The sequence below is a fragment of the Psittacula echo genome (assembly GCF_963264785.1).
Source record: "Psittacula echo genome assembly, chromosome: 4".
NCBI classification, from domain to species: Eukaryota; Metazoa; Chordata; class Aves; order Psittaciformes; family Psittacidae; genus Psittacula; species Psittacula echo.
This window is the reverse complement of record NC_137738.1, coordinates 5,634-77,722: the sequence shown is the minus strand read 5'-3', so window position 1 is coordinate 77,722 and position 72,089 is coordinate 5,634. Positions and strand designations below refer to the sequence as shown.

General features: G+C 39.6%; 1 protein-coding gene across 1 annotated transcript; it reads right to left on the bottom strand.

The window, feature by feature from the left end:
- Positions 1 to 39,352: 39,352 nt before the first annotated feature.
- Positions 39,353 to 69,355, bottom strand: HAAO (3-hydroxyanthranilate 3,4-dioxygenase; the record flags this gene model as incomplete). The annotated part of the gene is made up of 10 exons (XM_080614990.1): positions 39,353 to 39,431; positions 40,760 to 40,842; positions 42,007 to 42,075; positions 43,218 to 43,363; positions 53,559 to 53,602; positions 54,306 to 54,395; positions 57,359 to 57,465; positions 59,137 to 59,220; positions 66,135 to 66,213; positions 69,276 to 69,355. The coding sequence occupies 10 exons, from the start codon at positions 69,353 to 69,355 to the stop codon at positions 39,353 to 39,355; spliced, it is 861 nt and encodes a 286-aa protein (XP_080471116.1).
- Positions 69,356 to 72,089: the final 2,734 nt, after the last annotated feature.

Sequence of the window (72,089 nt, the reverse complement as noted above, 5' to 3'; positions counted from 1 at the left end):
TATTGATAAACATTGCTAAGATCTGCCTTGAGCCTTCTCTTCTCTAGGCTAAACAGTTCCAGTGCAGTTGTTTATTCTGTTTCACGCTTTAGGAACCTTATTAGCTTTTAGACAGTTTCTAGATGCTCAGTCATTAGCTGCATTCAAGAAGAATGAAGTTTTTTCCAGGTCTTGGCTTTGCTGCAACTGCAGCATTTGCTGTTTTGCTGTAATGTTTCATCATTGTAATGATGGTATTACACCTTTGGGTTCTGATTTCTCCAACAAAGTCCTCTTTGCTTTACAGAGCAATATGTAAAAAAACCCATATCATGATTAGATCAAATACTCAATTTTGGCCATTGGCTGTGGGATGTGACACTGTACTGTGCTTTTCTGTAACCTGCACTGGATGCTCACGCTACCTGACTGATGTTTGTATCCATGGACCAAAGTACCCACAGAGTCTTGATGAGTTCTAGGAGAGGTCCACTAGTGAGCATTGTAGATACGGCAGATTTGAATTGACAGGGCAGGTAGGGCATGGGGCAAGCTCTTGTGACAGTTCTTAGAAAATGGAAAGCAGTCACCTGAAATTACTCCTGTGTCTAATGACAAAAATTATTAGGGATTTTACCAAGACAGAACTTGGGAATGGATCATGCTATTTCCCCTGCTTTGTTGGGAAGAGCATAGTGGAGAGAGACATGCTGTGGAGAGTCAAACTTGATGTGGTAAACACCAAAGACTGGTTACAGAATATCATATTTGAGTATCTGGGAAATTTAAATGCATTTCTCATTTTTTACAGAGGTCGTCTTATTTTTCAGGACCAGTAGGGCTGGAATTGTGATGTTGTTTGTGTGTTTAACCTGTGGTGCTGGTTAGGTCAGAATCATCAGTTCATAGTGGCTGGGGTTCCTGTGCTTCCTTGGACCGTCACAGGACTAGGAGAGGAGCCACGCTCCTGCCAATGCTGGTAGATATTCTAGAGAGCAACTCCTCTGTCTCAGCTGTCAGAGGGAAGTCCCATTGGGATGTTTCACACTGCACATTCACGGAAGATGGAGCTCAACCCATAGCCCATTTGCTGGTGACACATCTGTGCAGTCCCAGAGAGGAACTCCTGCGCCTTCCAGCTAAAGCTGACTTTGGCAGCCGCTCAAGACTTCTGCATTAATTTTGACTGTGCCTTTACACCAGAATGTTGTGAATTCCAGTGGAATGGTGCAAGTGTCATGTAAGAGAGAACAGCATCTGCTTCCCACTTGCTTTGAAATGGGTTTCTAAATGAAGGTGGCGGGTTGTGTATATTGCAGAATACTCCAGGCAGGTGAAACAATCCTGATGTGTAAGTACCGTTGCATGCAATAAATGAAAGTGAAAGACTTTCATGAGCTTCTTTGAGGATTTTCCAGGAAATAACTTTTAGGAAACATGGATCCCAAACTAATGAAGAAATTGTGAGTAAAAGCCATTGGACAAAGCAGTATCTAGGTTTTTTTCAGTGTATTCTTATTCTACTGATGTTTAAAACTTGCGGTTTTAAATGAAATAGAATTATAAATAGTAATTAATCCTTTATACAGTACGTTAAATGTAATGTCTAAACAGACTTGTTTCAATGCTAACTCATTGAAAAAAAGTGGGTTAACAAAACCCACTAGGGTAAGTAGGCAAAGTAGGATAACTTTACTCAGGATTGCATGCTACGTTTGTTACTGTCATTGAATTTACTGCAATTCATTTGAATTGCCTCTTTTTTTTTTTTTTTATTATTAATTTTGGAGTTTGTTTAATTTTTTAGACAATGCTGCAACAAAAGTGCAAGAAAAAAGCAACAAAGATTCACTTAGCCTGTGTACAACCCACATCAGGAAAACCAATATCTCTCCTTGCCAGCATCTGAGATAGTTCAGAAAGGAATTAATAGGTGCTCTGGAAACCACCTCCAGCAAGAGACTGTCCTTTGTGTTCATAGTTGTGTAACAGCAAGCAGTGTAACTTCAAGGGTGTGACATACAGTGACTCCCAAGCTGCTTAGCATCTCCTTCTCCACTTCACTTCTTACACTTTGCATGGAAAAATCGGAGGGAAGAGGTAGGAATCAGGCTAAGTTCTCCTAGAGGTATTCAGCCATTTTCTTATCTATGTAAAAACAGCCCCATTTATGTTTTCATTTCTGAAGACCTCTGTGGCACAAATATGAAAGAATGGCCTTCCAAACCCAAACCAAACTGTAGGGAATACAATTAGGGGTTGTTTAAAATTTAGAAAAATGGTAAAAGTCTTGTTTTGAAATTCAAAGAAAAAAAAAAATCTTTTAATATGAGTAATTCCCATCCAGCCCTAAGATTCTGTTGCTAAAAGTATGACTTCAGATATTTTTATGTTACATAGGATTGTTTTTCCAGGACATGGTATTAGCCAGGAGTTCGCAACCTTTGTCTCACGCACATCCTTAGAAATACAGTTGTCACAATATGCAAGGTCTCATCTTCTCTTATTGCTAAACCTCCTCAGAGTAGACAAAAAGCTAGTGAGATAAAAATATTAAATGAAACAATCCATCAGATTTTGCTCTATGGTCCTAAATTTAGTCCGTGGAAATACTACAGGCGTGTAAGTGGATGGCAGTGCTTCATTTCATATGGTTTGGTTTTGACATTTGAATATCTTATCCCCACCTTTAGGTATGCAAAGAATATCATTAAGTTGGTTGCCCAAGACTATAAGGTCCTTGGGGCAAAGACTTTTGCAAAAATTGCTTTTTTTAGCATTCTGTAAAGACCCCTGATAGTATTACATGCATAAAGAAGAACTAATCCACACATTAGGTTGAAGAATTTATATTGATTAAAGATTACTCCGCATGACTGTTTGTATTAGTGTGAGGAACTCCTTATTACCTTTATTATTGGCTACTTTAAAATGGTCAAGCATTTTTAAGAAATAGTTTAAATCTCTGAAAATCAATATTCAAGAAATACTTTGGAGGTCAAGTATTTGAAGCCAAAATGATTATGGTAAGTACCAATAAGTTTCTATTTCAATCACTGGGAACAGTCTTCTACGAGGAAGGTAGAAGCATGAATTACTGCACTTACTCTAAGGCAAAGACTGTTTCTTTGCTGGAATTCTCCTCTCCCCACACCACATGTTAGTATTGTGTGCAAATCGATTATTTCATGTAAAGGCTTGTAATGGTTCTGTTACAGTAGAAGTATTGACGTATTTCCTCCTTTGAAAATAAATGTCTTGTGTTTGCCGTGGTTGTTGACAATGTGAGGAAGACAGTTCCTGATTGAATAACATGGCATTATCTCTTTATCAATAGCTAAATTACAGGAGCCTTATTTAAAGACAGCTTTTGTTCAGCAGAGTTTGTTTGACAAGAAAGGAATGGCTTGTATTAGCCAAGTGCTGCATTGCACATGCAAGTTACACTCCCAATGTTTTGCTGCCTTTTTTTGTTGTAAGCTTCTATAAATCAATCATCTAACTGCAAGAACACAAGAATTTTAAATACATGAACTAGGGAAAAGAAAGCTTTTCTTTTAATATTCACTGCAGCTGCAAATAGAAATTCAAATCCTCAAGCAGTTTGTTTTGCTGAGTTTTGTCTGAGGTGCCTTCCAACCTCAATTCTCCCAATAGCTTTTCATTTCTTTTTTAAGTCACTTTTAATTAAAAGTAGAATAAAGTATCAAGTGTCTTGTTCCACTCAGAGCTTACTTTATTGTTGAGAAACAGTTACAGCTGCCTTATTGCTGAAGTACTGTTGATTTTCAAAAGCATATGCTGTATTTTCAGGCTCCTATGCAAATAGGCCCCTGTATCCTGAAAATAACATGATAATAGTTACGGTTACAGGTGCCCAGTCTAAAGGTGCTGCTTATGGGAAAACTGGGAGTATTCTTTTGCTGTAAGAAATACAGGGCTGGGGACAGCTGAGCATAGCTAGATGCTTGATCTGAAGGAGGACACAAAGACGATCGGGCTGCAGCACCTCCCATATGGAGCCAGGCTGAGAACATTGGGGCTGTTCAGCCTGGAGAAGAGAAGCTGCGGGGAGACCTCAGAGCAGCTTCCAGTGTCTGAAGGGGGCTACAAGGATGCTGGAGAGGGACTCTTCATCAGGGACTGCAGCGATAGGACAAGGGGTGATGGGTTCAAATTGAAAGAGGGCAAGTTCAGGTTAGATCTAAGGCAGAAGCTCTTCCCTGTGAGGGTGCTGAGGCGCTGGCCCAGGGTGCCCAGAGAAGCTGTGGCTGCCCCATCCCTGGCAGTGTTCAAGGCCAGGTTGGACACAGGAGCTTGGAGCAAGCTGCTCTAGTGGAAGGTGTCCCTGCCCGTGGCAGGGGTTGGAGCTGGATGAGCTTAATGCTTTTTCCAACCCAAATCAGTCTGGGATTCTATGATTTGTCTTTCTGCTTGCTTCCAACAAGTCACAGTAACAAGCTTTCAGTAACACTGGTAGCCCTTCCTGCCCTGCTTTAGGAGAAGGCTTCTAATAATCTGATGCACTTTCAGACACTTTAAGAGCTTTGGCTGCTAATGGGAGAGGCCAGCACTTTTTGCCTGTCTTACGGCCGTAAAGAATCACTCTCTGAAGTCCTTTACAAATGAGTCAGGAAGGGGCTGTTTCTTCACTAAACTATTCTCTAATGCAGAAAATTTCATTCCTCTGTCTGGAACGGAGAAAGTGGCCTTTCCAGTGCATGAGACCCATGAGCTTTTCTCTGCATTAGAGATCCACACTGTGGTATGTTAAACAGCTGATTCTGCATGAAGTACAGCTGATAAAGCTCCTGTAAGAAAGAACTGTCAGAATAGACTTAAAAGTCTAAAACCCCTCCAGGCTCAGTAAATATCATTACTTTCCTTCAAAAAGCATGAAACACGAGGAAATGCATGAGCCGTATGCTCAAGCATCTCCACTCGCTTTGAAAAGGTCATTAAATTTGTCCTATAATCCCTGAACTCTGGGAACTTGTGCACCAAGAGTTTACACCCTGTAGTAATCAAGAGATGAGAATTGACAGTCTGCTGAGCATTTTCTTCCTGCATAGTCGTTATGTAGTTTTGGGTCAACTAAGGCAAATACAGAGAAAAGAGGTAGATAAGTAAGGTAAAAGAAGAAATGAAAGGCCTTTTTCTTTTTTTTCTCTAGTTACCTTGAGTTTTTCAATTTCTTTTTCCTAAGCCACTGCAAAAGGTGTCATTATAGAATGTGCTATTTACTGTGGCTGACTTAGGACAAAGCTTTGAATGAATAATTTGGTAATCCATTATAAGATCTATTTTGGAACTAGTAAGAACAATGTTGTTCAAACACATTCCAAGTGCAGTAAACATTCAGAAGAAATAATAATAAGCATTATAGACAGCAAGCAGAGCTGTAACTGGCTTTGAATGCAAACCTGCAGCTTAGGCAGCCATTTGGTTTGCTCAAAGCTTGTCTACCAAGAGGTTCTTGCAACCCAGATGAATGCAATTAATCTTACAGAAACCAATGAAACTCTATGTGGGAGTGTGAGAGAAAAAGGGCCTTTTCAAGTTAGTAGCTGTTCCATTTAATAAAGCTCCCTGCTTATGTTTATCTTGCTTGTACGTTTCAAAGGCTTCTAAATTATATTGACTTAAATGGTTGCTCTGTGTGTCAGTCACTCTGCATGTACAGCGTCAGAGGAAGCTGTGCTATAGCATCCTATAGCTACAGTACTGAGGGGGCAATATACTGGCATGAAATCCAGCTTTGCCAACAGAAATAGAAATACTGTAGCACCCTGAATGCAAAGTTCAATAGGTAAATAATTTCTATAACCAATGCAGCTATTTGCATTTACATCCATTTGCCCTAAATAGTCAGGGTGATTGTATTTTGTTTTATAGTCAATATTGCTTATTTTGTAGAAAAAAAGCGAGGTTTTGACTAAACAAATATTTTCACAAGTAGTTCACTTGCATCTATTATTTTCCTTTAAAAATATGATTGCTTGAATGTGCCAACATTTGGATAATAATAAGACATTTCATTCAAAAATTATGCTATGGTGCATCATGGGAATCATGGTTTCTTTTCTTAGGTTATTAGACTGGGCTCTCAAGCTCCATTAAGTTGTTCTTGATGTGCTTTAACCACAGGCTTCTATAGAATCATAGAATCCTAGACTGGTTTGGATTGAAAAGGGCATGAAGATCATCCGGTTCCAACCCCCTTCCGTGGGCAGGGACACCTTTCACTAGAGCAGGTTGCTCCAAGCCCCGTCCAACCTGGCCTTGATCTATCTGGCTTCTCTTATGATGCAATTGAAAATGTAGTGCAACCTAGAGGTGTATCTGTCTGTGAGGGAGACTAGTAATGTGAAATACTAGAGCTCCAGTTCCTCTGGATCTCTCCATTGGTAATGTTTCTGAAGTGACATAGTTTTCTTCTGAAATGATTTTTGTTGTTAGGTTTCCTTTTGGAGGGGCAGGTACCATAAGGAGCAGAAATAGTTCCTTATAAAAGTGCTGATAGCTCTATTTTATTGTCTTTCATTTTTGTTAACTTTTTTTTCTGGGAAAAGTCCTTTTTTCCTACCAGTTTGTTCAGTCAAGTCCTTAGTATTCATGATTAATAATGAAGCTGTGTGATGTGTTATAAATGTACATTACTGTTTTAGTTCTTTGACTCAACAAATGAACCTTTGAAAGTGCCTTACACTTGAAACAAAAACATTAATCTCCTTATGTATCTCAGCCACGGAGCCACGATTCATTTCTGTGAATATTCCTACAAACAAAATGTCAAACATATGGATGCTTTAAAAAGGAAACAAAAAGAGGTGGTATAAAAATTAAATTGCATTTCTAATTAGAAGCCGATTGGTGTTGTTAACGCTACTCACAGTTGCACTGGCAACTGCGGGCAAATACTTATATTTAAAATGGTGACTAGTCTGTGGTTGTTGCGGAGAACTGACTTGGAAGTTGTATTTAATGCTGGTAAAAAGGATACGAGACTAAGTTGGAGTCGTGAACATGAACTCTAGGTTCAAATGCATATGCCGGGCTTTTGCTTGGTGCTTTCTTCCATGTGGGAAGGAAACCTGGTAATGAGAGTTGGAAAGGAGCTGTGGTTCAGGCCACTGAGCTGAATGTCAAGTGGGAAATACTTGTATTTTGCCAAGTAAGATGTGTAAATTAGGTAACATGGCAGCTGCATAAAGCATCAAGGGTGAATACCTAGGAAAATGATATGGTGAGTATTTCTTAGGGAATCTGTGGTCTCTTTTTTATATTCCTAGAAGTAATTTTTTTCCTATCTCAAAAAAGCTACAGATTACTAATTAAGTTTGCAAGAAGGTGAAATAGTTGTAACGTCTCACTGGTATTTGCTGAGGAAGAGCAGTACAGGCAGCTGAAAGGATTGCCTTCTGAACTGAAACCTCTAAGTACTGGTTTCTCATCACAGCGGGATTTCCAGCTTTGAATTGGTCGTGCTGTTTTTATCCTGGCTAGTCTTGGGGGAAGGGACTTTTTCTAACTCTGTAGTATCATGTGAGCTGTAGATAGTAACCGGTGTGTGAACTGGATGCTGTAAATAACTTATCTGGCTCTACCCACGTTCCCGTGTAAAGGAAATGTCACAGTCACACCTGGAAGGAGAAAGCTGGGAATATTAACCAGTGGAAAAGAAAAAGAGAACCCCAAACATAAAGCCAAGCAATGGAGATGTTCTGTAGAACTGCAATAGCATGATTTAGTAACACATGCACCAACATCATTTAAAGATTAAAGAGGAGAAGTTGTTTGTTGGGTGCCAGGATAATGAATGGATTGGTTTTGCATTTTATCCATACAGATAAATATATAGCAGCATTGAATCAACACGTTACAGTTCCTGAATGTGATTGAAAGAGAAAAAGGGTTGTTAGCCCAGTAGCAAGAACCAGTATTTTTCTTATCTATGACACCTTCAATTGTTACAATGAATAGGTGCCCTGAAAACATATTCAAGGATGCTGGAGAGGGACTGCAGCGATAGGACAAGGGGTGATGGGTTCAAACTGAAACAGGGCAAGTTCAGGTTAGATCTAAGGCAGAAGCTCTTCCCTGTGAGGGTGCTGAGGCGCTGGCACAGGGTGCCCAGAGAAGCTGTGGCTGCCCCATCCCTGGCAGTGTTCAAGGACAGGTTGGACACAGGGGCTTGGGTGACATGGTTTAGCATGTGGTGTCCCTGCCCATGGCAGGGGTTGGAACTGGATGATCTTAAGGTCTTTTCCAGCCCAAACCAGTCTGGGATTCTGTGATTCTATAACTGAAGCACCTGTCATTGGCTGTTGTGACTGTCTGATTTAGAATGTAATCTGAGGGCACAGGAAAACTACTTTGTGCCAAATAGGTTGAGTGAGTTTTAATTTGCACTGTTATGCCCAGCTACAGAGAAGAAATATTCTTAGCACACAAAGAATAATAAACCATTCAGGGAGGAAGATATATTTGGGCAGGTGTTTGGCAGAGAGCTCTCATAGTGAACAAGAATTGCAATAAACCCCATCAGTGGTTACCAAACTTTCTGGAACAAGTTCCACTGCATCTTACTCTGTACCAGCCAACAGGCAAAACTACAGGGATGGCGTAAAGGAGGAGTTCTGAACAGTTTAAAATGCTGCTTGAAATCCATATCCGAAGATTCCATACCATCAGTTGTACTTCGGTTCATTTCACACCACTGTGTAGCGCACAAGAAAGCAGCGAATGAAAACAGTGCTTGGTTATCACTGCTCAGTGTCTGGCTACCAAAAAAATCATGAGATGAAATTAAATATTACAGCGCTATTGTTCTAGCTCAAAGGAAGGGGCTAATTCCACACACAAATGAAGGGCTTAAGGAACTCAGCTGTGGCTCTGAACATGTGCAGGGGATGAAATAACCCAATGTACTTCAATCGGGGTTTTTAAAAAGCTTCTCCCTTTAAAATTGGGTCTGACTCTGATCTCATAGTATCGGCAGAAGGTAGATTTCACTCAGCTGGAAGAAGACCAGATCAGCCTTTTGTAGCAATATGGCACAGCCTTTCCTTCTGGAATTTTTAAGTGAAAACTAAAGCTGGATGGTAAGTCTGAATCTATCGACAAGTGGCCTCTCTGATAAGAACAACTGGTGATCTGCTACTGTCCATCCAGCAGCCTATCAAGGAACTACTTTTACAAAAACCCTCGCAAGGAGGCAGTGCTTATTTAAAAAGGAAAAGGTGGGGTGGGGGCAAAAAGTTTTTGTATGACTTTGAAGAACATGTGGAAGTTTGAAGCTGTTCTTACCATCCCCAGCCATTAAGTTCCCTTATTTAGATCTGGAAGAAGCAGATGAACTATATTCCTCCTCCTGCTGGTGTTTGCTGTGGTAATGCTTTCAGCTGTGAGACTGTCGCCTGCTGTATGAGAGCTTAGAAATTTTAAATGAACTTTGAACCTTGGCCAGCTTCATAACTGATATAATTTGACATTGCAGCATTGACTGGAAGAGGAGATGACACATGATTTCTATTGTTTATAAAGGCAAGAAGAGCTCAGCCATATAAAAAATTTAAACACTGTGATTTTTAAATGAAGCACATGAGAATCCTGATTTAATACAAGGTTAATCAGTGCTAACAGATGGGAACTGCTGTTTTAGGAAATTACTGTAAAACCATAGCTGGATCGGCTGGTGATACCAATACCAGTATACTCCTGGGTTATTTTCGGCATGATTCAAAGAAGATAACTCATAACGTGATATATGCTTCCTAAGAGCAACTGGTCTATTTAGCTGTTTTCTAGAGATTAGGTAATAAATGTAAACAGTAGGCTTGGACCTGACTTCTCACAAGCTGCTGTTCATTACGTTGTTAGAGCATTGTTCATTCTGCACTGGATACAAAGAGAAGCAATTTCAGATTAAGGAATTTGACTTGATTCTAGATTGTGATAATCAAGTCATGGAAAACTGATTTTATTTTCTGGTAACTAAGGCAGAATTTACATTATGAAAAACCAGTTTCTGATCTTAGCATTTCAGTGGTCCCATGATTTCAAAGCCTTGCTCCTCTTTTTCCTGCCAGTGCTCCATCTGTTCACCTCTGCTCTTACTTTATTATTCTGTCTTCTGCTTCATGCTTCATTGCCTCTTTTGATATATGCCCTGTGCTTGGACCAGCCTTTCTTTTTGCATGTCAAGTATGTAAACTACATTACTGAAAGTGCTTCTCATAATTTATTTCTTATACCTTGGTTTTCATCTCGTGTTTCTATTTCATAAATGAAATTCTGACTTCATTGAAGGTAATTGCAAAACTCCCATTGGTTTCCTGAGAGACAGATTTAATTATCTGTGTCTGGATTTGTCAAAGAAAGATTGAAAAGTATTTGGGGCAGAGACAATTGAACAGATTTCCAGTACCTATGGTGGTACACTGGCCACACTTTTCATTTTTTAGAGTGCTTAGTTCTTCTGAAAAGGTTTTTCTACTCCTGTTAGATGAAAGCTGAGTCCCTCTGAGATTGGGACTTCAGAGGTAATAGCATTTACACTGTTGTTCACCCTGCCTGCTATCAGCAATTTAGCTAAGGTCTCTGTGTCAATTGAGTCATGCTAGATTTCTTCTGTAATCAGTAGGTGGAGAGAAGCAGTCTAAGGGGACGGATCTACTTCTCTATGGTACGTATCATCCTCTGACGTGCTGCTGTCTCTCTAGTGACTACAGTGGTGTTTGTGCTAACTCGACCCCAAGTCTGGGCAATTCAGATTTCATCTGAAACCTTCATGTCCCAGAAAATCAGACAAAGCATTAGCTGAATACATACAAAATTAAGTGAAGCCAGTTCAAAGCTCTGAGGCCACTTAACTTGCCCAGGTTTTTACCTGCTGGAAAAGACCATAAAGTTCACCAAGGATTCCCTCATGCTTCTCTTTCTTGAAATGGTGGGACTTGATGCCTTATTCTGTCCAAATCACACATGTATCCATGATTCTGTGTTGTATCAAAACGCAGAAAGCACCCCTTTAATTTAGTAAATAAAAATCAGGAGATAGCCAAGGGATGTAGACACAATTCTGAAGTAGTTCTACTGGCATAACACTAATACTTTGGGATACTGCAGTCTTTGTTCTACATTTCCTGCTGACCTCTCATTTTCCCATTACTGGAGTCTCTCTAAAGAGGTGCAGCTATTTTTTCTTTGCATCAGTTTTTAGGAACCCTTTAAAAGCAATACACACTTGTCCAGGCACATTGTTTAGGCACATAAAGGTAGTTGAAAATGGAATAAGGTGACTAAAATACCAGATTTTTATAATGCTTTCCACAGTGCCAGTCAGTACAAACAGAAGAGCAGGAAAGAAGCAGGCGATGTACGTAACAGTGAACAAAGAACAACGCCCATTAGCCCTTTCTAGTTCTTTGGACTGTGTTCTTTCAGCCAACTGCTTCAGCCTGAAGACAGTGCAGGAAAGAAAAGGAAGCCTAAGAAGCAGAAAAGAAATCAAGAACAAACTGAAGGCTTATGCCATAGAACTGCTGCTTGTATCTTTCTGCTATGTAATTTTGACAAGATTTGTCGTAATGAAAAGCTTTCATGGCAATAACGTGGACGTTCAGCAGCACAGCAGTAATCCAGACTATAAATGCTATTTTTGTAGCATTAGGTATTGATGTTTTGTTCAACTAATGGTGCATTTGAGCCACTTTAAATATCCAATCTAAAGTGATGACAACAAGAAATACAATACTCCTTGTCCTGTTAAATGGCAACATGAATAGATTAAGACTGCAGAGAAGTTCTTTGGAAATCTCTTCAGGTTGTTCAGCATATTAAGTGACAGGCAGGATAAATAAAGTCATCAGGAAGAAATCAGCAATGGTTATGCTGCATAGATATCTGGTGCTTGGTCTGTAGCTATTCCTATAAAAGCACAAAAGATGCTCAAAGCGATGCCACTGCCAAGCACAGGGTCAAGAATTATCAAAACTGTGTATTTTCTGCTTGTCGTTTTAATAATTGCTACAGTTCTGAAGCTTTTCTTGGCTTTGTCATCATCATTGTTGTTGTTGCTCAAAGCCTACTGCCCACAGCTGTTTCCTAGCCAAGAGTCTGTGAAGTGAGCTGCAGAGGAAGTACAGGGAACTTTCAAGATGTGGTACATTTATATGCAAATGATGAGTTTCACGCGGTGAGAATGGGTCCAAGACCAAGTGGTTTCCTTTATTTAGGATACTAAATCCGTAGAACATAATTGTCAAAACCCTTGGAGTCAATTTTGTCAAAGTATTTGGGCATCCAACTTCCTTTTGAAGTACGTTTGCATCAATTAGTCTTTGTATGTGTCCGTTCAGTACCTTCTTTCTGCAAGTGCCATCAGCAGCACAAGGAAAGAGCTTTGCAGCTATGAAGCCAGGTAAGAGAGACTCCTTGCGCTCCCCTCAGACTGTTCCCTGGAACAAAACGTTTAATGTTGCAGCATCTTTTTAATTTTTAAATTGTCACTAATTAAACCTTTTTTTCTCTCTCTTTTTTCTTCCTTTTTTTTTTCATTAAGATATTAAATTCCCAGGGAATCTTTATAAGCTGTTCACTTTATTCTTTTTGTTCTACTGGGTAGCAGGCACCATTTGCCTGGGTATGGTCTTGTCTCCAAATGGTTCAAATTAAGTATGAACGAGGGCATGGACTTACTGTTTTAGAGGAAGTCTGCACATAGCTCTTATGCATTAATTTCAGGTATGTTGTTTTCTGGACTATCTCCTTTTTTCTGTGTTGTCAGAGGAAATATGTAAGAAAAGCATTCTGTATTTTCAGAGCATTTATCACTATACTCATTCGCTTAATCTGGGATGTAAAGAATTATGTTTTTTATTATTATGGTGATTTTTGTCATAGAATGCATAGCATGTGAACAAAGACCCTTGGTTTGAAAACAAGAAAAAGAATATAATGTTTTCACCTTTACAAATGTTTTCTACAGTTTTCTAGGATGTTTGGGACCCCCAAAGCCTGCTAGTTTGGTAGCTTTACAGCTATGAAAAGCCAGGGATGGAGGTTATTAGGCTTCATCTTTAACTAGATGATCTTAAGGTCCTTTCCAGTCCTAACTATTCTATGATTCCGTGATTCGTCATGGGGAGTACCCCACACTTGACCTTCTCTGCTGCCCATTCTGGGAGTCCAGAGGGCCTGTGTTAGCAAAGACCCATAAAGCTGCACAAGACATGACCAAGCAACAATCAGGCTATTGACCAGATGTGAACAGCACTACACCCATATCACTTGGCTTTTGACCTCCAAACCACCCTTCATGTGAGATAGAAGCTCTTAGAAGGCAACGACTTCCTTGACCATTCTTCCTAAAGCTACATTTTTATTTGTGTTCTAGTCCATTTCATTTTGCATCTTTCGCTCGTCAACTAATTAAGGATCATGCCATGGTTTTGTGAGGATCCTTCATTGGAACCAATATAAATTACAGTGGGTTTTTTTCAGTGTTCTGCCTATGATGCTTTGAAGGTGGGAGTTCACTTTCTGTTATCTTTGTTATACAGTGTTATGTGTGCAGGGTCCATGCTGTGCCCCTAAGGTAGCTGGAGCTCAGTTCTTCTGTGTGGATATTTAATTCCTGAGACATTTTTGAGATCTAGCAAAAGGAAATTGTTCGGTAAATTTGAGCTAATAATAGTATATTTGACATAACAGCAGCAGAAAGATTAGGCTGAATGGTTTCTTCGCATAACACATGCCTGAAAAGTACAGCAGCATTTGTCTTTCATAGCCTTTTTCAGAACTGTTACAGAAGTTGTTTGCTCATAGAAAAGATTGCACCATCCTGCAAAGATTGATCAAGTTTAGCAGGATGGTTTCAGCTGCAGCAGTTCTGACTTTCTTCGAACCGTGTGGTCTCATTATATTTTAGATGTAAACTGCTATGGTAATTCTTGATGCAGCTGCCACTCAAGCAGGAAAGCTACAGCTTACACAAGATTTCTCAAACATGTGAAAGAATTTTACTTTCCATTTACTCACAACTATCTTTGGATAACATCAGGCCAAATAAAGCGTGTTTACAATTCAACCGAAATGTGTAATTGGCAAACCAAAAGCCTGGATGTAAAAATGGAACAACTTCAGAACTAGGCTCAGCACATGTTTATATTTACTGCTCAACCAGTTCAAATTAATCTTGGCCAAAGTTTACATGTAAAATGCCATTCTGATTGGATTTGGTCAGTCATTGCAGAAGCATGCACATGTGGGTTTATAGAATAGATAACAAAAACTATGGGATGGCACCCATAACATTTTGTAACATTCATGCCCTGCTATATTCCTAATATTCTTCTTTCTTCTCCCAGTATTCTCCACGGTGTGTGAACACTTGCAGGGACGGTGACTGCAGCCCTGCCCTGGGCAGCCTGTTCCAATGCCTGAGCACCCTCTGGGGCAGGAATTGTTCCTCAGCTCCATCTAAACCTGCCCTGGTGCAGCTTGAGGCCGGTTCCTCTTGTCCCATCCCTTGTTCGTTGGGAGCAGAGCCCAGCCCCTCCTGGCTCCATCCTCCTGTCAGGCAGTTGTAGGGAACAGATTGTCCTCATAATCAAAATGGGATTGCATCAGGACTAACGGATGTGAGTAAGGCAATTTTTCTATGCACAGGCAAGCCTAAAATATATATTTCCCCTAATATTTAATATCATTGAAGATCCTGCTAGTGTTTTGAGACTATTAATGGTGGCTAGATTAACTATTCCGTCTGAAAAATAGTTTTACTGTCATTACTTGTGTGCCATGAAAAAGGCCAGCTGATGTTAATAAAATCTGTCTATCTTGGCTTTTGAAATTACTTGGTTTTCACTTGAAGTCCTGAATATGTGAAAAACTTTTAAACCAAACTCCAGTTAATTCCACTGTAAAGGAGCTGAGCTTCTTCAGTGCTATGGAATAAAAAAGATTAGAGGAGTAGAAGTGAGAGGAATGATCAGAATTCTATAAATATGCTCCAAAATCCCTATTTTCTGATGGAAACAATATTATTTGTTTAGTCATCTCTTTACTCAGTGGGCTGTATGCAGACAGAAGGGCTCACTAGAAAAAAATTTTCTGCACGTATTTATGCCTTTTTGAACAAGCTGATTTGCATTCCTATCTCTTCTCCCAGGATTTATGCTCCACAAACTCTTGCTTAATAGTACCCAATATTGTCCTCACAGTGTAAGTGTGAGTGGTACTCTTTAGCATTACTGGGTAATGTTTAGCTGGCCACAAGATGTCTGTACTAAAGATAGGAAGTGGGCTCTTCTGGTCCCTTTGGACATCCTATTCTTGCTCATAAGAACCTTCTTTCCAAGGAACACTGGCATCTGTGATACGGTTTAGCATGTTTGGATGTTTGCTGCATTGCTAGACATTTTGACTGCTAGTATTATGTAGAATCATCCTGACAGCAAACCTGAGCAGAGTTATGAAATGAATGAAAAATATTCTAATATGCCACAGAGTAGGCAACTTAGGTAAGTCTGGTGGAAGGTCCTCATAATTTCATGCAGATTCTTCCATATGTTTCCTTATGATGATTTATAATGAGATGGGGCCTGTGTTTTCTTTGCTTTTAGTGTTTGATGGATAGTGGTACAGTTTCAGCTGCTGCTTGAGGCAGCATATAGATCCGTAGGTCTTGAACCCTAGATGCAGTATTGCTTTCCGTTTCTGTCAAATCGAAGACTTTAAGGGGTTGTGGTTCAGAAAAACAGTGTGCAACCAAGTAAGAACTATAGTGCAGGCTGGATTTTTTTGTTTAATTCCTTTGGTTTTAGTTTTTCAAATGCAGCTTTTGTTCATGTGCCTAATCCATGTCCTCATGCTGCACCTTGTGGCATGATAACTCATCCTGCAACCTACACATCCGCTCCTACACATTGTTGCACTCCAGTTCCTTTATTACTTCACCTGGCAATATTCCCTGTAATAAAAATTGACAGCTATATAATACCAATGAGAAAGGAAAAATACAATTCAGTGAACAGGGGCTATTGAATGTATACTGGTGTCATGAACTTTTGGTCTGTGATATCAGATTTTAGCGCCATATGGGAAAAGCAGCATAGCAACACAACAGCTACTCCTAATTATATAGTTGAAATATCAAGCTTGTTCAAAATTCAAGGATTGCACACTGCCAGAAGAAACTCTCTCTTCTGTAGCCTGAAGGTTTTTGGCAACATGGTCTGAAGGAAGAAGCACTTACTGGCTGTGATCTCACCAGCCTATATCTTAAACAGCAGGGAGATGCACAGAAAAAGGCCTTTTTACGGTGTCTCTGCCAAGGGATGAGTTAAACTCTTGCTTTCAGCTCTGACAAACTTCCAGGATACAAGAATTCAAGTATACTCAAATCTGAATACTAAGTTTAGAAAAGGTAACAGATATTGACTGGACGTTTGAGCATTAACAGCGTCACAGAGCACACTGGTGGAAAAATCACAGGTGGGTGAAACCAGCTGAATTTTTGGTTCCAGCAATGTAAAAAAAGTCTTAGAAATTATTCTCTGAGCATTTAGCAGATGGTTACAAATTGCTGCTGGGAAGACCTATAATTTTACTATCGTTCCTATTGGAAGTAATAAGAAATACTATACAATGCCTATAGTAAAAGGCTATCACTCACTATCCAAGGATCTTATGATCCTAAAAGCTCACAAACCAGTGTGGTAAAAAGGAATTAGTCTTATCTCTATGACACAGCACAGAATTGAAAGTGGGTTTCATCCCAATGTTATAAGGCAAATCTTTGGCAAAGCAGATCACCTGTTAAGTGAGGGCTTGGAGAACTTCAGAACTGTTTCTTGTAGAATAGATGGTAAGTGAAAAGGCAGGTAGGTGTTTGCCTTGATTCATACCGATTCTGAACAATTTTTAAGTTACTCATAATCAACTTAGAAACTTCCAAAAGGATTGTTTCATAAATAGTGACAGATTATCTGGATGTACTAAGAAACCTGTTCAGGTGGTTTTTAACAAGACTGCAGATAAAGCATTGTAACATTAATTACTTTAAAAGGCTATTTCATGCAGTTACACACAGTAAAATTACCTGCAAAAACACTTTACAGAAAAACCACAGAATTTTAAGGAACTTCTATGATATTTTTTCTTTATATATAAATGGTTAAGGAGATTCCTACAAGGCCTTTTTATTTATTACCTAATATAGCTTGATTTAAAGCCAGCAAAGCATGTAAGATTTCTGATTGGACCAAGTGGCCCAGAACACACATATGATGAATTTAAAACTGGTGAAGACTCCTCTTGGTGAAGAGTGCTTTGAATTACTTTTGATTAAAAAAATCAGCAAAGAAAGGGAAAATCATTACAGCCAGAACAAGAACAATAAAACATTAATGCTCAGTGTAAAGATGGATGTGTAGTTGAACAGTTGATTTGTAAAAGTCACCAGTACCACAGGGCATGAGTTTATTAACTGTATGAAAAAGGCAGAGTAAAAAATGCGCTCATACTTTAATCAAGAGAAATGGAAAATAAACAGCTCTGTATTTATAGGCTTCTTGCAGTAGAATTTTAGTTTGAGGGTAACTGCCTCTGCAAAAACCCCCAAAGGCTTTGACTGCTTGAAAACCAACCTTCCCCAATCCTGATTTGTCAGAGGAGCTGAAGCCAGACAATAATGGGTGGAGGGGCAGATGGGGAAGGCTGACACTTCATATTCTTCCTTATAATTCAGATATATAAGGAAACAGATGGAAAATCTGTGCATTTACTTGTTCCCCTTCTTTTTCTGTGTGAGCGGTCATCTCCGTATACTTATGTGTATTATATGTAGTATCTTACACAAATAAATCATCAGCTCCAGAGTGCGATGAGCAAACATAGACAGGAGAATTAGGGCCCTAGATTTGGAAACAGTTGGTGTCCAGGATTATGTCTTCACATCAGTTTCTTTATTGGCACCCTATAAATTGTGCCACCTTACTGAGGGCCTTGAACACTCTTACGTTATGCGAACTGTAATAGCTCTGTTTGCTCAGTAAAGAAGCAAAAGACCCACAGCTCCAGTGCAAACAATTGGCTAAAAGTTAACGATCAGTTGATCAGACCTTCATGGTCTCAGAAATGGGCATTCTATGTTTGACAGTAACTGTATTTGTCGTTCTAGCTGAAAATTCACAGCAGAAAGTCCAACAATCTCACAAGCATAAAATTTCTTCTATTTTGAGAGATGAGTCACACAGATAGGGAAGTTCAGAGATGCTGGCAACTGCATGTATTTCTGTGTACTGTTTCCACTGTTAATCTAGAATAGGAAACTTTCTTGATAAAAGTCCATGTACAAAATTATACTCTTGGAAGCTGCCAAACTGACAGCCTTCATGCCACTGGCAGAGGTAACGTACGTTTCTTACTCTATCTAGCCGGTATGCCTATGTTTAACTCTGATCTCAAAGCACTGAAATACGGTGTAAAGAAGATATTTTATCCTCTTGCTCACTTATGGTTTACTGCAAGATGCTGAGCTTTTCTGGGAGCTGGTGGGAGCCTTGAACTCCCACTAGTTTTGCTGATAATTTGGTGTGAATATTTCACAAGAATGGCTGCCTTTTGGTGGGGACAAACTCCAAATCCTTCACCTCTGATGATTTCATTTAAACCTTTCCTTTCAAGGTAATCAAATATATCGATATAACTGTCAAACAGAGGCTTCCAGGTATCTAATTGGTTAACTTCCCTCACAGTAAGCTTATTTCTGTGTGTTTATGTGACTGGATTTCATCTAGAAATAGGGCTAAATCTAAAAAATAGTTCCTGATGGGGGGAAAAAAAACCCACTTGGCCTTGGAAAAGCCTCAGATTCAGAAGCCAGTTCCCTCTTTGGCTGAGAACATGTTGAAATGATCACTCCTTTCTAAGAATACATGACATGACTGTCTCTGCCTGTCAAATATATGATAATTATAGATGGCTGCTTCCGTTCATGCTTCAATACCGTTTACAGTTCTTTTTGATGGGGTTTTATGTGCAGTAACTGAAACTTCTGTACCATGGAGAAAAACAACAGCACGTGAGTCTAAAGTTTCTAAACCCTTTGAACAAAATGTATAAGAAGTTAATCTGGGCCAATACAGTGTTCTTGTGGAATAGGAATATTAATACACAACACTTTTTTGTTGCTTCTAGCAGTATTTGTAAGATAGAGATATTTGCATTGCTGTTGTCAATGTGATTGTCTGAAGATCCAGGAGATAAAAAGCTTGTAGGGAAGGTGATGTCCCTTTTTGAACCTGTACCTCAGATGGAAAAGCAACAAAAATGCATAGAGACCCAGACCATTCTGGTTATACACTAGTATATTGCCAGATTAAATCAAACAATGTGAATTCCTTATGGGAGTAATAATTTCTTATGGGAGTAACAATTTCTTCTTCACAGCCTTGCTCATGAGACTTCCAGTAGCAACAGTGGGGATTCATGTAGCTTCCTTCCTTGTTCTTCATCTCCTACCATGCCAGCCACATGTGGGTTTGGCCACAATTTTTACTGGGATTTTGCTTCCCATTTACAGTGTTAGTAACATTCAGTTGTCAGATTTTAAATGTTCTTCTTAAGGAAGGAGCTCCATCCCTCCAATCATTTCCTGTTCTGCTCCCTTGTCCCTAAGGGCAGTTTCCGAGGGGTCCTATTGATGAAATCCTCAAAGAGCTGGAAATTTGCTTTCCTAAAATTCAGGGTCCTGACTGTACTCTTTGCCTGTCTCACCTCCCTCAGGACTGAAGGATAGATGAAGAGTATACCTATGCTGCCATGTAACACAGCTTCCTGACCTGATTCTTGGTTCCCTGATGTTATATGCTTGTGGATATGTTAGTGCACTTCCCAGATCTCTTCTGGAAGGCATTAATTAGTTCTCTTGGGCTCTGTCTACATTTGTAATTCAGCACACAGGAGCGGAACAGTAGATCAAACCAAGTGGTGCTGAGGATCCTCATCTCTCTCCTATTTGTGTGCTGCCAGCATTGTGAAGGATGTCATGGGCTGCTGCTAATCCGCTAGGAAGGATTCCTGCTGACGTGTAAGTTTGCCCCTCTCTCATCTAGCATGGGGTTATGTTATGGTGTGCTCTGCCTCTGATGTGCCACTAGAAGCAATGGCATGCCAGCATGGCCTCCACTGTTGCCTCCAGTAAAATGCTGTTCTGGGATCACAGGCATGTAACATGGGCCCCATGCAAGAGGTGTGCCTGGCACACCTGGTAGTTCGTGAATGTGACTGGTCAGATATAGAGGGAGAGGAATATGGACAAAAGGAACTGAGAGAAGGACCCTACATTTAGTCAAAGGGCAGGAAATTACTACCTTGAGTGTGAGACTTTGAAGAATAAGCAGAGTTTATCTGTGTGGCCCTAGAAAAAATATGCTTTTTTCCTATAGACTTTAGTACTCTTTGAAAGGAAGGACATCCTTCAGGCTCCTGTAAAACTGACATGTATTGTAGGGAAGTCTGAAGATTTATTTTTAAAGTCCTGTTTTTGCAGTCCCTGGGTTTTCTGAAATCGGGCTGTTGAAGCAGTCGGTCTTTTGCAAGTTTATCAATCTTATCTGTGGCATATTCTTATTTCCTCTCAGCTGTTTTTTCTCACTTAGGAGGAAATTCTTTGCCCACTCAGGAAGTACAGAATATCTTTCCAGGACAGTATAGGAAATCCACTACAACATATTGTACGGCAAGTTAAAGTCCATTCGTGCTGAAGGAACTCCCTGCTTCTGAGGCAAGCTAATACTGGGTGTGCCACTCCTATAGGCTTCACCAAGAGACACCTCTCTCCATACTGTCACATTATTTACTGTTTGATTCCTTAGAAACGTGGCAATTAACAAGTGATTTAGGGAGCTCCAGGGATGGATGCCTGGTTCTGTTAACATTTAAATGATGGGTTTTCCTCCCCTCTTTCATTTTTTTTCTGAAACAGTGTAGAGGTTGGGTCTCTACAAACACTTGGCAGAGAACTGGGCAGGAAAGGGAGAGATGCTGTCCCAGTGTTCATAGTTAATAAAGCCTCTGACCTGTCCTAAATTGTAACTGCTTCAATGCAGACTTGGAGTTAACAGGGGTTAACTGTCACCTTCTGAGATGGCAAAATTTGAGGCTGATAGGTTGCCTGAGATACAGGGTAGGGATAATATACGCACACGCATTTACACAGGCACACTCTAATGAGTGCTGCAGACATACAGTGCTTTCAGGAAGAAGCGTTTTCAGAAATTATATGGCCAGATATCCAGAACATTAGTTTATTTCTTTCAGACATCATCAGGAAGAAAAAGGCTGGAAGGAGCTCAGGAGAGGAGCTCATAGAGCAGACAGGGAATCTTTCAGGAGCATGCTATTTTTTAAGAGGACATTTGGACACTGCAAAAGTTCTGTCATGCCTGCTATTCACTGGATATTAGCAATAATGCATGCCCTGCTACGAAAGCCAAAGAAAGTGATGATGGGTAGGACAAAAGTACAAACAGTGAGCCCATCTCTCTGCATGATTAATAGAATGAACCCCTTCCAGGAAACAAATGGAGTTAAGGAGACGTTTCCAGAGCTTGTGGAATGTGCCCAGTTCAGCATTACGTAGAGGTGCAGAAAGGCTAAGAATTGATGTAGCTCTTGATATTACCTGCGAAATCTCAATGAGAAAGTGCTGGGTGATTGAACAAGTGATCTGATCTGTGCATCATTTTCATGAACAGAACTAAAAGCAAAAGGATCCACCAAGTCTGGCTTCTTTGTAGAGGAATGGTGGGGAAAGAAAATTATCGGTAAGCTACCTGATAAAATGTTCTGTGTAAAGAATAAATCATTCTGTTTCCAGTTAACCAATATAACTACACGGTTATTACATATATAAATAAATATAACTTGCCTGGACATCAGTGAGGAGGCGGACAAGTAGTTTTGCAAATAGTCCATGTCTCAAATAATATTTGTAAATGAACTATACTCTGAAGCCAGAGCCCTGCCCAGAAATCTGATTTTCTGCCACAACCGTTCAACAACAGCTTACTCTGAAAGATGTTCCCTCTTACAAATATGGGAACATTCTTGAGCTGTTTTAATGTGGTCTTTGTTCAATGACACTGAGACAATTTCCCCAGAGATCTCCATCGAAATGAAGTACCTCACTTTTTTTTCTGCTTTTCAATATCTGTTTTGTTTTATTACTATGACAGAGGCCGCCACCAAGATGAAATCAGTGATTCTTCTCCAATGACAATACTGATAGACCTCGTATTCAAAGCTCTCTTTCAGTGTGTAGCACACATACTCTGGGGGCAAAGCGCACCCATCCCAGCCTCCTCCGGGCTGAACCACAAGTTCTCTTGCTTCACCATTCCTCCTTGAGCACAAAACACTTTATCAAAACCAAAATCCTTCCTCACTCAAATCTGTAATCCTGACCAACAGGTGAAATGCTGGATTTATTATCATGTTTCTGTGGGACATGGTATTGAACAACTCTTTCTATGGGTTTTAGGAGACTCCTTAGTCTTAGATGATTTTAAAATACAGATATATTTGGCTGCATTTTAAAATCATGTTCTCATCTCAGTTTCTAAAACTTCCCTAAAACACTGTAGAGGAAATGTGTTCTCTATGATGCTGTTAATTTGGGTACATGCTGAATGTGGTTTCTAAAATAGCACTGTCAACGTAACTCCTAGAATGCCACTAGGGCATCCTATACTATGTCTAGGGCTTGGAAACTTACATCTCTCTTAACTATTTAGCTGCTGTTACTGGAAAGGAAACATCTATTCATGTTTATGGCAGTATGATATTCTTCCATGTTTACTGGTAATAATTGCTTTCTTCAGTGTTTCAGCCCTGTAGTGAACCACTAGAAAAGACCCTTCTGAGAGCCACTGTTGTGAGGATGTAATTATTTTCAGTGGGTTTTCTTTTTTTTGTCCCTCCTTCATCTCGTTGCCCGGTTTTATTCCCCTCTTCACACATTGTCTTCAGTCTATGCTTGGTCTTTTTCTTTTGTTCAACCTTCAGGATCATGAACTATTCCCACTAAAACTGTTTCTGGTTACCTTTCACAAATGAGTGACAAGCATGAACACAGGACTGTTGGGTGTACTTCAGTATCTTCAGTGGTCCCAAGAAAGGCAAGACTTGTCTCCTACCGACCTCAATGATCTCTCCTACTCCTCTGTCTGACACTGAAGAGCATTTGTGTGACTTGAAGAAGAAGGGCTGTTGAGAGAGATAGTTCATCATGATATGATAGGAATTTTGGTCCAGCCTCGAAGGATGCCTAGTCACTATCATAGAATCATAGAATCAACTAAGTTGGAAAAGACCTTTAAGATCATCAAGTCCAACCTCTACCCCAGCACTGCCAAGCCCACCACTAACCCAATATTATGTGGTTTTTCATCAATAGAGACTGTGGTAAGAAAAATATTATGTGGTAATGAATTTTATTTGAATGAGAGAGGCAAAAAAATGTCTCTCTAGAAATCCTGAAGAAGGCCTCTGTCATTTTGATGTATTTTAAGCTTTGGTTTGAAAACTGCTGGCCCTCTACACTCTAATTACTTCCACTGAGGAAGTGCACACATTCTGCTGCTCACACTAATTATTGATAAGGAAAAGGCAGGAGAGCTTAATGATGAAATATTTCATGCATTTATATTTCTTTTACTAAGACAAGTTCAGCAAAGCTGGCAGCAGTTAGAAAGAGTGCCTTCTGTAATCATCCCCCTCACTGCAATCTGAAAAGTCTTTATTTTCTTTCCATTAAAAATAACAAGGGCATGGCTCATGACTTGTCAAAACGGGCTTCACATGCTCATGTACTGAGTGGTAGATAGACAGTTAGGCAAGAGTTAGGCAAGTGAGTAAAGAAAAAGAAAATTGCCTAATTTCTTCAACTTTGCTACTCACTATGAAGATTGAAGGAACAGATGCTCTTACAAATATGAGGAAAGGGAAGAAAAAACAGCTTGGCTGGATTATGGTCTTGAACCCTAGACACCCAGTTTGTCATTTTAATTCTGATAGCCAGGATTGCCAGCTCTTCTTCAGTCATATAATACTTGGCAGTGAGACAGAAAGGCAGGGAGGAATAAATTCCAGCATATTTCCTGCTTCCTAGATGTCTCTAGCTCTTGAGAAAATGCTATAAAGTTTGGAAATGAGATGGGTTAAACTTTAAAGTAGAAGGGTAAAATTGGAAATATTAAATACTTTTTTGTTTTTACAAAATATGGGGTTTAAATCAGTTTAGGAATTAGGATTTTTAGTATCTGAAAGTACCAGGATTGACCATTAAGGGCTAAACTCTAAAATTCTTGCAGAAGGCCACCTGTTTTGTCTGAGATAATAGACACTGTACCAGATACAACAAAACCTTTGTAAGTCTGTCCTTTGTTTAGGAACTGTATTCTGTTACAACTTCCTTCTGTTGAAATCAGAACTAATTCCCTTAACTTTAACTGGTCTTACTTTAGGTTTACGTTAAGAATAAGCTGGACCAAATAGTGGGGCCAAACTTAGGTAATTTCCGTCTTGCTGTATGTGAAATCAACTTACCTATAAATATTTAAAAATCTGGCCATGCTTAATATGTGCAAAGCAGTGGCTGAACTTGTAGAGTCTTGCCTGGAGTTTACCAGGATTTAGAATTCCTTTAAAAAGAAGGCTGAATTGCCCTCTGGGGAATGGAGCAGTAATTTATGTCCTCTTGAGCTGCAGTGGCAGAATTAGAAAACTTTAGTGGAGATTTTGTTATACTTCAGCACTAACACTGGCTGCCCTTTGGCCCCTTTGAGGTCATTTTCATTTAAAATTCTTGATTTTTGCTTGGTAATGTTGGGTAAAACCAGCATTCTTCTTATCTGTTATGATTTGCTTGGTGTCTGTAAGGGGGGATGAATAGGTCAAGTCTTTCTAATTTGAAGGCTCCGTTTGAAGAATGGCAGAAAGAAGAAGCACCTGATACAGAGACACTGCTTCACTAATCTTAACCTTTCAGATTTTATCAGCACTAAAATCAATATTCATGTGGACAATTGGCTGTGATTTGTACAGCATTGAATGCATGGCAATTTTGCCAATCAACGGCTGACAGTTTTATTCGGTATCTTATTCAAATAGTTTTAAGCATTGCTTGAAGTTCAGCTGGGACTATTTTCACCTTGACATGACTTTCTTGACTCTCCTATGTGAACCAGTTTCTAGGGCCTTAGTGCTGTCAAAGTCAGACATCTACTATTTCTCCTTCATTTGTCTTGTTTCTAGAGGGAAATGAGATTGGCTCAACCCAATGGTAGTTGTTGCTAAGCTATTCAAGCAATTGTAGACTTATGCACTATATGTATTTTTGTAGAAAAATGACCGGTTTGGTCCACTGTTCTGTGCTGAGTAATGAGAAGACTAACAAGATATAAGAGGATTCTTTAGGAAAAATGGAGATCTCCATATACCATACATGGCATCAGTAAGACCTGAAGATCAAACAAGGTGGACCATTTCTGGTCAAACTAGAGGGAAGTCAAAGATACTTATTAGATCAATAAAACACCTGGATAATTTTCTTCGCTTCTATTGAAATATTCTTTAGAATAGTTAACGAGATCTAACAAAAATTAGAAAGAAGATGTTTTCAGGAAGCTCAATGGATGTTTTTCAAAATCACATAATATCTGGAAGCTGCGAATTTAAAATGTGGTGAAACAACCCCATATTTACTTATACGGAGTCAGTAGCCAAGACTGGACTATAGAAATGTTGTGATATAGTGTGATGGGTATATAGGGAATTATAATACCAAAATGTACTGCTAAACCCAAACATATTGTGTTACGTTAGCAGTGCAAAGAAAGACCAGACCACAGAGAGCCAGATAGCAAACAGATCATCTGTATAGCATTATTAAAGAGAAAGTGATATGGTATTATCATTAAAGAGGTTGTCCAGTGAATCAAACTCAAACTGTTTTAAAGGCATAAATATTAAGGCAAATAAAAAAATCTAGGATTTAAGGGTAACAGACCAAGAAGCAATAAGCAGCATGAGCTGATGAAAAATCATATCAGGTAAACTTGATTAATATCTTGGAGATTGAATTACAGATGGCTGTAATGGAACATATAATTTGTGTGGTGGTCAGATCCTGCTCCTGTTTATACAGATGAAAATCCCAACTGACTCTGTTGGCATCCATTGAGGTTTTGCTGACTGAACTTAGAGAACAGGGAACACATCCCTCACCTTCACTGAAACATTTTCATTGTAAATATTTGTTCAAACATATAGCTATTCATATTAGCAGAGTCAGGCAAAATTATATGTCATAGAGTAATGATAAATGGATAGATCTGTGGTTCTGGAGGAAGTAGGAAATGAGCTGTGGATAATAACAATGCCAGCTTGTTTCGACTTGAAAATAAGATGGTCTACATGAGAACTGCTTAAAAGACGGTGTGTTTATTGAGAGGACACGGTGCACTTAAGGAGCTTGTGCCACATGTTTTATGGTCTGGGATGTGGTATGAGGGTGTGCCAGGAGTGATGGAGAATGCAAACCATGGTGGGGTAATGTCAGAGAACGGCAAAGGATGGATGGAGAAGAGCCTGTAACTTCAGTCATCCTGCAGGAGTGGTCATTAGGAGTGCTCTTCCTTCAATGCACTCGCTAATTTTGAAGGGCACTGGTTGGAACACCCCACAACAGAGCTGCAGGTTGAGAATGGGAGCAGCTCTTGGTCTTGCTTCCAGCATTTCCCTATTCAGCAACAGAGATGCATCCTGAATCACAGGCTAATCCAAGGCAATTTATTGAATGAACCTGTGCTGTGTTCGCAGTTCCAAAATGTGCATAGCTACCTTTTGCAATGGGAATTAAGATCCCATAGACAATGTCTCAACCGCTGATAAAGTATGTACTCAGATTCTGAAGGATATTAAGGTGTGAGGTAGTGACGGAACAGTAATATTGCAGAAACTGATCTGATTGAAGTAGAAATATAGGTAAAAAGTGACAATTACATGAAAGTTATGTTTTAATGCTAAGAAATACTAGGATTATTTTGAAACTAATTGGATAATGCTGGATTTCAAATTCCCTGTAGCAGCTGTGGAACATATGAGAGAGCATCAGCGTATAGACACAGGTCTTGAAGTACCATTTTGGCTCACTGACTCTCATACTACTGCCGCCAGGCATGGCATACAGTTCTCTCTGTAAAATGGAAACACAAGTGCTGATAAGCTTCACAGTTATGACATTAGTACAAAGGGATAGAATAATTGGAATTTAATAGTGTCTGCAGCATAGGGGTATTTTTGAGTATACTCAGTGCCGAGCGTGCCATGTACTGAGGAAAAGATAGGCCAGGAGAGCACATAGTTGTTGCTATATAGCTGGAAGGAAAGATTTGATTGCTATATTACTGCTCACCCTGAGAATGTTGCTAATTTGCTGTTTAGACACCAGGAGGTAATATGCTTGGTACAAAAGCAATTAAAGTGGCGGGAATCTTTTTCTTAGTCATCTCTGTTCTACTCTGGATGCCTTTTTCTCAGTCAGCACCTCAGTCTTCACAACATAGCGATTAGAGAAGTGAAGTTTTAACACAATAACTGTTTAACTCAGATCACTATGGTTCTCACTGAGTCTTTGTTTCTTGCTGCTGGATACTGAGAATACAGACCTTCTGAAATGCCAGCTCTGAGAAGAAGCAGACATATGCTGTGGGTGAAGGCAATGGGAGTGCTAATGAGGCTTTTGTCAGATGACTTTCTCTGCTTATTGTGTAGCTCCTTTTTGCTAGCTTTCTATTATTTAGCCTACAAGCCTCAGAAAACAGATTGTCTCAATCTAAATTTTCACAGTGCCTTGCTGAGCATAGGAGCCTTAAATGAGGGTATTTGCTTTACTGATCACTCAAATATAGCTGGATTTGCGTTCTGTGCAGCTTTTCTTTTCCTTCCTTGTCTCTAGCAATAGCACAAGCTTAAGCAGAGAGAGCTTTCTCCTAGAGGGCAGGGAATCCTAAAGCAAAAAATCCTCTGAGCATGCAACAATAGCAGTCCCATGGAACCACTCTTTGTCTTATTCACATGCTTTGTAACTGTATGTGGTAGTGAAAAACCTACACATAGCATGTTCAGGAACTCAGTATTTTCACCCCCGGTGAAGAAAATCACTTAATGAACTCGGTAGGAACAAATAAAGATAAGGACAATATGCCATTCTCATATGGCATATTGTGCCCAACTTGAGAGGAAATGACAGCTCTGGGAGGCAGCAAGGATAAATATCCCCTCCACACTCAGCTCAGGCAACGGCATTGTTTCTGTGCCCAGCACCTGCTTTCAGGACACTGGCTGATGAGTAGGTTCAGGAATTTGTGCATTAACTCTGCTTTTGTTCTTCTCTAGCATGGCTCATCCTTTCCTTTGTCCCAGTTGAAGGGCACCCGTAGCAAAGGTTCTGCTGCCTATCACTGCCGTCCTGCCACAAGTCCCTTCAAACTTTGCAATCTTCCTTTCTCCCCAAGAGAGTAAAAGTTAGTGTATTTGTCAGTGCTAAGAATAGGCAGAGTAGAATTGTTCAGTGAGTTCATGTGCAGCTTGGATGTATGTGGCTTCCTCCAGCTGATGTGGCTGCTGACAGTCTGACTCATTGATCTTCCTTCATTGCTCTGCCACAATTATGTCTTTCATGAACGAGTCCTTAAATATCCTTTAAAAAGAACAATATGGTTCTGTCATTGTTTGACCAGTCGAAGGATAGGAAAATGAGATGATATGTCACAGAAAACATTTCTTTCCAGTCACTTCTGCTGTAAGAAACTGCCTCTGTGAGCGTAGCTCTGAATAATAACCCTTATACAAAAAAAAAAAGACATCTGTTCAGGCCTTCCCTGAAGTGACAGGAATATCAGCTTAATGGAGAAAACTTCCAACAGGAGACTATTAAGCTTTCCTGAATAAATTAATGTTATGCAGTTTTAATGGAGGTCTAAAATAGATGTGAGAATTAAACAGAACATAAAACCTAGGTATTCTGTGGAACTTTACTTGAGTTGAAATAGAATTCTTTCAGATGACTGCATGAAAGCAAACTCTATTTTTCAAGCTGGCTTCAATGATCTATATCAACTGCACTATATTGCAGAAGGAGAGCTTTTAAAGTATGACTTCAGCTGATGAGTAAAGGTATTGGCCATCAGCTCTGTGAGGTGAATACTTTCAGCTGGATAGAGCAATCACTATGAAAACCAGATCAGCTGGGGCCAAGTGGGTTTAGGACTTGTTTCCTATCAGCCCTATCCCATTATAAATTAACTTTGGATGGAGTTTGTGCTCTTGGTTGTGATCTCTTAATAGTCTGCAGGTTGGGATTGGCAGAGTGTACTTGAGTCCTTCCCTTAGCACATGCTCTGTAACTCAAGACCACGTCTGGAAGGAAGGAAGGGAGGCAGGTATAAAGGATCTGGCTGCTCCAGTTTTATCTTTGCTAAGACAAGCGTTAGATTGTTTTTTCTTCTTCCCTCTGTAGCAATGCTTACCAATTTAGGCTCCCCTCTTTACTGCTGCATCATGCCAGAACTTCAGTTTGTTGTAGCAGTTTCAATATACTGGTGAGTACTTTTTTTTTAAGGTGTTTTACTGACCATTAAGCTCTCTTTGCATGTGAATTTCAATAGACTTGGGAATGTTCTGTGGAACCTGGCTTTGTGCCTCTTTGGGTTGAGTCTGGTGTAATCTTCTCTGTGTAGACTTTCTGTAGGCTACCTGATGTACTGCTGTATGCTAGGTAACTGAAGGAACTCATTATTTCAGCTCTATGTGTGTATATAGATGCTTTATTGTTTCTTCTAAGAAATTTGATAAAAGCCATCAGTGTTTTGGGGTTTTTTGGTGGTTTTTTTTATTTTTCATTTGGTTTTGGGGTTGTTTTTTTGTAAATTTAGTGAATAATTCTGAAGTTGGTTCCCATAGAAGAGGAGGTCATTTCGTTTACTTGGCCCTGAACAAAAGACCCATCTCCTGTACAGGTGGTTTATGTGGTATTGTGACTGTAAGTAACCATGTCCCTGGGCTCTCAATTTTTAAAATGAACATTTATGTTCCTTTAAGTAGTTGCCATGGAAATCCTCAGCATGAACCTCATCAGTGAAGGCCTTATGGCAGATAACTTATGTCTATTATTTCCCTAAACACATCAGGCACTACAGTGAAGAGAGTTTTGTGAGCCTTTACAACACATGCACAAGAACTGCTACTTGTTCTTGCATGCGTTTCCTAGCCTTGATTCTTCAGATCAGGTAAATGAATGTCAGATCCTATTACTGTGCATTTATTTGAGAAAGCAATACAATGAATTACAGAAATACCTTTTAGTTTCCAATCCCCTGAAGTATTTTCAGACGAACCTGTTTGGTTTTTAAAGACTTCTTTATGCTGAGCTTTTAGGCATACAAATATGGGAGAATTACAGGCAATTGAATGTGTTCCATTGCTGTGCTGCAGAGCAGATGTAATCTTGGCAAGGGCAGGATCAAATATGAAAAGTGGAAGATAGGAATAGTCTTCCAGTTGGTAACTCTTCTTTGTTTAGATGATTAATAGGCTTATTTTAGATAATGCTTTAGATAATGCTTTAGATTACACTTAATTTTTAGTTGAATTCCAAAATAATGAGAAAGAAGTTAGTTAACTGACTTTCTTGAGATGTTCTCATTGCTCTCCAGTGTTGTCTTCTCCATGTATCTGGATGTTAACATTGATACCTGGAAGCTGTTCCTTTCCAGTAGAATGCAGCTAATAATTTCTGAGTTCTTTCTATTCCTCTAAAGACTAACTCAGCTGTAATAAGGGTGTTGAAGTACCAAACACTTTATTCGTACATCTTGAATATGATACACTATTAGACTGAAGTTATAAACTGCAGATTAGATGTGTCATATTAGAGTGTGCCATTTGGTAAGCCACCTTCATGTGCTGATGCAGTTTTACCATTGTGTCAGGCTTTAGCTATAATGCCTCTGTAGACAGAGAGCCAAATTGTTCTCTGTTGCAGTGCTGTGAGCCCAGGGTAACTCCATTAGCTACATACTCACACAAATACAGCCGAGAATAGCATTTCTCCAAGTACAGGCATATGAGGAAATTGATAAAATGGGTTCAGTGCAGAATGTTACAAAATAAATATGGAAAATAGCAATTTAATGACAAAACACACGGCCTGTATAAAATAAGCCATAAGATGGGTTTTCATAATATTTTCTACTGTTTCTATGTGTCTTGTTTTTAACCAAAACGAACATTAGTTCCTTTCACAAAGAGGATTTTATTAGCCCTGCAGGGTAAGGGACTTGCAGATGACTGTTCATATGGTCATACAAACTATTTATCTCTGTACAGCTCCCACTGCACTGATTTGGATGTCCTGGAAATAGCAGCTGTGCATAACTTGGTGCCAATTGCAGCAAAGGCCAGTCTCAAATCCAGGTGGAGAAGGCACTTGTGGTGGGTTAAAGCACTCAGCTAAGCAAGGACAGGAAAGAAGTTTGCTCTGCCACCTAGCAGCTCCCCCAGTAGTAGATAAAAGGAGTACTTCATTCTCCTGAGCTTTCGGTATGTTTCTCTCCATTCACTATGTTCCCTTTTAAAACTAAGTCTGTTTAGCTTCCCCTGCCAGACACTCTGGCACGGTTCCTCAGGCACTTAAATATCATTGTGGATTTGGGCTTCCGAGCCTACATCTTATTTCCCGCTGAGGGGGAGGAAGCTTTGCAAGTAGAGTTAATTTTGCTATAGAGGAAATTAATGCCACGAAAGCTTTCTATTAGATTATAGCTGATAATAAACCAACAACCCTTGGCCATCCATGAGGAACATCTGTGAGGTGCATGGCCCCGCTGCCTGGGATGCTGTGAAAAGGCTGGGTTAGGTGGAGCATTTAGTGTAGTCGGCTTCCAGTGAAGCCCACGACAGTGCTTCCCTCTTATATGATCTGCTTTTTCTGTCCTCCAGCAGTGTGCATGGAGTGAATCCAGCCTGCAGAGAGCACAGATGTAGCTGCTTCATAAAAGCCTCTGAAACATCCTGCGTCTGACATAAATACAAATGACCTTTCGTTTCCATCTCTCTTATGCCAATAACAGGCTAGTCATGTTACGAAACGCCAAGCACACACGGTATGCTTGGCACAAACTTCACCAGTATGGGTAAGATACAACTAATTACTGCATAAAAATACCCACAAGTTATATATATGTATATAGGTGTGTTTGTGTGTAGCTACATGTTTGTGTATATATACACAATATAAATAAACTCTAAGCAACTATGCATAGGGGTGTTTTGGGGGATGCAGAAGACAGCAAAGCAATATAAGCATTATTGTAGTGTAGCAGCCTGATTTTGTTAACATGGTGGCATGAATCGAGGCAGCTGCGTCTAAAATGGCAAAGAGGTAAGTAGTGGCAAATTGCTTTAAGTGACGAATTGGGTGTGAATTTTCTAGCTTACATCCAAAAGATGGAAGAAAGAGCTTTAGATAGCTGAATGTTGTTGTCCGAATTGGAAATAGAAGCCAGAGTTGGCTGATTTTAATTTTAAACGTTAAATCTGATGGGATAAAGCAATCTGATTCCAGTGCTGGCTAAAAAGTTTCTTGCCTTGGTTTAAAAGTAATCTAGTAGGTTTTGGTGGATAAAATAGTGCAATGATTTGTTGTCATTCTGCCAAGCTCGTACTCAGTTCCATTCAGTGCTTACCATCGTAAGCATATGTCTTATATGTCTGATAAGGGGGCTTGCCCATTGATTGTTCAGTTGCCTCTCAGTAAGAAAGCATGTAGGGTTTGAACCATGGGTGCTGTTAGTTACCAGTATCAGGAAACAATCAGTAACTGTTAACATTTTTCTCAGGTTGTCATAAACAAAGCTGATCTACCTGTGGTTCAGCAATCTGCTGATGCTGTTTCCCCAGATCAAAAACCTTCTTTTTGTCGTGTATGTCAAGGTGCTATAGACAGCTCAAATCACAAATGTGTCCAGGCAAATGCTTGCCCCTGGAACAATGGCTTTGGGATGACATGTGCTTTCTGTCAGCACTTCTGTTCTTATAGAGTAGTATTTTCTGTAACTGTATTTGGTGAGCAGGAATTGTCCTCTAGCTCACTAACAACACTGTTGTGCTTCCTGCGTGGCTCAGTTGCTCTTGCTGCAGTACTGTGGAGCTGTACCAAAGCGGGAGGAAATGGCTCTGACAGCAGGCCGTGTAACTGTGATGTTCCTGCAGGACAGCAAAGATGTGAGTTTGATTTCCTTCTCCTGGAGGAGTTGTTCCTGGGGCTTCTGGTCCTTGCAAGATTGGTCTTCTGGAAGTACTGGGTCAAAATGAGGTTCTAGATCTCTGGCTGTGATTTGCAAGAAGGGAATGAGCTTTGCTTCTTTCTTGGAAAAATAAAGTATGGGCCCTGTGGCTCAAGGTAGGTGACTCCCTGAGAGCCAAGTGTGCAGGGTGTTGTATGAATGACCCCGGAGGCATTTCCCTGCGGTACAGGCACGGGCAGCCCTGCGCTGTGTGTGCAGTTCTCTGCTTAGCCTGGCAGTTATTGTGGAGTCCATCTGCAGGTGCCCAAATGTGTCTTCTGCATAAAGTCCAGATGCTGCCCTGGGGCTCTCAGAGGGAGAGCAAGATAACAGAAACTGAGGTAAGGTGCAATGACTGTATTTCAGGATCAAACCCCATGGTATTTGGAAATCATATGGTGAAGCTTTCCAGATTCAGTTCTGCATTGTCATGTGTTTAGCTGCTTTTTGCAATTGCATCATCAAATTTATTTTCAAGCCATAAAGCACGCAGTTTGAGATTATGGGAAACGCAACACAGAAGAGTTTAAGTCTGCTGTGAGTGAAGTACAAGCTTCATCACCTACATGCTTTAGCATTGCCTTCTAAGCAAACTAGTTCCCTTCAAGGGGAAAACCATTAAAACATCTTTAAATATTTTTGCTCTAATTTTTCTCTGATGTAGCCAAGATGTACCCAAATTCCTTGCTGAGCTGCAAATGTGCTTATGCTTAGAGTACTTTGTCATAGCTATGGTATCTTTCTCAGTGGCTTATAAGGTTATATGGCATAGTGGTTTAGGAACACAAACAATTTTTCTTCAACTTCAGTGTATTTTATCTCCCAAACCTGGGACATAGTTCTTCATTTAGCTGTATCTGAAGGGGGCCTACAAGGATGCTGGGGATGGACTCTTCATTAGGGACCGTAGTGACAGGACAAGGGGTGATGGGTTAAAACTGAAACAGGGGAAGTTTAGATTGGATCTAAGGAAGAAATTGTGCACTGTGAGGGTGGTGAGGCACTGGAATGGGTTGCCCAAGGAAGTTGTGAATGCGCCATCCTTGGCGGTGTTCAAGGCCGGATTGGATGAGGCCTTGGGTGCCATGGTTTAGTGTGGGGTGTCCCTGCCCATGGCAGGGGGGTTGGAACTGGGTGATCTTAAGGTCCTTTACAACCCTAACTATTCTATGATTCTATGTTCAGTGGCCATGTGCATGCACCTATTTATCAACTCTTCAAGAATACAAAGCAGTGTTAAAATCTTCTAGCATGTGGTTCTGATGCAACTTACAATGAATTACTAGCCCAAAGATCCTGGAGATGTACTTAACCTAGAGCAATAGCAACTTAGAATTGTTCTGCCATTTGTATTACATTAAAAGGGAGACTTTTTGTGCACTTCCACACTTTCTGTACAATCACTGAAAATGTTGCTGACTGGATACAGCATAAAATCTTTTTGAACCAGATAGTGCTAGGACCTGAAGGTCAGGCATTTACTCTGAGTGGCAGGACAGATATTAACTTCGATCTCTTCATTATTACTTTAAAATCAACGGTTTTAATTTGGGTCTAACCAGCTATTATTCTGCTTACTTTGATGTTGAAGACTAGCTCTACAAGTACTTGTGTATTCAGTCAGAAATGGACCAGGAGGTGATGACCTTCATTAGCGTGAAGTGTCCATTCAAGTGCACTCTGGATTATTATCTCAAAAGACAACCCAAAGCCCTGAACTCTCTGCATTATGAGCACAAACTGGTTTTGTAGGAATTTGTTAAATAGCTTCAGTAGTTTTTCTTCTTTTAGTCATATGCAGTGATGGTGGGAGGGTTGCTTTCTGTGCATCTGTTCTACAAAATAAATGTGGCTGGAGAGCTGAAACTGGAGTACAATGAATATTTTGAACAACAGAATTAAAGCATTTATTATCTTCGTGCCACAAGATACAATTGGTTTACAGGTGTAAGTGCTCTGTGGGGCTGAGGAAAGCATTGACTACAACGCACCTTATTCTACCAGTTTACTCATCCATCTAGTCTAGTTCTTTGCCTCTGGTAGATTTTGTTACTTCAAAGGAACAAGCAAGATCTAAAAATAAAGCAAACATGGAGGAAGAAGAGTTCCTCTCTTGACTTTTACAAGCTGTCAATTTATGCACTGCAAGATGAAATGTAGTTGGCATTAGATCATTGTCTTGTCTTAACTGTTCTGTGGGGGGTTCTTTTTTGTTTGGTTGTTATTTCTTTTTAAATCGGACAATCTTGACCTCTTCTGTTCATCTCTGGTATGTTCACTATGTGATCTGTGAGAGTCATTGTTTTCCTTGTAGTGTTCTCAGACCCACAAACATACTTGTTTTGCATGAAGTCGTTTTTTGTAGGCCTTATTTCAGTATTACAGAAGCAGCTGGTGAAGGCTTAGGCTTTATTTACTGTAGCAGGATTATTTCTTTGTTCAGTATTATGATTCCTTCAAGCAGTGCTAGTTGTTTTGAACCAGTGTTGATGTATAATGTAACCATGCCAATCAACATAGTTTTGTTATGGTCTCATATTTTGGCACTTAATAAGGAGAAATATAGTGAGATGCTATCAATTCATTTCCATAATACATGTAAGTCAGCATAGCTCAAAATAAGAGCATAAATGCCCTGTCAGGTCAGACCTGTCAGCCCAGTGGCAATACGAGACACTAATTACTTTAAATATTTTTGATCTATATTGCTAACTTACATGAACTGAAAGAATGACCATAAGATGTAAGTTACTTGCTCAATTTGTGGTACTATAATAATGCTTATATCACTCATTATATGATTTCAGTGCTATAATAATAGGAAACAAAATGTGTCAACAGATAAAGGAGGAGTGATTTATATTTCTCTTTACAGAATTTACCAGTTCTCTCACTGGGATTAAACACATAAAAGGCACTGAACAGCCACAGTCTACTGTGATACTTTACTCAACCGGCAGGATTGGGCCACATCACCTTTTCCCATTTGAAGTAAAGGGGAAAGCTCCTGCTGACTTCCAGGTTAGGTGAGATTTTGGCTGCCTCTCTGCAGACACTTGTAGGTAGACTCAGACTCTTTTTTTGTGTCTTTCTGAGCTCTCCAAGTCAGCTCCAGTTTGTGATTCTGAATAGTCCTGCATGTGTCTGAATGTAATAATTAATTTCTGAAATATGGTGTACGTATGGCTTCTGGTATGTGTAGGTTTTATGGCAATGCTGCTTAGAATATATATTTGTATAAAAGCTTTACTTTTGAGTCTTGGCAAATCAGTGAGCAACAGATGGACTGTCTGTGCAATACTGTACTAATGAGGTTAGCATAATCTGCCAAAATGTAGTAAGTTTATTAAGTACGAAGTGACACAATATCTCTATAATTCTGACAGAAAATGAGTGCCCAAATTGGGGTATAGGTGCACTTTGTGTAGAAGGAGCTGTAAAGAAGATGCCTTGTATATGCATAGGATATGGTTTTGTGCTGGTGTGTTGTCATGGACGTGCATGAACAAGCACGTTGTCAACAGGAGTACATTAGGGAATGTTGCAGACAACATAACGTAACTAAGCTTTTGCCACTAACCTAAGTCTGAAATCCATCTTTATGAGCAAGATTAGCAGTGGAGTCCCCACACTGTGATTTCAACAACTCTGGTGACAAATTATCTACTGAGGTAACCACACATAGACAGAAACAGGTCCTAACAGCTAAAAGGACTCCAGGAACCAAACTTGCATCTGGCCAACTTCCTCATAAGCAGAGGAGCAGGGGTACATCTAATTTAAAGGTACCATTGTTGGGCAGTTTACAATAGGTTTAAGATGGAGGAGGAACAAAACACCTGAAAAAGGTTCAGTGATCAGGAGCCCCCTGGAACTATTTGAAGACTTGGAAAAAGAGAAGTTGTGGGTTTCTGAATCACAGTGGTTAAGCACCTTGGAAGAAGTGAAAAGCATGTGCTCTCTGTGTTCCCATTTGTGCTCTGCTCTGGTTCTTGCTCTGATTTGAGGCAGCTAGCATAGGAAGTGGGTAGAATTCATGTGTTCAAGCACAGGTTGTCATAAAAGGACTTCATCATAAATATCGTTTGAGTGGGGCCTTAATTGTAAATCCTGGGAGGTATCTAATCCAGAGGTACCTCCATTATTCTTTCTGCTTCTGGATGGGTGAAAGCTGTTGATTATTCTTGACATTGTTCTACAGGTTGGACGAAGCCTTGGGTGACACGGTTTAGTGTGAGGTGCCCCTGCCCATGGCAGGGGGGTTGGAACTGGATGATCTTAAGGTCCTTTCCAACCCTGACTATTCCATGATTCTATGTTCCTGTGGTTTATGCACTTACGATTTGGTGTGAAATACAGAAATATTTCTGCGGCTACCCTCTAACTGGTGGACTGAGAATGTAACATCCTGGTACCCTAAATTCCTCAATGATAGCTGTTTGCTCAAAGAGAAAGCAATTCTGCACACATGCCAAAACCGAGGATAATCAGATAAATGAGTCCCTTTTTCAAAAGGAATGTTGTAGCTCCTTTTCATGTGTGACACCCCCAATAGCCTTAAGGGGGTTATTGGGGCTAGGCTTCCAAGAACTAGGCTCAAAATTTCTCAAATTAGGTCCCCTGTTGTTAGGAGGATGTAGCAAAATTCTGCTGTATGCTTTACTAGGAAAGCCACTGAGCTTACATATAAGTTATAGATTAAAGCCAAGCCACCCGAGTCTTTCCCATCAGAAGAATGAAAACTTGCACGTAACATCCCAATTTAATAAGCTTTGAGGGTGACAGATGTATTTTCTGAACTTCATTAGCATTACAAAAAAAAAAAAAAAATCAAGAAATGGTAACTTTTTGCTTTTTCCGCCATATCATTGGCAATACCTGCAGACATTTAAGCAACCTGTTTGTTGGTGTTAATGTGAAGGACAAATAAAAACGAACACACAACCCAAAACCAACCAACCAACCAGAACCCCCAAACCCTAAACCAAAACCCTCCGCAGGGTTCCTAGAATAAAAGCAGGAAAAGATAATTCCACTCTTGTTATTTCTGCAAGAAAAATTGTTCAAAAGAAGCAGCACTTAGAAACTGATTACAGTACTTTTTTCTGCTCCCTTGTTCCCCAACACATTTGTTGGGCTACTTTGACTTGAGATTTCTGCTGCACAGGAATGCTCATGATCCAGGTGCTCCTGTATTAGTTATATTGCAGTGCTATGTTCTCCATAATGCAGAGGCAGCAGCCAGCATGGGATGTGTGGCATGCCACTGTGATTGATATTGCATTGCTGGAGTTGGTAAACTGATGTTCCCTGAAGTCACTGTAGCAGTGATGTAAGTAATGCTTGATGTTGCTGCAGGTACTGCTTCCCCCTTTACTAACGCACCTTCCTCTCATTCACAAAGTGCTGAGATCCTCTCGTAGTATTTTGGTTTTTATAGGGCCTTTTAGCCAAATATCTCAGGAAATCTGCAAGCTCCCCCACTGTGGGCTGGGTAACTAATGTTATACCCAATTTATTAGAAAAGACAAGACTGAGACAAAGAAGTGAAGACTGTTACTTAAGCAAGCATAAAAGTATGTGTCCTATCTCCCTTTCTACATCTTATGGCAGAGACTTGCATTTGAAAAGCCTTTCACTTATTCTAGATAGTATCATATACATTATTATGTAAGTAATCCTGATACTTGGATCTGGTTTCATTTCCTGTCAGATAAGAATTTTTGTTCTGTTTGGGTTTTTAAACAAAATTATTGATTGTAGATTTTGCTGAAACTTTAACTACTGAGGAGGGGGAGGGCAGAGTTTTAGCTGGACATAGCACTTGACTGCAGTAATTCAGTGTTATCATTGGCTTAGACTAATCATGTTTCCAGGTATTCTGACTAACAGATCATTAAGATAAGACAAGTAGGTTAAAACTTAGTTGTCATCCAAGTCAGCTGACACAGGAGCTAGGAATAGGGCTGCTTGCGCTTTGGATCCTGAGCAATGCAGAGAGCAACACATTCTTCTGTTCTTTTCCAGCAGTACCTAAAAAAATAGAGAGATGACCCAGTGTGTATGGGGGGAACCACACACTCAAACCAATAACTAGAACATTGATGCTGCTGAAAAGTAAGGGAAAACGAACAAGTTCTGTTCTGAATATCCTTGTTCTCTTTGCGTATTGGCCTGTCTTGTGATATTTAAGGGAATTATTCTGCACCATCACCAACCTAAGCCAAACATCATGATGTGGTGAGGAAGAATGTATATCTACTTACAGATGAACCAAGCAGGAAGGTATCTATTCTGATCTTGGTGACAGAAGGATCAGAACAAAATCACCTCAGTGCAGGTATTATTTTAACAAAATCAGTATCTACACATTCAGTAGTATTTGCCTTGTGGTTATCTCTCTCATATTAGCTATTTCCAATGGCCAGAGATCAGTCAGTGTGCAAGTGACGTGTACAGAAGGTGCCTGCTGCAAAGAACTGATAAACGCCTTAATGGTGGCAGATCTCTGCATGTGCAGCATGCCATGACTTTGAAAACACATGTTCATCTGTTGGACTGGAGGACTGGGGTTTAATTTAAGTGATTTCACAGAAGTGATGGAAGTAATGGTGAAGGGAGGAGGTGGCTACGTGTTGGAATAGGAGGTGAAGTTTCAGCTCTTTCAGAAAATGTTTTCAGTGCTGTACAAAAGGTGCAAAAGGTGCACACTACTACCTATGACATTTTTCCTGTAGGAAAGAAGGCCATTTTTGTCATCTGCCTATAATCTCCTGCATTGCATTATCAGTGAGTATCCTTCATCCTTCATCCTCATGGTGGGCACTTTATCACCTCATGCCACTCATCACGGGAGTTGGCAAGTGCTATCCCTTTCCATTTCCTCTGGAAACAAGGTTTTTTTTTTCCTTTTCATATATTGTGTGTGCCATGATTATGAAACAGCCATAGGCATCCTGCTCCAGGAAGAGAGCTGGGTTCTTAGTCTGAACCCCAAATCTTGCTGCACTGAGGTTGATTAAGCCTGGCCTGAAGCTTAGAGGATCTGCTGTGATTGCCAATGGGTGAACTTGTGCAGTCTACCTTTATGAATGGTCTTTTGCATGCTGCTTTTTCTTGGTAGTGCTTTTCTTTTTTATTTTCCCCAGTTTTAATCCTAAGAGGTGAGCTAGAATGAACATCTAGCTTTGTTTCCTCCTGAAGACACTTCTGCCCTGAGGAATAATGGAGGCTGTTGCAAATCCACAGCCTTCACAGATCCTGTGTTTCTGCACCAGCTGATGTGCAGCCTGGTGTGGACCAAACACACATCTTGTTGGAAGATGAGAAATCATGCATTGAACCACTTCATCTCTACTCACGTAGTCTGGGCACGGACAAGCAGGCTGTCACCAGCAGATAGAATTAGAGTTTTACCATCCATGGTAACAGTTGATGTGCCCTCCTGAAGGGAAAGAACAGATAGTCAGTTTTTAATTTTCCATGTCCTTTCACTAGCAGAAAGAAGATGCTGCAGGAAAGTAAATCTTTTCCACTGAAAGAGCGATTTAAATCTGCTCTGTTTCATGAAGCCTAGCTAAATATTCAGCTGCTCCTCCCTGTCTGACACTATTAGCATCAATAAAAACATGGTTCATTCTTTCCCATCATAAAGCAGCAACCCACTGCCAGAGTCTTGGGGGTACTATGCTACTAATCTAACCTAACAGCCTGCAAGCTGGTACAGCTCTGGAAATAACAACCTCCTCCTAACTCAGGCTCCTCTTCTACTTTTCTGATTCCTAATGTCTTCTTACGTCTTGAGAAGCCGATCACAAATCAGCAGGGATCTGACAGAAATCACTCATAGGAGCCCATCCACACTGGAATGGATTCATCATTGTCTTGTCAAGGAGAGGAGCCAGGCTCTTGCCAGCAACAAGGTCTTGATTGCACAGATGCTGTCTGCTGCCGTGTAAACAAATGGCTTTCAGTATTTTTATGGCTTTAATCAGTATTTGATGGTCCCTGTGTATTTCAACAGAGCAGGAACTAATAGAAATATCTTCCTCCCAGCTCCTCCCGCCCAGTCTAGGCTGGCTATGAATGAGAACTAGCTGTTCTCCGTTTTCCCCTTGGGCTGCAAATCTTTCCTAGAAGCCAGCTGAACAAAAGACATCTGGATCACCTCCCACTGTGCTTCAGTATAAACAAGTTCTCAGACTTTTTAATTGGCGTATTCTACCTGCTTTCAGTTTGACTTCAATATGAGGACAAATGTTATAATGTAGAAGACATAGGCGATGCTTTATTATCACTTGGAGGCATTCTGATATAATTGCAGGATATACCCAGGGGAGGGTGTATTAAAATCCCCACCAAGACCTGATGGAGGATGCCCATATCTCTGTCTTCAACGTAGGTGAGAAAACAGACTGGTTTTATGGTGGCAATAGTTTACAGTTATTTTTCATGATAGTTTAAAGCTGAAGGGTGGTGCCTGTTGACCATCTTTTCTAAGAGAAGGTAATCATCTTAATTTCTGTTGCTGGTGCTAGAAGTCTTTACTACTGTTCAATCTGAACTGAAATGTAAACTCGTTCAGTAACAAATGTGAATTGCCACATACCAGCTGCCATATCCAGATATCTGAATTCTTTTTGCTTTTCTCAGTTGTTCCCGGTCCATAAGCTATAACCTTGAAAGGAAATAGGAAATTAAAGTAATGGATTCATTTCAGTGACCAAAGTGTACATATTCATCTTCCAACAGGATTTAAACTGTTCTATTTTTACAGAAAAATATTCATAGAAGATGACATTATTTTTACAGACATTAAAATTCACATTATGTTTGGTACTCTCATATTGATTCCTACTGATAAAAAGGGAACTGATCACACCTGCCACTCCTTATGCTCCTCTGCATCCTCACTTATCTATTCCTTCTGCCTCCTCCCACTCTCAGCTTTGCATCTCTATCCTTCCTGCTTCTGCTCTTGGAACAGGCACTTCCTTCTCATGAACTCTAGACCCTGTCAAGAGCCTGTTGAAGTAGAAAAGATTCTTCTCTAAGCATTAACAAAGCTGCAGACTGGACCTTATTTTTCTCATTATCTGCCCTTTGTGTTCTTCCTGACAGTCCCACACTGTCACTATGCTGTCAAATGTATTGCATTCTTCAGAGTGTGAGTCCAAATAACCTAGGGAAGGAATATGTTTTGCAAACTATTGTGCATACAGCACGGATATTGAATGATGACAGCTTCATTTACTACCAGACTAGACTGTGTTCGGCTAAAGTGAAGTGACATTTGAGAAGTGCAATGCTTATCGCAGCCCAGGCTCTCTGGTGCTGTCCGGTTTTCCTTATTTCCACTTCATGTAGATTGAGGGGAAGGAAAAGAAAAATGTATTGACACCCCCAGCTTAGACTTGGTTAAGTTATTCTGTTCAAACACAGAGGGAAGCCAAGCACACTTGAGTAGTATTTGCATCATGCTGGTATTTCTGATTTTGTAACTATGGAGGGGTTGGGGGTGGAATGAGCAAGCTGTTTCAATCCCAAAGGAAATGAATGGAAATAAGGTTCAGGTTAATTCTGTGAACGGAACTCTCTGAGTTAGGAAGCCTCTGCCCTAAGCTAGTCAAATCAGTGGATGAAGACAGGCGCTTCCAGAGGGCAGGGCATGTTAAGACTGAGTTGTTCTGTAGGGGTGCGTGACTTCCTCTACTGATTGCGTGTTGTTCCTAGGCCTGGATTCACTCAGTCTGGACAGTAGGCACCTACTATTTATCTTTAAAAATACCCCTCTCTTTCAGAGAAATTAAACCCTCCTACCTCTGTTTCAAAGTTATCTCCAAACATACTCAAGGATTTCTTCTGCTGTATTTCACCACGATGATCATTTAACCAGCCTTGGAAGGAAAATGGCTCCATAACAGAGGTGAAATTTAGAGGGAAAGGTGTTTCTTTCAGGATTTCATCTGTAAGGAAGGTGGAGGGTGATCACTGACGCTTGCTTCCCTTAACCTTTGCAAATGTTTTACTGTTACTTACAGCTTGAAGGGTTCAGTTTACAGATACTATCTAATCAAAAGTCAGTTGTAACAGTAAAGAGTGCTATGGTCAGGACCTAAGGGTGTAAGATGCATGTATTATGTGTGTACCTTCATGGAGTTGCTTCTTCCAAGATGTTGTCAGAGTACTGTGCATCCACACTTGTTAAAAATGCATTCAAACAGAATGCAATAGACTACATAGTTCTTCCTGGCATAGTCTTAATTTTCTTTCAGACCCGCTTTTGTGCAGATAAAATTTGGGCACTTCGCTAAGTGACCCCTTGTATATCCCCATATAAGTGGAATTAGGCCCACAGAACCAGCTTACTCTACATCTTTTACATGGTTAGTACTGGCTTTTATGTTGTTTCTCCTTTCTGTGTTTTTAAATACACTGACCACAGTGAAGCAAACAGGTTATCACAACCTTAAATTTCATAAAATGTCTTTTCTATGCTGTTCTTGGAGTTGCAACTGGATTTAATTTCCAGTAATTCTCCTTCATAACTGGTTTGATTTTAAATAGCTGGACGAGTGAATGCACTTCCATTGCAGCTGGCCACATGCAAGATTTGTAATGTGTGCTACGGGTAGATGAAATTAGCTTTAGTTATTTACCAGCTCACAGTGAAGCGCAGAGGCAGCGCAATTGCCTTAGCGATCCCAAGCAGTTTGTTCTGAGATGCCATAGGGGAACACCCTTGGCATTATTACTCTGGTTCTTTTCTCAAGTTTTCTTCCACTGCTCTGCAGTGCTCCAAATGTATCATTTCAGTTTTCCATGGAAGGCCATTTTGTATGCAATATATATGCACTTTTTTAACAACATGTGAGGTGGTCAGTGCCTCCAAGGTACAGAATAAGCTACTGCTGTTTAGTAGATCAGAATAAGCACTGGCTGGCTACATCCATGTCCAGACAATCTGGATGGGATGAACCCTTTTATTGTAGAAACAGGTTTTTGTTATTCATAGAATCATAGAACAGTTTGGGTTGTAAAGGACCTTAAGCTCATCCAGTTCCAACCCCCCTGCCATGGGCAGGGACACCTCACACTAAACCATGCCACGCAAGGCCTCATCCAGCCTGGCCTTGAACACCGCCAAGGATGGAGCACTCACAACCTCCAGATTTCTTCTCTCTTCTATTAAATGGAAGAAGTCAACATGTTTCTGCAAATGGTTTGTCTTGGCAATGCCTCCTTCAGGGCAAACTGAAAGCAACCTGAAGAAATCTGCAGCAAAAGCATAACTTTTTTGTTCGAAAGCTTTTTTTCTTCAAGTTTTTTGTTTTAAAGAAAGCTTCCTACTTTTCCATTATTTCACACCAGTACTTAACACACTTCTATTAGAAGCAAACTCCTCCAGAGAAATGAAGAAGGGCCAGAAGGAAAATGAAAATCTTTACGTTAGATTTATTCTAATCTGGGCTTTGAAATATTAACAGGATCTAGTCTGAACATTCTGTACTTCATAATTTGATAATACAACAGAGCAGTTTTAAGGTCACTGATGATTTATGTTCACATTGCAATATGTCTGTCAGGTTTTGTGTTTTCTTAATTTTTACGAGTTTATCACATTTGCTTTGGGGGTTATTACGAATCTTACACACTTAGTCCTTAAGTTATGGATATGCTCAACTACAGCTTTATTGGAACATTGTTCTTTGGCTAGGGTCAGATACAAATTAAAGGTCTAAAATATTATGACGTATATTCACCCACAGCAGAGGAGAAGAAAAAATAAAGACATTTTATCAGGAGGTGCTCAGTGAATTAGTATTCCAATAGATTATATTTTTCATTAATAGCAGCAATCTTTACCTCCTGAAGTAATATAAAGACGATAGAGGTTTGGGAGGTTTTGGTATTAGAATAAAACAGGTTACTCCTGAATTCAGAAAAGCCTTTTGGAATACAAAAAGTTACCCTTGGTAGGGCTTCCTGCTAAAATGCATGCCCTAGGTGAGATAGTTACCCTGTAGGGCAAGAGAGAAATACCAAAATGCCGTGAGTATCCTGCTCAGCTCAAGGGGATACATCTCCACAGGTCAAGAATTCCAGCATCATGCTATTTAGATATTGTTGCATATATTTCTGCTTAGCCTGTACATTAGCTTTGAACAATATCTCAGGTTATGTACAGTTGATGTGTTTCCAGAGTTCTTATGTTTTAGTAATACTGTGAGACAACATGTTTAATGATGGTAAAGGTAAAAATATGCCAGCACAATGCAAGAAGACAGCAGTTCAAAGCTATCTAGCTGAAAGTCTTGCGTATCTCCAAGAAATATGTCAGTGAGCGGAACATCGAATCTAGTATTTTCTTACATGTTCAGGAGATCCAATTAAATAGTTCAATAGCAAAATCCATTTTTTGTAGGTCATTACTATTAAATATTCATATCACAGCAATCCATTCTTTAGGGGGTTTACAGCTCTTTTCAGCTTTCAATTAGAATGTGATGATATCATGTTGAGCTCAAGAAGCCATGTTTACTGAATGAGTTTGTAAATAATTTAAAAAAGGAAAAGACAGGTCTTAGAGGGATTTGATTTCAGTGAATAGAAACTGTACTGAGACTAAGAATATGAAGCTGTGCAAAACTGGAGTCAACACCTTGCAGGAAAACAGCCAGTGAACGTACAGGTAGTTACTGCCTCACCAGAGGCCATCTAAGGAAGAGTTTGAACTTGCTGCGAGTACTGTACTTCTGATAGCAATAAAGAGGACTGCCACTGGCCTACAAGGTATACGAGGAGGGTGTATTTGCTTACCCCAAACTTGCGTGTTACATGGAAGCTCCCTCTTCCCTACCCCTGTGATGTGCCTAAGCCCTCTTGTCAAGAAATGAGACCATGTCATTCTCCCAGAGTGTTATTTCCTGAGACCTACTATCCCCAAGCTCTTCCCATAGCTCTTTTACAAATCTTGTTTCTTCAAGATTTATTGCAAAGGAAGAGAGCAACAAAGCATGTGAAATACAATATATTGAAATAATGTCAACTCTCAAACTGATCACATGTTGCCTTTATGAAATGCTATATTTTACAGTGACATGCCATCTTTCACTTATAGGCAGCACATTCTAGGTGGAAGGATCTTTAAATCACCTTATTTGTTCTTAGTAATTATGAAAGCCCTTCCATTCTAAGTCACTGTGCTGCCTCAGAAAAGGTCTGTCCTTGCTTGCTGTGACCTCATCTCCATGCAAGGATGTGAGAAAGTCCCTTACGAATGGTGCCTTCCCCTGCCAAAGCAGAAGACATCCTTATCCAAAGTGAGCAGTTAGATCCTCTTTGCTTTTTTATCCTTTTAACTGAGTGTAAAATGGTCCAGACTGGGGATAGAGAGCTCACAAGTTATTTTAGCATTATGTATTCATTTATTTATTTCTGCTTTTAATCATCCCTTCTATCTCTTAAAGAATATCATAAGGAATAGTTCGGATGTGACAGTTTTGGAGCGGTTCACATTTACTTGCCAATGCCAGCAGTAATATGTACCCTGAGGTGTTTCTCTCATACGTGCATACCTAATTCCTATGAAAAGTCTGCTTTATTCTCCACGTTAACAGAAATGTCAGTGAGACCGGTAGGACTTTAAGACCTCTGCAAATAAAACCTGTGGACTGAGGGATGTAATTTCAGGTTTGAAAAAATAAGTAATTAGCTCATTCCATGTAACAGTCTAGTGTGAAAGCACTGATGGTGACTGATTACTTTGGGGATAGTTGGTTCATTTCACTGATGTTGAGTATAGATGCAGAAACATTTAGCTGAAAATGCAGCACTCACTTGGTGTAATCATACATTTCCCTGTGTAATTGTATTTGTTTTTGTAGCATGCCCTGAAAATTGGCATGACTGGTAATTTCTGACTTGTCCCTGGTAATTATTGCTAGGCACGTTTCTCTGTGTCATTAAATCTATGCTGGAAACAAAAGAGCAATATTTCTTTTTCTAATTGAAACAAAGAAGTTTGAGGGAAGCTTTGAAAAATGCTTTTGCAATAAAGAAATACAGCCTCATGAGAAGGAAATCTCACCAGCCAGAGGGAAGGGAATAAATTAGAACAACAACATTGAAAGACATAGGCCATAATTCTGTTTCAAGGCTTTTCGTATCTGGCTAGGTCATTGTAATTAAGAATGATAAGTACTGACCACATTCCAATCCTAAAATCAGGAGTCTTGATTTTTGTTTCTGAATCTCTCTTTTATATAACTGTAGGCACTTCATTAGCTGTCTGTGTGTAACTTCCGCTTCCATAGGAGAGGAATAGGATATTTCATTATAACAAATGTTCAGACCTCACTGCATTTGTGAGACAAGGATTTGTACAGTGTGTGTGAGCTATTCCTACTAAACAGTCTTAGAAACACTAGTGAAAATGCCAGACTGACTCCATTAGTGAGTTTTCTGCTTCAGGTGTTGCTGTCTGCGGAGCATTTAAGAGCATAAGGAAGAAAAAAGCTACCTTATTAGAGAAGACATACCTGCTGTGAAACTGCTCTGAGCTTCACAGCTCTTAAAAATATTAGGGTTTTTTCCCACTAAAGTCTGAACAGAAAGGAAACAACTTTATAGGGCATTTATTCCAATTTCCCTGATAGGATTATTATATACATTATCTGCTAAAGGTCAGTAGTGACTTGGTTCCCATGGTGAAGCATTACGAGAGCTCCTGAAGATTACAGTTTATGTTCTGCCTTTCTTTGAGGAGACTCAGCTGAGAATATTGTGGGAGAAGCAGACTGCTTCCTAGAGATTTTGGGGTTTGGTTTTGTTTGTTGTGATTTGCAGTTCTGGGCTCTGGGAGCCTAATGAACTTCCTGAAACATTCATGGCTCTAGAGAACATGCAACCTGCAGTCCTGGTTTTGGGATGATGTGTTGTAGTTTGGGATTAAAAAGTTTAGTAGAAGTCTTCATATGGCAAATTCTAGCAGCCATACTCCAGACATTGTAATTCTACTTTATTTGTGCATTGGTGATAGGTTGGTTTGTCCAAGATCTTCATCTCCAGTACTGGCTATATACTCACCGGGGACCAGTGTGGTGCGGAAAGTTTTTAAATACGGAGGGAGGGGAAACAGATTAAGCCAGCGAGGCATTGTATGGACATACAGGACTGGAGATGCACATTAGATGCTTCTGTTCCCTTCTACTTTTTGCAGTTCAGGTGGGCTTCAGGAGAGATATGAAAATGACTTGGGAGTTACTTTAAGGTTTTAGGTATGACAGGAAAGATGAACAGTGTATTTAAGTCGGCATCTTTGCCAGAATAGAGACCATGAGAATGATATGAAAAAGGAGTATACTGAAGTTGTTGATAAGCTATCGGAACAGTGTTTCAGAGAACTGTACAAGTATGGTGGGTCTAGTCAGTTTAAAACAGTTGTTGCTCTGTGTCAGTTTGAATACTGTCGTGTCCTGGAGGCCTCTGGTGGGTGTTTGCCAGATAAATTCCCTAGAGGAACACTCATTAATATCTAAATGCTTACATGCTGTTTCTTTTAATACAAGTATTCAAAGCAGAAACAAGTAATATAAAAAGAGCAATCTATCTAGATACGTTTGAAGTCCTTAAAAGGTGAGAAATGCATCAAAGAGAATCAAACGGTTTTCTAAACATCTTCGTAGCAAGTAGAACTTCAGGTTTTTCTTATTTTCAGCTATTAACACTCTTCTCTTTTGATCTGCTTGTTTTTATACACCAATGAAACAAGACTACAGAGGTTGCACTGATTTAGCTACAGAGGATTAACAGCACAGAAGCTGATTATTATAGTGCTGAGCTCACCCTTATAACTTGTTTAATAGCACTTCTAAAACCAGAAAATATTTGTTTATAGACCATGCCCTAGGCTATATGGTATTTCTACTCCAACTGACTGAAGAAATTACCCAGTTTTTCATACTCATTCAGACCCCTAGGTTTTGTCTGCTCTGAATCTCAAGCATCAAACTGTGCTGTATTCTAGCAATACCAACCAGATTCTAGGTCCAGACTGTAAATTACCCTAGATACACCTAAAATTGATGAAAGCTTTGCTAGTGAAGTCACTACAGGACTGGTGGTTTGGGTTTTTTGTATCGTAGATCTGTATGTTCACTGGCAATAAAGCTTTTATGGGAATTCAAATTTCATTTATAATTAGAAGTAGACTAATTTGGATAAACAAACTCCTGCCATTCTGCCTACATTGCTAATGTTCTTGAGGATCATTTTTAAACAGGCTTAACTTAGGAAGTCTTTTCTTGCACTTTTTCCCATCAAATGTCACATGAAAGAAGCCTGGATTAGTTCAGTGAGCATGGCAGGATACACTTTTGAACTTCTGGATACTTCTGTGATCAATATTCAGCCATTACTGTTTATTAGAACAGTGGTTTGTCTTTCTGAACTCTCTTTGTCCTCTTGAATGTAAAACTGGGATGAAGTAGAAATCCTGAGAGGACCTTGCTTCCAGTCTGATTCAGCTGAAAGTAACAAGATTTGCTTTGATAGCTCTGACTCTTCATGTCAAAAACTGTGTAAACCAAACCAACCTGTATCCTAAATATATTCACCCTTATTTATAAAAGGAGGGTGAGCTTTCTCAGGCTTTGTTTCTACACGTGGTAACAAAAGAGGTGAGTAATTCAGTACAAAACAGTGCCAGGGAAGATGCCTCGAGTAAGGATTGCATGCAATACATGCTTCTGATTATATTTCATCTCATGGTATTTAAGTCGCTCTTCTAAAAATGTATGTTTTTAATAGCTATTGCTTTCTCTTCATATCTTCTGAGTTCCCTGCTTTCTGAGGGGCTCGCTCTTGTTGGCTGAGACAGAAACCATAAATAAATCAAGAAAAGCTCAGGACTTGGGTGCTTGGTGGTTTTTTAAAAGCAATTGGAGCTTGATTGATTCCATTTATAACTTTGCTCTAGGAGTGAGCTGCAATCAAGGGTTTCCTTCAAAATGTTTTCCTTCAGTTTTGTTCCATTTCTCTTAAAAAGGTGAGGCTCTTGTTCAGGCTTATATAGAGATGAACCTGAAAGCACTTCAGCTGGCACTTTTAAACTGATGGGATTCTGAGGTTTCAGAGCAGAACCTGAAAGAAAAGGCTGAAAGCCAGCCCTCTGCACAGGCCAGCTCACATCTTGCTAAAATATATCTGAAGTGAAACATCATGAGAAACTGCTGGTAGCTTGTTATGTGTTAAAAGATCATGCTGGCTGTTGAAATCTAGTTCTTAAAGACACCAAGAGCTGCTGAGGGAATAAATCCAGAGCACGATTTCTCTATCAGTTGAATATACTTCCAGAAGGAACTTATCACCAACTTACTCATATCTCGGTTTGTTGGTTTGGGGTTTTTTAAACATAAGTGGCACTGACAGCAGCTGCTAGCTGAAAGGTCTGTAACCAAAAAATGTGGGGTATTTTCCTCATGTATAAAACATCATTGAGACTTCGAGCTTCTTATTGTCCATGAGAGCTGAAAATTGGAAAACTGGAGCTGTTCCCCAGGCTAAAAGCCTGCCGTGTAGCTTTGTTTTGCTTATAGCAAGAGTGAAGCCAGGAGTGTTTCAAATATATCTTGTCTTGACTTAGTACTTAATCCAAGAGGAGAATCCATTCAGGGGTGGGAGATGTATTGATCTCTGAGCACAATAACTATGTTTACTTGTTTGTTTTCTTTTGTTGAAAAAACCCTCTTTTTTCATTTTTAATAGAAGTCTCTCATGCCTTTTGGGATTTTTACAGCTTTTGAAAAAATTGCAATGAAAGAGCTTCTGTACTGGATTTATCAATAACAGTTTCTCAGAGTTCTGTGTTTAAAAGCCAAGGGTCAAGATTTATCGTATCTTCTGATTGTCAGACTATTTAGCTCTAATCTGAAAAAATATTAACAATATAAATCTTTCATATTCTTTTTTCCTGTACTGATGTAATTAATTTGTTACTGATACATAAGCTCTCAACTGGGACTGCTGAGGGATGCTGATTGGAAATCACTGTATTGAACAAGGATGGTACGTGTGAGATGGTATTTTTTTTATTACAGCATCATCTAGAGGCTTCATCTGAAACTGTATTTCCTCTCTTAGGCTGTATGAACACACAATTGAGAGACAGTACCTGCCCTACCTATGCCCCTACCCCCCTACTCAAAACCCCAACTAAACCAAACCATCAACACCCAACCATGTCACACGGGTGACATGCTCAAATTGAAATACACACATTTTGATGGTTCACATAAAGAAAATTCAGATCTTGGTGATGACAAGACTTTGTTTGTAAGAAACGCCAAGCCTTTTTCGCAGAAGTACGTTTCCTAGTCAGTAAAAGCCAATGCCAAAAGCTGGTTCAGCTGCAAAGTCTTTCAGGCAGGGTTTTTGACTGGTTTAGCATTTCCTAATTGCAAGGACTTGTAATGTCGTTGTTCAGTCCACAGGACTCTTCTGTGAACTCTTCATTTGGGTGACAATGACTTAGTTACTGATTTTTAAGACAGTTTATGTTCATACACCAAAAAATCCTTTCCCCAGTTTTAGGATTTGAGTGAGAACTTCATTTCATTAGTGACTGAGATGGCAGGCAGCAACATTTTTATGGTGACTATCAAGCTGAGAGATGGGGTAGATGTGGGAATTATGTTCCACTAGAGAGAGTATTTCTCTAGGAGAGTATTTCATGAAAATCCTCTTACTTAAGACATTTGGGATTGAATATGAAAACTAAGGACACCTGGTTCCAAAACCTTTTTAGAGAGGAGAAGGGCGATTCAACCTGTGGCAAGAGCTATGGAATTGAAGTTATGAGTGTGACTGAAGGATGACATGAAAGTTTGTTATGTGGTTGTAAGAGTAGCATAGCTGGGTATTAGAGCTATGCATGTGTGCACATACAGTGCGCCTTAGCCATGAATTTCCTGGTTGGTGCTGAATCTGCTCCAGTCAGTCATTTGCATACATGAAACAACAGACTGATTTGAAACGGCAAACTCAGTTGAGCAGTGGGATTGACTCAACTGGTGGCCTTCACAACAGCATTTGGTTGACTGGTGCAGGAACTCTCCAGGTGAGAATCAAGGGCTGTCCTGGAGATCCCAACAGCAGCACCGGCTGTGCTTAAGCTCATTCCAACTTTTGTGTGTTTTGATGAAGAACCTGGCAATGTCATGGAGACTGTCCAGGCAGTTCCTGCAGCAGAACTGACCAGGCTGCACTGAACTAAAACACTTGCCAATAGTCCATAGAAACTCTTCCTGAAGGTCCAGAAATGGTCGCATAGTGTAGTCTTTTGTACATAGTTAAGACAGGTGGGTGGTATTTTGTACATAGTTTGTTAATCAATAGCAATGGATCATGCACATGCTGGATGTTCATGTAGACCTGTGGGCCAAAAGGATTTTAAGATTTCAGCAAAACAAGTTTCCCACTGAAGGTGCTGTTGCAACTGTCCTTGCAATAGAGACTTTGGTTGCCATATAGAAGGCAACTGTGTTGGAGAGATCTGATTCCTAAAGATAACTAATAGATCTGTTTCTTTAGCAGTCACTCTTTCTGTGTCCTATGTCTCCTTCCCACACACTTGAGAGGAGGTAGGACTGGAGTATCTGCTCCAGTGTGGAAGTTACAATCACTATCCACAAACAGAAGCAAAATAAAAAATAGAGCAAGACATCATGGAAATAAAATGTTAGATGGATCAGACCCTACATGAATTAAAAGTATCTGTCTTTCTCTAGGTGTCCTTTTTTCTCAAGAGTAGATCACAATGTATAGTTACAAGGAGTAAAAGTAGGTATAGAATGTGTAGATTCAACTCACAAAAATCTCATTCTGCACAGTCAGAAATGCAATTTTTTTAGCATAAGACTTGAATGGCATGCAAGGATAGATAGATTTAGATTTTTATACTGCACAGTTACCTGAGAGGTCAGTATGATGGCACCAATCATGTCTATGGATTTTACTCGTGGTTGAGGTAATGAAAGGAATTACTTCCCAAAGTAACTTTAATTTACATAATAAGAAGTCCAGAAATATGGTCATTTTCTGTGGAGAGAATCACTGCTGTTCAATGAACAATTTTCTAATTCTGAAATGAATTTGCATTACCTGGATTTGGTTTTCCAGTTTGATATTGTCTTGAATTGAAAAACCTGGAATAGAAAACATTTAAACACCAGTAAAAAGTCACATTCGTGTTCTATAGATTAACAAAGACTAGGCACTAATACTGGCCATTGAGCTTTGTGCTGAGAATGGATGTGCCAGATCCTCAGCTACTGTCACATGTTATTGAACAGGACTGTAGCTATTTATTGACAGAGGGTTTGTCTTAAAGTCCGCTGAAATTCAAGGCAATAAACAATTTCCTTGCTCACCTTTAGGAAACATTTAACAAATCAATTGGTGATATTCACACATTTCCTAGAAAGTCTCTCTTTTGCAACAGTCCTGATTATTCATGATTAATATCTATTAAAAGTATTGGCATTAAAGCAAGAGTGAAAGAAGCCCCAAGGCAGTTTAGTGTTTTACCTAGTTAACCTAGCATCCAGTTAGTGTTAACGTTTCATTCGGTTTTAGTTGCACTTGGGAGAAGCACGTTTTCCCTTGCTCAAAAACTATGTTCCAGACAGATGTGAGGAACACTTGATTTTATTTTATTTTAAAGCTGATTTCATGAGCTTGGGCTATACAAGATATGATTAAAAATCTGTAAAGCAGCAATTAAGTTTTAACAAGTCTAATGTAAAATGCAGCGTAAATTGAACGTGAACTGTGTAAGTCACAGACTGATGAAGATCTATTAGATCATTTTAACCATTCTTCTAAAATTTCCACAGGAAAAAAGCTTACTCCTGAATTATTGGTGCAAGTTGAGTGCCAAGGTCTTCACAGTGGAACCATTTTTCAAAGAGGACATCGGTTGAATCTGCAACGTAGTATCTGACAAAGTAAAACCATTAGTCAATCCTCTTATTAACTAACTGATCAGGCCGTTTCAGACTTTTCAAGAAAATAGCTGCTTTATGTTGTGTAAGAGTGTGATATTCACAAGCCTGGTGTACTTTGTTCTGAATAATGGTTATTTAGGGAGTCTGTTTCCCTGGTTAGCTGAACTGGTGGGTGGGATGCTCAAACTTCTGTGGAGGGCCTTATAGTTCTCTTGATCAGCCACAGATAAGTCACCTAATTCCCTTAGCAAACCTTCCAGATTTAATCCTGGAAAGGACTGGTGCCATTGTCCCTTGGGACCTGTAACTCACTTTGGCTGTAGTTACTGCAAAACTAACTGTCCCCAAATACCTTTTCCAGTAAGCACGTCCATGCGCCTATGACATAAATGCTTGTATTTAAGAGTCAGCTTGCTTATTGCCCGTGCATGGGCTGACAAGAAAACAAGGTGGCTTCTGGATTTGTTATTAAAAAGGTTGGTGTTTGTCCCTTGTGTAAATCTGGGAAGCGTTGTTTAGCTCACCCATCTGAAGAGGAACTTAGTGTTTCACTTACATTATTTTATGTCTTAAAAAGTAAATATTTTGCTGACAAGCCAAGCCAAGAAGCCAAGGTTGCTCTAACCTATGGAATGGCAAATACATAATTTATTTACAGATTTAAAAAAGATGGCATGGATTGGCAAGGGAGTGATGCTCCAGTACAGTCATATTTTGACTGAATATATTTAGGTTCTATGTGTCCTTTGAGTTAGTCGCTGGATTGGTGTTTGAAGAGGGATAAAAGGCTTTATATAATGATACTGTGCATGTTTGTGTATTCATGACTGTCATTTGTATCTATATCCATGTTGTCCAGAAACTTTTTAAGAGCTCTCTTGGCTCCTCAAGTTTTGCAAAACCAGGGTACGTGGAAGAGAACAACATTATTAATGCCTCCAGTATGGAAAAAGCTGTGCTACAAGCACAAACTTTGAACACAGAAAATCTACATAGAAGACAGAGGTTACAGATGTCTTGATTGGGAAAAGGCTTTGCACCTGGGAAGGACTTTGCACCTTACTAGGTCCACACAACCAACATCAGACTTGGTTGTTCCTCCATTTGTTCGCCATAGGATTAAGATTAGCTAGTGTTTTTTGGTTTTCTTTTGTTTCTTCTTATGGCACAGAGCATGTAATCATTACTTAGGCTGAAACACTGGTGCAAGCTACTTATTCTTCACTTGTACAGTAATCAGCATGCTGGGAGCTCTGATTTATGACTGAGACTTCTATGCATGATAAATAATGGAACAGTAACATAATATTAGACCTTGAGTCAGCATACTTCAAAGTTTCTTATGACTTCTTGTACAGTGCTGCAGATGGCTGGGAGGAAAGAGTTTTGAAAAGATTAGAGGTTCTGATCGTAAATCCCAAACAATCTCTCCCAGGAGCGCACAGAGAGACAATGTAGGTTCAAAAGTATACAACTGTTCTCTTTTAAAACTTCACGTGTCTTTGTTCATCATGTCAATATGAAAACAAGGGCACTAAAACCAGTAAGTAATTTCTTTTCGGGCATCTGATTATATATTTTCAGTTAAGAATGTGCTTTGTTAATACAGTTTTCTTCCACTTGCAAACCATAGCTTTCAGTTTAATTTCTTCACAAGAGTATGACTAACTGGAGTGCAAATCTCTAGATCTACCTGGGATCCCTAAAAAGCCATTTGGCATCTATCTCCTACCATTCACGGACTTTGTGTTTAGGTTATTTTACCTAAAGTTACCTAAAGCTACCTGTGTTCCTATATATACATATATAGGATGTATATGTATACATATATATATATACACACATATAGCGTATATATATATATATATACAAATTCCTATTTGTATTACAAATAAACACTGTTATCTGAATCACTGGCCAATTGTTTCCAGCTTGAAATTCCTTTTTAATCATGTAAGTGTTCACAATCCACAGACCTTCAATGAAAGGAAGAAAAGGGACAAGTGCACAGATTAACAATGTTTTGAACTATTTGGATTTCTCTTTAGCTTGGAATCCAATCAAGTGGGGTTTGGGTTTTGTTGTGTATTTTATTGGTGGGGTTTTTTGTTTGAATGGTCCCTTTCTTAGTTTCTTCTTTCTTTCTTTAGCATCTCTGGTTTGAATGAAAAAGTCTATCTTTCTAGCTCTGCATACGTGACACCACCCATGCAGCAACCAGAACAATAGACAAAAGGGCAGAAATGGTACATTAGCTATTACTGCTGGTTTAAATCTATATAGGTTATATGAATAGCTGTAAACTGTCTTTTGTCAGCAGTTATCTAGTTAGTATCAACACAGCTTTTCTAACTTAGTTAATGTTACTACTGTGACTTGTCTTCTTAGGCTTACGAATTCTTGTGCAGGACAAGGCTTACTCCTGCTCCCACTAGAATACAAAGTAAACCTCTCATTTCTCTGAAGATATTGTTCTCATAAGGCAATAAAAGCCAGGCAGAGGCGTGTACAATGTAGAAGGGGTTGGTGTTACGAAAATTTACTTTGTTTCCAGCTTCCCATATGCTTGCCAAGAAAGCTTCTTCATCATTTTGCTTTCAGTGCTTACAAAGGAATTAATATTTTCCTTGCCAGAATTGATAAACTAATAATTTTTGATTTGTGTTACAGAGCTCTGAGGATTTAAAACTTAAGGTGATCCAAGTAGGCTATACGTAAGTAGATATAACTACAACATACATTTAAGACATTTCAACATGTTCGTTGTTTAACTAAAAGAAATGCTAAATGAACGCTCTGTTTATATGTGTATAGATAAATGGATGTGTGGATATCATTAGTACAAAATTGGCAGTGTGAATGTGATAAATTATCAGGAAAATAAAATATTGTATTGACATGAGAAATTAATTTATATGACAAATCCTAACAGATTACCAACAGTTTATACTTCACCTGAGCCCATCAACTTCTGTCTTTAATCTTTCCCTCTCAATCACAAGACCCATAGTGTTTGCATATCTCTGAGGAGAATGAGGTATCCTAGCAGGTAGGAGGAACATCTGTTCAAAGAAATAGGAAAGCATCAGTGTCAGGAAGTCTGTTCTTTGTGTTATCCTTCCCCTTCCCTGCAACCTGCAAAATCCTCTGCTCTTTTTTCTGCCCTGCTTTTCCTCTACTCTGTTGATCCTGTGTTGCCCCTTTGCAGCTGCACCCACTTTGGTACCAACAGCCCAACAGATAATTTTTCTTGCTTCCTCAGTTAAGGACGAGCATTGACTCTGCAATCAGCACTGCCTTTATGGCAGCCAGGTCCTCACCTGCAGGTTTGATCATCATTCTCAGACACAACTGAAATGAAAATCTAACTAGTTGCTCATCTGCAATTTACAACTTTACTGCAATTTGTGTGACCGAAATGGAAATAAAAGGCAAGTTTGTCAGCTGAAGAAAACACAGTGAACACCTGTGATTGCATGGTGAGGAGCGTTATTCTCTCCAGAAATAACCAACAAACAAGAGGGGCTACTTATGCAAGTGACAAAGTAAACAGGCAACATCTGGTTGGGAGAATGCTGTTGCTGAAGTTTGGGAGTAACACTTTTCCCAGCAGCTGACTGTATAGGAAGGTGGCAGCATGGGTTGAGATAAGAGAAGTTTAATAATAGAAATAAAAGTAAAATTTAATAATAATAAAAGGAAATATATATATATATATATATACGGAAAGCGAAAGGAAAGAATAAGCCCTGCCCCCTCCCTTAGCCAAGTGTGGCAAGTCATTACAATTTCTGGCTGCAAAACTTAACTAATGATTGTGCTTTACCAGGGCTAGTGTCAGTCTTCCCACTAAAGGATATTGTACGCTCCTTTTTATTAATGCTTCTGGTACATGCCAAGATGTCAGCTTGATGCGCTTCTCCAGTGTGAAGTCTGACTGTTTGTAGGTTTGAAAATGTAGATTTCCTTCACTGAAAATGTCACAATAATTTTAATGACCTCAAGTGACTGAGTCTAATACTTCTTCCATTTTAAAGGCTGGCCCTGCTAGATATAATAATCCTTTCAAAGACTGAGTACAGGTCAAGCTTGTGACAATAATAACGAGTGGCAGTTGTAGCACATCTAATAACTTGTAGTATTCTCAAGTAAAATATCTAGTCACGCTCATTAAGAGCACTGCAATCTATGCTTTAGCAAGTCCACTAGTATAAAGAGAAACAGCTGAGTGCAGCTGGGTGCATGTTATCCAGAAATTGTTTTTCCCAACCACTTTTGTATTGTGGTGGTTGCAGAGGCTGGCTGTGAGGACTAAAGAAGGTTGAAAATAGCCCAGTTTCTTCATTTCTAAGTTCTAGGCAGCTTGCTTAATGGCATGTTTGGGTGGGTAGGCAGTATGTACCTGACTGTGTAAATAAGTCTGATCGACTAGAATTCACTTGGCTGATTCCATGCCATGCAGGGTAATAACAACTCTCAGTGTATTGCTGACTATCTGCATGGGTATCCCAAATGCTCAGAAACATTTTGATGTGTTACTGAAATCAGGAAATGTTGAACACATTAATTGTGTTAATGTCACGGATTTTGTTCTACTGCATCCAAGATGGGGTTTTTATAATCCTGACCCATCTCTTGCACAGCAGGGATAAACTCATGTTTAAATCCTTTCTATAAACTATTCATTTAACATACCTATGTACAACAGTAACAGAAAAACAACCCTGTTTTACCTGCCCTTCTCGGATGACAATATCTTTTCGTTTCCCATTTTCAATTATCTTCAAACACATATCTCCTTTAATCTGGTAAAAAAGCTGCAGGAATAGGAAAATAACATTAAGGCAACTACTTCAAAACATTCTGTACTTCATATTCTGTATATGAAGGATATATGTATAAATACATTCAACCTTAATTGCAAATATTGGCAGATTTTTTCTAACAATAAATAGACTCCAATCTTTGTTGCTTTTGAAAATGTTACTAAGCGTGGATTATTTCCAATATCTTACATACATTTGACAGTCTCTATAATCTGTAGGTGCTTATAGAGCCACTTTGGGAACCCAGTGGAATTCCATTGTGCAGTCTTTACTTCTGGGATTACTCTTTGAAGGAATGGGATGTAATGGTGCAGATCTCTGGTCATTGCACTGTACATAAAGATTCATTTTGGATACAGTATAGTCTTCACTATTGCATTCAGTGAAAATAAATGTCACTTTTCCAGGCAAACTCCAGATGCACAGGATTTTTGGGTGTATGCTTTCATTTTTTTAATGGAGCTTTCTCCTTTGGGAATAATTGCTTATTTGGAAGCTGTTCTGCTTTGTTTCTGCACTTCTCTTCCTACTGTGTAGGGAAAAGGATCACATTTGAAGCCTATCTTCCTTCTACCTGGCACCAAAGGGTGCTCAGGCATTGGAACAGGCTGCCCAGGGCAGGGCTGCAGTCATCGTCCCTGCAAGGGTTCACACACCGTGGAGACGAGGCCTCGGTGCCATGGGTCAGTGGTGGCCTTGGCAGTGCTGGGGAATGATTGGACTGGGTGAGTTTAAAGGGCTTTGCCAACCCGGCTGATTCTGTGATTCTATGAGGACAGATCCAGTGAACCCATAATTCTGTCTTCAGTCAGTTTTCCATAGCTCTGTTTTCAGAGCTATGTAAGCAAGTCTCTCTTTGACCTGAAATAATGGGCACATTTTTCCTTGTTTTATATAATACAGAGGAATAATACTTCAAAAAGTCAACTTTACTTTTCTGCCACTTTGCCGAACTTCTATATGCTCTCCATGTTCTCTTCGCCACATTTAGAAACCAAATAGATTATTTCATATAACTGCTATTGCAGCTAAAATTGTCTGAAACATGATTAAACATTAGAACTATAATGAAAATAATTTTATTTATAGTAATTCTCTACAATTTCCATAGCAAAATGGAAAATAAATAGGGGAAGGAAAAAACCTCTGAGGTATATGAAAACCCCCAAATAAACCTCTTCCAACATTAGAAAAGCTTAACCCATTTTCTGAATCAGTATTGTTTCCAAAAGAGGTTCGAAATTTTAATACATGCCCCTGAAAAATCACCTTTATGAACATAAGAAAGAATAAATATGCTGCTGAGGGAATGAAACAGTAGAAAGAACTGAAGATGTACTGGAAAAGAGTTCATGCTGAGAGCTCTTACACAAAAGTTCATCTTGTGCCAGGAATATCCCCATGGATAAATAAGTCCTGTCTAGATGGCCACTGTGCCAAGCCACTTATCCTCCTTGTACTCCATTTCCCCAGGTTCTTTCCCTGCCATCTTCTCTGGTGTTACTGAATGACCATATGAAATGCTCTAGTAGCCCTTGTTACCGAGTGTGTTAGAAAAGTCTCGATTTGTACATTGCTACTGCATAATGGGTCAAAATGAGACATGGATTTTTCTTGGTGAAAAATGTGGCTCAAGGAAAAAACAAAGGTTCTTCACCAGTCTTTTCATCTCTTTTGTTACTAAATATACTTATTTGTTAATTATTATTCTTTTTATACCTTCTAATTTTCTTCCTTTCATTTTCCAGACCTCTGCCTTTCATTTTGCTTTCCTGTTTACTATGTGGCATCTTCTTGTTATGATTATACTAAAAAACCCTCCTCTTATTAATTCTCACCTTGCTTCTAAAAGTTATGAGCCACCTAGAAGTAATTGTTAACCCTAAGATTTTTTTTCATACCATTGCTCCATATGATCATTAAAACTGCAGTTATGTCTATGAAAGCTAAACTGAAAACCTTTAAAAATTGAGAGCTTGTTTTTTTACTAATTTAAGTTTCTTTAAATTGCCTTTTCTATAGAATTACGTCCTTCCTTACTTTGCTTTACCCTTCTCAATCATGCTTCAAACCTGATAGTACTGTGTTAAGCCACAGTGAAAGGCAGCATGACCAGTGCTGAATCATTGCCAAGTCTATAGATTGGTCTATCGCTACCAAAGAGGTATTTCACTCAGTTATGAAGACTCATATAATAAATTATGCAGGCACTTCTGGACACAATAGATGGAGATGCAGAGAGATGGGAGTTCACTGTTCCCTTCAGAGGAAGCATCACTGAAGCTGCTTGTCTTGGTAGGAATTCATTTCAACAGCGTAGTAGAAAGTGTGGATACTACCTTGAAAAGAGTGCTATCATCTCCACCATATTAACATGGTGAGAACTGCATTGCACTGTCATCCAAGTATATGTATCCTAGCAGAGTAAAGAAGCAGACATGTAGCAGGGGAAGAACACAGAATTTATAACTGGTTTGTATAGGCCAATTAAAAAGTCCACTTTTTAATGTATAGCTACATATGCAGTTTAATTTAGATCCACCTTTGATATCAAACTCTACCTAGATATAAACCCCCATAGCTGTCTGAGGGCTTTTGTAGCTGACAGCTTATTCACAGACTTACAAAGATACCTGAAATTTTCAGTGTACTTTGAGTACTGACTGCTTCTGAGAGTAGAATTTGGGATTGCTCAGGCCCTTACGGGATTAGGCTCTGACTTGGCATATCCTGTCTTGTTAGTGCTTTGCAGACTGGTAAGTACTAAATTAATTTGCAGAGTAAATCAAATTCGGATGTAGGAGTAGAGCCTGGGTGTTCTCCAGACTTCAGTGATGACTGATCTATTTGAGCACAGAAAAGCCCAATTTTTTCCCTTTCTCAAGGTTTTTCAGCCATCAAAGTCTGGAAGGCAAGCAGATGAGGAAGGTAAAGAAAACTATGTGGTGGGGTAGATGCTGAGGGGAGGAGCTTAGGATAAAACACACACAGCACAATCAGTAGCAGGGCTTTTAAAACCATGCAGGATACTGTGCCAATGCAAACGTGTTGCAGGTGGTAGATGAAAAGCTGATGTGAATTGCTCTGCATAGAGCTGCACTGTTTTATGTAAACCCAACATCAGAATATAAACTCTTAAGAAAGCAAAGTCAACTACTTGAGATTCATTGCGTTGAAGTGGTGGACTGAAGCGAGTGAAGAGACAGGAGCCTAACAGCTTTTGTGATCCTAGACTGTTGCCGTATCTCACTTTCTGCCATGGCAGCTCATGCGATGCAGTAAATAAAATCTTAAGTTCTTTTACTATAGCTAAGCTTTGTTATGATCATGGGCTTTGTCTGTCATTAACTTTCTCCAGAATATACAGCCCCCTTTAGTTTTCTCTTACCTTATTTCTTTGGAAGTTACATGATGTATTTTTAAGTTAAGATTAGGAGTTTCCCTCCCCACCCCCAGGCATTGCAAGTAAGCACAAATGCAGTAAATATACCATGAAGTCTGTGAGCTGTGTAAGTGCCTAAACTCTTCATATCATAAATGCTACTGTATGATGAGAAGTTCAAGAGGCAAAGGTATATCGAGGACTGTTCCCTGGTACCTGGAATGCACCTGGTACCCCATAGCCATGAAGAGTTGAGCATCCTCTCAGGGCCACTGCAGAAGCTTTTAGTGGTCTCATCAAGTTGACTGCACAAGAATTGTAGTCACTAGTCCATGTCATCCAAAGATCTCTTGACAAGTGAGGTGCATTGGAATAATGATTCATCTGAAAATCTCACAAAGCTAGCTCTGTAGTGCAAACACTTTATTTTTAGTGCAAGTTAAGAAAGTTGTGTCTGTATAACTATATAGGTTCATTCTTGTAACAGCATTTTTGCAATGTTTCTACACAAGATGCCTTTCCCAAAGTAATTCAGTTTCATTTTGAGAATGACTCTGAATGTAGAGGCAGAGAACTTCTGAGTAGATGCTCGTTGACTCTGTCTCCGTTCTGATGGAGAAGGGATCAAGGAGCAATTTAACATTTACAAATAAGAAAAAGAGTGACTCTGTCATAGTGGTAAAGTTGAGCCAAACAATGTAAATGATTTACCTCAAGGTGCAGCTTGATTTGGCTCCTTACAATACCTGTCCAATGGCAAAAAATGTCTCAGGTATGAGGCAGTGGTTTGATGCAGAAGAATGGCGAATAAGCAGTGCAGAGAAAATTAAGAAGGAAGTGAAGTAGTACAGAGAAAACTAAGACGGAAGAAAATGTTGAGTTACATATTTAGGAAACTCCTGCTTGTTGAGAGAAAAAAAATGTTGTGCAGGACTGGCTGTTATTTCACCTAAATGGCTCTTCAGGAGCCAATCCTAAAAGGCTTTGAAGAGAGTCCAAATCAAGCCTCCATTTTTTTCCTCACAATTAGGGAGTCAAAACTGATATTCCTGATACAGCTGCATGTTAATGGTGCCAGCAGAGAACAGCTCGGGAGTGGGAGGATGCTCCTAACCTTTATCTCTGCATGTGAACCCCTTGCCTCTGTGAACTGGGGGCTGACAAGCACAAGTTGTGCTGCTGACACACTATAAGCTGTGTGATAACAGCGATAACAGACAGAAAATAATGAGTGAACAGATGAAAACAGTCCTAAATTCAACTTTCTTTTCTAAACCATCCCTTCTTTGCTATCCGAATACTACTAGTAGAATGGTATCAGCTACGTTTGCATGAAGGATTTGTGGGTTCTCATTTTGTGATTTGGCCTTTTAATAGGATGACTATAAAGTTTTTCTTCCAAATTATCACTAGAACTACAAATGAACTTTTGCCTGACAAAATGATGAGCTGATCATGGTTTTGACTGAGGTTTAGGTTTTTTTTTAATCCCAAATCTAATTCAGGAATATGCCTGTTTATTAGGATACTCTGTCTCACAATTCTTCTCCAATGGAAAACATGGATCTAAATTTGATCACAGGGAGGTGCAAATGTGTCTGATAAAAAGCTATTATAAAATGTAATGTATGACTATCTTGTACCTCCATAAAAGTGACCAAAATTGTCTCATATGTTAAACTGCTTTGTAATTGATTCCCACAGCAACGGGTCAGGGATGAAGGATAATCCAGTATGAACTGGGAGATGCAGGGAAAGACAAGATTGTAAGGACAAGGAAAAAAAAAAATCTGTATGTTTAATATGATAGTGCAAACTGTTCTACCTGCTATACTTCAGCTCAGTTTTGTGTTCATCTCTTAGTGTATAGCTCTAATCGATTCTTCAGAGCAAGAAATAAATGAATTGTGTTAAAACAAACAGGTTGAGTTACAGAAAAAAAATAGTTGGAATCATCAACTTCCCTCTGAATCTTAGTGACGTTGACCTTTCTAACAAAATTCACTCACTCCTTTTTTAATGTACTATATAATACTTTACAATATTCCATAACAGCAGTGTACTGATTAGCTATTCTTCAGTGCTTTCCAAGCAGCCACGCTGCAGATGTGATTGCTCCTTTCTCAGGGACGTAACCATGTTGATGAAATGACATTTTGTTTTCCCCAGGTAAGTATCTCCGGAATTTCCTTGTAATATAGAATGGATGCTAAACTCTTCTGGTTAGCAACAGTCATCTCACATGCACTGCACTGAGACCTGGTTTGCCTCCTTAGCAGCCCAAACAACCTGCCAGCGTGGTCCTGAGTGTTGCCAGAGCTCCCTCTGCGCAGCTGATGGGAAAGACATAATGGACGCACATAATGGAGTGTGGTGGGTAACTTGGTAGGTGATGGAGATGCTTTTATCCACAGCCACAGGTGAGCTGTGAGACTGTAGTGGCAATCCAAAGGAGGCAGGAGTCAGACAGCGATAAGGTAGCATCTGCTCTTTCAGATATGGTTATAATGACTACAGACACCTGCATGGCACAGCTGTAACAGAGAAGTAATGAAGGCTGTTGTGAAATGGTTGGGCTGGCTGAGAAAAGATTCAGTGAGAAGCAAACACTTTTTAAAAGGATTTATTTATAAAAAGGGTTCACTGAACTTAACTCACTTCTGCCTTGAACTGTGTAGATGCTGAAGCTGGGGCTTGCAAAGGTACTTTAGATTAAGTGGCCAAATTTTATTGGGATTACATGAAATTTAATTATTCTGCTGGAAGCAAGGCAAATGGTCTCCCATCCTGAAATCCTCACTGCCAGGCTTTGTGTGTCTCCTTTCCCTTAGGGTGCCTTCAGAGCCAGTTCAGATACCCTTGACTCAGAGAAGTCCTCAGGCCAAGCAGACAATTCCATGAAAAAGGCAGTAAAGAAGGTAGATGTAAATTGTTACCATTTTGATCAGTTTCTACTCTTTCTTCCTATATTTTGCATTTGGCACAATGGCTACAGATGTGTAGCAAAGGGGATTGATGTGAAAAGTATGTAGAGATTGTATTCTTTAGCCTTGCAGCCCTGAATGGAAGCTGAAAATGCTGATCTCTTTCACAAAGTCCAGAAAAAATCATAATTTTAAGACAATCAAAATATTTAACTTTGGTGGTTTTAATTTCATTGTTACTTTTGAAATATGGATCAATCTCTTCTGCAACAAAACAGCACTTCAAAAATATCATTACCTTTCCAAAGTTTTGCTCCAAAATGTTGAAATGAGACATTTTGATGTGTCAGAACAACTTTCTCTCATTTCCTGTTGTAAACGAATTATAGCAAAACAGATCGGATCTCATGTGCTTGTTTCAAAGGAAATGCACAGATGGTCTATGGTTCTGGTGAATGATTCTGTTTAAGTCTTTCAATAGATCTAATAAATACAACATCACTGAGCCTGGCTTTGCTAATCTGTAGCTTCAAAAGTGGCTGCACTTTAATCATTATAGATCAATTAAACCAGAAAAATATAAGCAGGCTATGGGTTACCTCTTCTCCTTCTTCAATATGATAATCCTTCCTGTCATTTGGCCCTCCAACAAACATCACACTTAATTGATGGCGATGCCTAGAAAAGAAAGTGGCATTTTAAAGCTACCTCCACTCCTGATGGTCTTTATTTCATTGAAGATTACTTTTGAATACTTTGAGGACAGTGAGTCAGTGAAACAAGGCTGAATGCTAAGCAACATCTAGAATGAGAACTCAAGAGCTCTTGTATGAATCTCTCTGCTCTGTGACTGTCCTGCTGGGTGACCAGAGGCCAGCTACCTCCCTCCTGGTATTTCAGTGCTTCCAGCTATGAAAAGGGGACAAGTTACCAACTGTGAAGATAAAGGATGCTACATAAGAAGCTGGAAAATTTTTTTCAACCTGAGCTGATTGGATCAGGATCTGTAAAGGTAAAACACTTTAGAAGGTTAATAAAAGTAAAAACATACTCTTTTTCCCTCATTGGTAGAATTACCAGAGATACAATGGTAGAAATTATCAGCGAATTTCTCTTCTATTTATACTGGTTTTGCTAAGGTGGAACATTACCATAGTTTCATTGTGGTTGTAGCTAATTCAGAAAAGGAAGTTCAGGCCCTTTGGCTTAACTCTGCCCCTTTTAAGAGCACAAATGAGCACTTCTCTCAGGGATCAAAAAGCACATCTATAACCCCCATTATCTATCACTGCACTTACACTACTAAAGAGGTAAGGTAGCAGGTTTTAATTTGTTACACGCCCTCCCACCTACCTCACCCCCCTTATAAATGATGCCTGTGATTCAAAATTTGTTCTTAACCTCTTTTTGATATGAGAACTGAGGTGTGTTGACCTCTGCTTTTCAGTGAGGAGATTCTGGGCAATATTTGGGCTAACAGGAGATGCTAGTAACAAAGAACCAGCAGAGCCATATTGCCCTGCAACACAGAGAAGAACAATGTGTCCCTCTGTTACCACCTTGCAAGCCTTAATTGAGAGAAGCTATTCCAAATGGCTGAACATACATATTTGATCTGTTGCCATTATCTTGTTTACTTTTTAGAGTATTTAAATAAGCAACACATTAGGGACTAGTAAAGCAGAAATAATAAGCTTTGAATGCCAAATTAATTGGTCAAATAAAAATCTAAAGAATTAAATTAGATTACAGTTCTTAAATTGATCATTTCCATTTTAGGAAGTTGTATACGTTACAGCACTTGGCTTCACGCCTGTATCCTAAAATAAGGAACTGAAATCAGATCTGTTTGTACCATGCAGATTTAACGTTCAGTTTCGAGAACGCACTGTAATACTTCTGCATTAATAAACACTCCTACTGAAAAAGGGCAGGAAGACCAAAACAGTAACAACACAGCTAATAATTAATGAAATAAATTCAAATCAACTCTGGAGAATAAAAGAAAAGCAATAAAAAAAGGCAAGAGAAAGGGTGTCTTGTAACCTGCTGTTAAGAGGGGTTATCTTTTTTATAAAAACCCATACATTTTGTTATTAGTTCAGTAACTAAAAGTGAAAATATTGCTCTAAAAATCATCGTTGCTTAACTTGTTGTATGGCAAGTCCACCACTAATTCTGTTACCCTACGGATTTAGCTGGGTTTTTACACAATAAACAGGCAGCTATGGGTTAATCATTCTTATCACTAATCATTATCTAATTGCACCATCAAAAAGTTCCAGCTATGACAAACAAGCAGGTTTTGTTTAAAACTGAGTACTACAGCCTCCATAGCTTGTGCATATGAGCAGTACAGCTGCTGTAACAGTCAGCATGCTGGAGCAGTACAAATCTGGGAGTTCTGATAATTTTCCAGTGGAAAAAAGCAACAGAGTGTGAGTTTGGACTCGTACCGTGCTCTTGTCCCTGTATGTGTAAGGGTGGCTGGTTTACCTTCACCTCTAGCAATTCTTTGCAGTTTAGTTTAAGCTAATTGCATAATTACAAAAGAACCCTCCATTTATTGTGGGATGAGAAGATCCACGTGTGGATCAGAATTCCACTGTATCAGTACGATCACAATGTGACTAGCGAGAATTTCCTCTGAAATAAGCTCAAAGGAATTATTATTTCACTCAATTATATATACATTAAAAAAAAACCAAACCAAAACCAAACCAGACCCTCCATTATTTATTTAGCACACAAAATTTCTACCACCAGAATGGCTGTGGTGAGACACCAGTGCCCAGCCAAATCATTAGGCTTGGATTTGGACCTACAGACAGGAACATTTCAGGATTCAAATAGTAAAGCAAGATTATTATTTTTCATTGAAAGCAAAAAATTAAGGTTTTTCTTTATAAAACCTGGTTTTATATTACTCCTTGGAATCCTTTCTTAAGAAAGCTTTCTGTATATATAATTTTAGACAAAATATATCATCCTCAGCTTCACTGACAAAAGAAATCCTTGCTAATGTTGTGAGTAGAAGGTACCACATGTTGGACTCCTCACACTGGAATTTATGAGCTTTGCCACTGAGAATAAGAATGCTGTACCACTGCATAATGCCCACACTTTTTCCTTATGTCAGTTGTCTCACTCAGAATACAATTCATAGCTTCAAGCTGCTTCTTCAGCCCCCCAACCCTTCCTTGACGGCTCTGGAAATGCCCTGGAAACCTGCTCGTCTGGTGCTCCTGCCCTTCCTTTCTTCTTTCCTCCAGTGGTATGTCCTATTGGTTTTGATTGCTTGCGCAGCTTTAGCTCCTTTGCGATGATGTAACAACTCTCAGCAGCTCTAACTGTTTCAAGTTGTAATTTGGTGCTACTCTGTGCTGCTAAACCTTATCCTCTCTGGATGTGGATGCCACCTCCTCTGATTTCTATGAGTTTACTGTCACAAGGCCTGACACAAATCCCCTTAACTCAGTCTAACTGCCTACAAGAGACTTTAAGGCAAATGTATTATGGTTGAGTTCATCAAAACTCAGCTGCTGCTGAGTTACTGCAAAACAGATTTCACGTCACATCCTGTTCTTTGAAACAGCACTGACTGCACTCTGAGAGGAACTACAGTTTCTTACTGATTTTACCATGTATGCATTTACAATGTATGCATTTTAGCAGCTTCCTCTTATAGCTAAGACTATATCTAAGGACTGGTTTAAAAAAGGATAGCTTCATTTACTTACATAAGCTTATTGCACACAGGTGGCAAAAAGGCAGATTTGTTATCTTCTATCCATTTTCTTACATTTATCACGAGCTCCATGTTCCATCAGCTCTGAAGGTTTTGATGGGGATGCTCAAGTTTGCAGAGGGCTTTGTCTGTGAGCAAACTGCATGTGACTCCATCCCCACAGCTCAGGGGATTGGTTGGTAGAAGAGGTGTCCTCAGGCTTCAGTGTCAAAGGGGATGGGTCCAGGAGTCAAAGGTTGCTTTGTAAAGAGTTCTAATGTTCTGGCAGCTTAGCTAATAATTGACTAGTATTTTTAAAATATGTATTTTCATCAAAGACTGATTCTGCCCTCAGGAAGTTTCTTAATTCTCTTTACTGCACCAACTTGAGTTTACAAAAATTGTCCACAAGCGCTCATTTTAATTTGATCCACTCTTTGCCAGTGTTTTAGAAGGGCTTGCTGGAGAGCGGAACCTGGCTCTGTGGTGCCCTTTGGGGAAACGCAGCACGTTGTCATCAAATTATTGGGCAAACAAGAAACTGAGAACTACCAGGCATTCCAGACCTCTGTTTGTCTTTATTCCCTCATGAGTTCTTGTTCAACATCTACATAGTTACTACAGGATTGCTCACTCTGTTCCCCACCACCCCCATTTTTAAATAACAAAATGCATAAACATTTGTTTTCAGACTTGAAATATGTGAAATGGGTGGTAAACAGAAACCCCAAGACATTTTAGCACTTTTCAGTTGCTCTTGACGTAGCTTAGTCTTCTGAGTATACCGACACTGTGCTTAGTGAGTGAATGTGTATGGATAGAAGGTTGTCCTGGGTCATTTTTCTCCTTCTTAGTAGCTGGTGCAGCGCTGTGTTTTTGACTTTCAGCCTGGGAACAGCACTGATAACACCGATGTTTTTAGTTGTTGCTCAGTAATGTTTACTCTGACCAAGGACTTTGTGAGCCTCATGCTCTGAGAGGCAGGAGGGGAGGGGAAGCCAGGAGGAAGCAGGGACAGGACACCTGACCCAAACTAACCAAAGAGGTATTCCATACCACAGCACGTCACGCCCACTATATAAACTGGGGGCAGTTACCTGGAAGGGCGAGATCACTGCTCGGGTCGGGCTGGGTATCGGTCGGCGAGTGGTGAGCGGATGCATTCTCTTCCCTTGTTATTTCCCTTGTCATTATCATTATTGGTGGTAGCAGCGGTAGTTTGTGTTATACCTTAGTTACTGGACTGCTCTTATCTCAACCCGAGGGAGTTACATTCTTTCGATTCTCCTCCCCATCCCTCCGGGAGTGGGGGGAGGAAAGGAGGGGGGGAGTGAGCGAGCAGCTGCGTGGTTCTGGGTTGCAGGCTGGGCTTAAATGACGACAAAGGTTCTAATATGATTTGTTTAAAACTGAGTACTACAGCCTCCATAGCTTGTGCATATGAGCAGTGCAGCTGCTGTAACAGTCAGCATGCTGGAGCAGTACAAATCTGGGAGTTCTGATAATTTTCCAGTGGAAAAAAGCAACAGAGTGTGAGTTTGGACTCGTACCGTGCTCTTGTCCCTGTATGTGTAAGGGTGGCTGGTTTACCTTCACCTCTAGCAATTCTTTGCAGTTTAGTTTAAGCTAATTGCATAATTAAAAAAGAACCCTCCATTTATTGTGGGATGAGAAGATCCACGTGTGGATCAGAATTCCACTGTATCACTATAATCACAATGTGACTAACGAGAATTTCCTCTGAAATAAGCTCAAAGGAATTATTATTTCACTCAATTATATATACAAAAAAACACAACAAACAAAACAACCAAACCAAAACAAACCAGACCCCCCATTATTTATTTAGCACACAAAATTTCTACCACCAGAATGGCTGTGGTGAGACACCAGTGCCCAGCCAAATCATTAGGCCTGGACTTGGACCTACAGACAGGAACATTTCACTGCTTTTTTTGCTGTAGGCTGCTGGCGCAGTATTTAGCTGCTAAGGAAAGAGATCTTCCATTTAAAATCCACTTTGACTTAGGGGACTGTGACCCAGCCTGGCTGGACCCGGAGAACTGAAGGCTGTTTTAATGACTGGAGTCATCACTAGTCACGTGTATTGTGGAGCAGAACTCCATTTGTGGGGCACAAAAACCAAGAGATTATACAAAGCCATAGCAGGAAAAAACACAGATCCTGGAACTGATAGAATCAAGCCTTGCTCACCACAAAATTAATGTGCCAGATGTAGCTGCAGGGCTGTTGTCTGCAACCGCCACTCTAATCCCTAGTCTGCACTTTTTTCCACTAGGCAGAATACAAGGTACAGAGAAAACCATCTCTGACATAGTCTGATAAATCCATTTTATGGCTAGAGTGAGGTAAGAAAACCCAGTAACTAGACCTACTCAGGAAGCAAACATGAAGTTCACTTATAAAATTCACCTTTAGTATGAAGCTGAGATTACTATTACCTCTTTCTTTACCTAGGTAGCATTTTCTGCAAACTTCTGAGATCAACAGGTTTTGAAAAATTTAACTAATGGTCTCCCCATGATAAGAAATGGTCTCATGGCCATGTGACCCTATTTCTGTGAAGTATATTGGAGAGGCAAATAAAGGAGCCAGCGGTGCACTCTCCGTGAGACTCAGGTACATAAGTATGCCTTGTGGCCTCACTGGGGTCTGGATTTTTCTTGCTAGTCTACTTCACAATGACTCTTCATTGTCCATCAAAGCCTGTTCCAGGAGCTGGGGTTTCTGCTCTCATTTTCTGCTCAGATCCTTCCCTTTATGTACAGGTAAGGACTCGATTTGTTAGCTTTTGCTGCCAAAGAAG